This window comes from Ahaetulla prasina, chromosome 3 (genome assembly GCF_028640845.1).
Source record: "Ahaetulla prasina isolate Xishuangbanna chromosome 3, ASM2864084v1, whole genome shotgun sequence".
NCBI classification, from domain to species: Eukaryota; Metazoa; Chordata; class Lepidosauria; order Squamata; family Colubridae; genus Ahaetulla; species Ahaetulla prasina.
Window position 1 is genome coordinate 71085 of NC_080541.1, and position 72089 is coordinate 143173.

Here is a 72089-nt window from a genome sequence, read left to right on the forward strand (position 1 = left end):
TGACTAATCAGCCATAAACAGACACATAGGCTATCACCCCGCCCCGTCCACCAGCAATTGGCACCTAGATCGGCAAAATCCAGAAACTGCCGAAGAAGCCAACAGCAAACAGCCCAATCAAAGAATCTACAAGGCCACCAAACGGACAGGCAAGCCACTGCACTATAAACTGACAGCAAACAGCCCCCCTTACTAGCACTGATGATGTTACTGAGTTTGGGTAATGAAACCCTACAAGAAAACAAGCAGGCTCAGAGAGCACCAAGGACCCCTCAAGTGGAATTCAAATACTTTATTTCTGCACAGGAACAAAGTGGATGCTCCAAACTGACAGTTTCAATAAATTCCAGCTTGAAAGGAGAAGGGGACAGAAGGGTGTGCATTGAAGTTTTTATACTTTCTCACGAAAAAGCTCAATGTTCACTATTGGTTACCTACTACTTCATGAGTGTACTGATTGTGTGTGCAGTTGCATATGCTACACAATGTTCTTAGCATGTCTCTAAATTGCTCATTTATATACTTAGGGGTCAATTTTTTTTTGTACACTAATAGCAATTGCACTTATATACAGATTCACAGTGCTTTTACAGCCCTCCAAGTCATTTACAGAGTCAGCATATTGCCCCCAACAATCTGGGTCCTCATTTTACCAACCTCAGAAGGATGGAAGGCTGAGTCTACCTTGAGCCTGATGAAATTCAAACTGCCAAATTGCAGCCAGCAGGCAGTCAGCAGAAGTAGCCTGCAGTACTGCATTCTAGCTCTTGCCCGGATCTATGCCCATAGATGAAAGCTAAGTGTCATATTACTTCTTATCTGATCTAAATTATTACCTTGCTGAATCTGTTTTAATAATAATAAAATAATAATATAATAATAGCAATAAAAATTGCAGTTTCCTGCAATAACACCAGCGGAATGGCAAAAAACCGCTACTCGGAACATTGTACGTTTTAAGAAGATACTTGGTTGATACCTAGGATGCTGGCAGCAACTCGTATCAACCATTAGCGCCAGTCAATGGTATTTGTGATACATTTTTAAATGTTCAGTTGACTGATTTTCATGTTTAATGAAATAATAATTTTATGAAGCAACTTAAAGCATAGTTTTACCTGAGCCTCTTCTATAAGCTAATATTAAAGTACCTGGTTTTCACTGACCAGGCCTTCACTGGATCATGGTTAAAATACCAGGCCTTCAGATTCTATAGGCATGGGGGACAAAAAAGCCTCTTTGCCTTTTAAAGAGGCACCGGAGAAGTGCCTCCCTCCTCAAGAAATCACTGCTGGACTCCATGATTTAGGACTATTTTTGTGTACTCATCTTTCCTTTATAGGGAATGTGGTAGCGTTACAACTCCAAAGGATCCTGGAGGAAATGGATTATCTGGACCCTTGTCAGTCAGACTTGAAGCCTGGGTAAGGGAGAGAAACATCACTGGTTGCACTCATGGATATCCTCTGGTGGGAGTGGGATGGAGCAGTGGTGAAATCCTACCGGTTCGGATTGGTTCGGGCAAACCGGTAGTAAAAAAAGCTACCGGTTGGTCCGAACTGGTATTTCAGACAATCAGCTGTGCTGCGTGATTTAAAATTGCTAGAAAGCAGGAAATCCTGCTTTCTAGTGAACCTAAATCGCACGACACAGCTGTTCCCCCCCCTCGCTGGTCTGCTTATCTTACCAAGTGTTTTTCTGCGCACAGTGTGCATTTGGTGCATAGTGCGCAAGTGCACAGTGTGCGTTTGGTGTGTACTGCACATGTACATGTGCAGCATGCATTTGGCGTGTACTGTGCATGCATGTGTAGTGTGTGTTTGGTGCACGCAGCAAACCGGGGAGGATTTCACCACTGGGATGGATGTAATGCATCCATTCTTACCATCTGCTGGTTATCGCTTCTATCAGACTTCTATCAGACTAAAACATTTTTGTATTTTAGTGATCTCTCATGCGTATGTGGGGAGCTTGACTGGCCATCAGGTCCCCTTACACCAAGAAGACTTGGGTATTTTTGTCTTCCTTGACTAGGAAGATTTAGGAAGGAAATCCAGAGGGAGAAGCCCGATTCTTCCCAGCGTGAGTAACTAACACTAACGAGAGAAAAGTAACTTGTGACAAGTTGTGTCTTGCTGGTGTGAATTGGGACCAGAGAAAAGAGTAGGAACCACAGTTCTTAAATGGGAGCATGAACCAAAGTTCGCTTCCTCATTCTCGAAGACTTTGTGCCAGAGGCTCAAATGCAGTTCTGCTCCAAGGTGGCTGGCTTGCCTGGCTCTGACATTAAAAAGGGCAGGAGTGGTTGGAGAGGCTGTATGTGTGTAAATGGATGGATGAAGTCTGGGGAGGTTAGGTAATTAACTTCCATGCAAATGTTCTCCAAGACTAACTACTCTGACCCTCCCTAGAAGGGAAAGTCAATAGACACATTTCTACTTGCTCCAGGTTAGCGTTGGAGAGGTCTCTTCTGCCCCACGGAAAAAACATTATGGTCCAAGGGCAACCATCTCTGGGCACATTATGCTGGAATTGAGAGTTGTGTTAAAGAGATATTGTGCTGAAAGTGGAATCAGTAATGTGCGTATCCTTAGAATATGCCCATCGGGGGCACATATTCTAAACTGGCTTAAAGCTAGCCCACCCAACACCTGTTAACAAACCGAGGTAGCTTACCATGCCTAGCTTGGGAAGTAGAGCTGGGGTGCTTCTGTCATGGAAGCCCAAGCCCGCTTCCAGTCCTGTGGTTCTGCTGGCCCTTAGCCACAAGGTATGCTGTGCTCTGTGTAGGGACACGCGTAGACTTTTCTTAGTTGACCAGGAATATACATGTTATCTGAGGCTGGAGCTTGCTCAGTGGCACACGTGGTACCCTGGTTGGTGCTGATGAAGCAGCCTCACCTTTATGCCTTAACAACGCAAACCAGGAAACAAAATCATACCAACTTGAGTCTCATCCAAAGGCAGCGATGGCTTTTTAGAATTTTGAGGTAGGAAACAGGCAAAAGCAATTTGAAGTTTAAAATAATCTTAATGAATTTTATAGATCCCACTGTCCAAAAATCCAGTAATTCACCACTGCTTCCCTGTTGTCTGGCTCCACCCACTGCATCCTTTGTTTTCCTCATACTTAAAACTTGAAACTCTATCCATGCAAAAGAAAATGTCATATACTTGACAATTAAGAAGCAATTACCAGAAATATATGTACATTTGCATAGTTTATTCCGGTCACAGAATTTATAACTGCTTTAAGCAGAATTATCAGCCCTCTAGGCAACTGATAAACCCATTTGTCCCCCCCCCCCATTGCTTCAAGCCCAACAAACTATCTTTTCTTCCCAAATACATCTTAGAACAATTCTGCCGCTCCTTTTTCCAAGATTTAAGAACTTTCCAATTGAAAGCAGATTTCAAAGTAGTGGAATGTTTTATCAGGGTGATACATGATCAGGAGGAAGAAGGCTGGCATTTGAAACGATGGCCTGAGCAAAGGAAGTCTTTGGGTAACTTGTCTCTGGGTTTCGGCCCCTTGGATGAAACCCCTCACTTTATCTCAGCACTTATAAAGTACTTACAAAATGGTAATTTAGTCTTGTTACCCGAAGAATCCCAATAATCAGCACTAGACTGCTGAAACTACCCAAGGAGCCCTGAAATAGGTTGCACTGAAGGTCTGGCATCCTGTCCCATGAAAGCCAACTGATATTTTTGGAAAGTCCGACAAAGGGTCACAGAATGCCTGCATTGGGAGACACCTTAGGAAGCCCTCCAAATCATTCCAGAGAGGTGGCCAACCAACCCCATTGGAAAGCCTCCAGGAAGAGAGAAATCTAGGCAAGTGATTCCACTGCTGAACAGCTTTTCCAGGAAGATTTAGAGCTTGGCCTTCAATGGCTGGCTCTGGGGGCAAGTGGTTTTGCTCACAGAGGTAGTACAGCATCTGGATAGGTTGAAGTTCTCAATGGGTTGAGATCCTCAATGAATTTGTCGTACCTTCTTTGACCTAGTATTGAAGTGGAGCAACAAAGGTTAGTATACCATTCACCAGACTAGTTGGGAGGGGGGGGGTGAGGGAGGGGTGGACAGGAAGAAACAGCAATAATTTAGATTGCTTCCCATCAAGGGAGGTATTTTGGGAAGGTCAGGATGGTGTTCACATGACATGCCTCATTTGGAGACTGAATTAACCAGACTTCTGGTTGGGAACATATATTGAACCACACACTTAAAAACTAGATGCTAAGTCACAAAGGAATGGACAAAGGTGAAAATGAATAAAGGACTCCATATTTAAGATTTTCATGGTCTCACTAAACTGCCAGCTAATGTCCTTTGTGACCACTTCCAGGAGTTTTTCCATCCCTTTTGGGGGACCCTCAGATATTCCTAATCATGTGCCAAGACTAGGCACATGAGGCCCAATTCTGGCCAACTCACTCTTTCTGCCATAACCAGCAAGCCCATGCATTTCAAATGGCAGCCACCCACTTGCAATGCATGGATTGCAATATTCCTAAAATATTCCTTCCAGCCTAGCAAGGGCAAGCAAGTCAACAAAATATAAGAAATGTTCTTTAACATTTCTTTACAGGGCTCTCTGTTCATTTCAGCCTAGCCCTTAACCTGAGGAGAAAGCACGCAGTGCGCTCTCGTCTGTACCAGAGCTCACTGGGAATAAGACGTGTAGCTCCCCTCCCCCAGGAAAGAAACCTGGGAACCATCTTCTCATGCACCACATAGGAGGGTGGAGAGGGATGTTGCAGCAGCCCCCTCCATGTCGAATGTGAGCAGGTCCTCCCATCCTGTCTCAGAGTGCATTGCAATTCTTTCTTCGAACCTCAGAGGTGCTGCCTGTCTGCAGAAGCTTCAAGATGCTTTCTCTGTCCTAGGCGACATCCTTCACCTATTCAGTAGAACTCCTGTTGTACTGAGATGGGCAAGAATTAATCTATCACCTTCTATCTCAGGGCAGCAGCCCTTTCATTTCCCCTGAGAAGCGCCATCTAAGCTGGAACCCTTTGAACTGTGGATGGTGGCTCGGTCTAGGCTGGTTCTCACTCAGAGGATGAGTTTCTGGGAGCAAAACGGGAAAGAGCTCGGAACACAACTAGGTGTCCCCCCCTTCCCCACCTTCAACCCTTGCTGAGAATTGTGGTGCAAGAAGAAAAGGCAGAATTGTGAAAATCAAGAGCCAGCCATATAAATGCCCTCTGCTCCATACTGGTGAGACCATATCATAAGGGCAAATGATTACAGACCAAAATACCCAGAACATGGAGAGGTTAGAAGACATTCAGAGGAGGGTGACTAAACACGAGGAGGAGGAGGAGGAGGAGGAGGAGGAGGAGGAGGAAAAAAACCAGGTTATCAGGTACACAAAAGGGCATCATAGGGAAGGTGACTGGAAAGGTGGGGTGTCCCTTCCAACTCCCAATTCTATGACTGTCAGTAATAGTGGGAATTTCAATTACCCTGATATCAGTGGGGAATTTGCCAAATCAAATCCCGAATAAACTTTTGCCCTGTTTTGCTGAGAGCTTCATTCATCAGAATGGTCCTAGCCCTAACCCTCATCCAAAGGAAAGAAGTGAAGATAACTGAAACTTTAGGCAAAGTTATAACGTTATCTTTGAGTCTGTAATATCTGGAAGGGGAACTGAAAAGAGAAATTTTTGGAATGAATTATCCAAATTCCAAGGGAAGATAGGTGAGATCCAATCACTTGAAATCCTGAAGGAGCAAACAATCCAAGAAGGATGAGAAGAATTCTAAGAAATTCTGTAACGGACTGTCAAAAATAACCCAACCAAAGAAAAATGGGGGGAAATCTGAGGAAGCCAGCAAGGATACAGGAGTTATTTCAAATGCAGAAGAGAAAAAGAGATGCATACAGAATATGGAAAGAGGAACAATAAATGTGCCAAAAAATAAAGATTGTAGGCCCCTTGTAAGAAGAAACTGATTAAGGCTGATGGTGCAAAGGCACCATCTTATTTTGCATCTTCCCCCAGAATAAAAATAACACTATGGTTATGAGGAAACTGCATCTCGGGACAAATGTGGCGGAACCATCAGCTGAAGGGGTGGATTCCGCCCTCTTTCTCAGGGAATAAAGAGACAATCCAGTTTAGAGTCTGTTCGGGAAACACCTGCAGTTTCCCAATGGAAGACAGACAGCCTGGCAGGATTCTTGTAATAATAGATAATCAACAATATAATATCCACTTGGGCCTACCCACAAATGGTTCTGATTGCCTAACCCTAACCCCAACAGATGAGAACAAGAGAGAATTAGGTTATTTTGAATGTTGCAGAGCCACATGGATTACATTCTTGGGTGTTGAGGATGATTGCAGAATCTTCTTGGTAATCTCTGAGAACTTCTGAAGACCAGTGAGGTTGCAGAAGACTGGAGAAGATCAAATCTTAAGGAAAAATTTCCTGTCAGAGAACAATTACTCAGTGGAACAGCTTCTCTCTGGAAGTTGTGGATGCTCCATCACTGGAGGTTTTTAAAAAGAGATTGGATAGAATGGTATAGGTTCTCCTGTTTGGTAAGGGGGTACTTCCAAGATCTCTTCCAACTGTTATTCTATTATTAAATACCACCTTCAAAAAGGGTAGGAGAAGGACCTGAGAAATCACTGACCTGTACATTTGGCCTCTTCTGGGCATTGTCTTCAAACAAACTATTTGTGAGCACTTGAGAAAGAAATACAACAGTTAAGAACAGCCAGCAGAGGGGGTCTCACAAAGAAATTATCCCTGACTATAATCCTGGATAGAGTTACTAGCTTAGACGATGAAGGGAACCTTATAGACATCTCAACAAATTCTTAAGAGTGTTTCTAGACACTCTTCACTCAAGACTTCCTTCCAAGCTGAAGAGCAGCCATTAGAAAGCACTTTTTTGGGTACATTCATTCAGCCAACAGTGAATCCATTTTACAGTAGTTTCATCCAGCCCTAACACTCCAGGAGGGGGAGTTGTGGGAGCAAGGCACAGAGCTCATTTTATCAAGGTCTTGGAGGAGGGAATTGTGTGGGTAGAAAACTTGGAGAGTACCTGACAAGAAAGAAGATTTGAAAAGGTCTAGAGCAGTCTGAACACTGAGCTGAAATGAACAGTTTAGAATGGGAGAATTGCTAAATTCTGCATCTCAGTGGGAAACGTGTAAGGCACTATTCTAGGATGGGGTAAGCATGACTTGATAGTAGTACATGTGAAGGGGATCTTCGTGTTCTCATCAACCATACATGAGTAGCTGCAGGCAAATGCTATCCTGGGTGCTTTTACAGCAACATAAAAGTACAAATCCAAAGAAATAAACATCCCATTCTACCCTGCCCTAGTCAATCCCCACTTGGAGACCTTTATCCTACCCAGGCCTGCGTCATTCAAAAGGCTGCCAGAGCTCTAGGAGAGATGGCAGGAGAGATGGATATGGTTAATCTGCAGCAGGGAGATACTGTTGTGTCTCGTCCGATCTCACCACAGCCGGGGCCTTCTTATCTGCTTCCGAACACGGAGGAATGTCCTAGTATGCCTCCCGGCCCCAGCCCTGGCTCCATGCCCAGACAGGCTGAAGAGGAGGAAGTATCTCCAGCCCCCAGCTCTGGCTCCATGCCCAGGCAAACGGAGCAACTAGACCCCTCCCCCTCCTCCACAGCATGTGAGCCTGAGGGAGGTCAATTGCCAACAGCTGCAGACTGGAGTGACCCTCGCGTCAGAAGACTTGATAGACGGAGGCAACAGAAGGAAGGGAGGGGCAGGCCTGGATAAGTGCTGAGTCATGGAGCCACACCCCATGGCCTATATAAAGGACCTGCTTTCTGGCATTCTCTGAGTCAGGCAAAGTCTAAACATATCTTGCTGAAGTCACTTTCTGGTCTCCTGCCTGCCCTGAGGACTTTGCTAGGACTTTGGCAGAGCTGCAGAGGCACGCCTGATTCGGATTTCCCTGACCCAGCCGTCAGCGGAGGAGTGGGACACGACAGATACAACAGCTGTCTTCCCATATCTGAAGGGCTCTCAGAAGACAGAACTAGCATGTTCAAAGAATAAGGACAGCGGCCAGGAGGAGGTCAGGCTGACCTCTGAGGCAAATTCTGCTTTACTGGAGGTCTTCCAGCAAGATGGTCATCTAGCAAAAAGATTCTCCTACAAGGCTTCCCAAACTTTTTCCTTCATTACTCAGAACCACCTATCAGAAAGTCCTTTTTACCCAATGCAGGAAAACTACTTTAAGTCAATTTAAAAACTCTGTTGCGGTTGGGTAATGGGGTTGTGTGCCGTTACCCAAAGAAAAACCACTTTTACCCAATTTGGGATAATTTACCCAAGTTTGGGAAGCACTGTTCTAATGAATTGGACCAGATGACTTCTATGTTTTTCTGTGTTGACTTCACTTCCCCTTGTGGATTCCTTAGTCCTGCCTCTCTCTCCCCACCCCCACCGCAAATGGACTGTCCTCACAAAGAAAATGCCCAGTGAAATGGTGGGTCCTGAAAGAAGGGCTACTGCAGGAGCAAAAAATCAGAGGCAGTGGCCCAGGATGGTTGTCCTGAGCTGGGCCCCTAAGAATGGGAGTCTCAAATGAACTTGCTCAAAAAGCAACTGTGTTGCTAACTGCCCCCTCTTTGTTCATGTTGGTGTGTTTTTCTCCCCTACCTGGAGGGAGTTCCTAGGCGTGGGACTAATCTCCAGCCCTTCCAAAGAAAGTTAATCGTTAGTGGGATGCTGGCCTCTTAGTCCCCCCGAATGGTCATTTAATCCTGCTTGATGCCCCACCTTCCCCTCTCCCCCAGCCCCAGCCCAGCTATCCTGTTGCTAGAATGGGCTTGGAAATGGAAGGTCTGCAGAGGAAGGCCTGCCACGAACCTTGGTCACAGGCAGGGCCGTCCCAGCAGCCTCCTCAAGTCATTTTTTGGTTTTGAAGGACCCCAAGAGTTTTGGCATGAACTTCCCCATCTTCTTGTCTTTGGCGTCTGTCTCGCATTCCTCCTCGCCTTGCTCCTCCTTCTTGCAGAAAACTTCAAAGCGGCTGTAGACACGCTTCTCCTTCCTCATGCTCTCCATCCTCTTCAGAAGAGAATCCCGATCCTCTGAAGGCTCCCTCTGCAGGCCCCGCTTATGGCTCCCAAAGCTTTCTGATCTGCTGATCCCTGTGTTCCTCTCATCCCCTTTACGGTCCAAACTTGTGGCAGACCTGGACAGCTCAGGATTGCTAGCCGCTGGAAGCTGCCTGCCCAGCTCTGCCCGGTTCTTCTGGCTGTTGGCTGAAATTTGCTCCAGAATGACCTTTGTGTCGTCTCGGAGGTTGCTGCTGTAGAGAACATTGGCCGTGGAGGAGGGCAGTCGAGATTGAGGCCCTGGGTTTGCCCTGAGGACAGGCACCGGTGCAGTCAGTTTGGGAGATTTCTCTTCTTCTATAATCTCCTGAGAATCGCTCCTGGACATTCGCTTGAGGGCTCCTGCGCTCAATTTATCTGTCTTCCAGCTCTCCAGGCCTGTTTCTTCGTCTATTTTTTTCTCAGCTTTGGGATTTAGCAACTGCTTTAGCTTGAGAGACCCCTTCCTAAAAAACTCTCTTGGACTCTGTTCCTGCTTGCAACTTTCTTCGTCAGGTTTACTGAGAGAGCTGTCAGAGCCCTGGGCTTTGGAGGAAATGGTGCTGACCGGGCCTTGTGCTGGATTGTGGTCTTCAGTTTCAGATCCATTTCCTCCTTTGAAAGAGACACTTTCCTTCCTGTCTGCTATGGCACGTTTCTGAGTTTCTCCCAAAAATATTAGGCTCTCCTTCTCTGGAAGATTGGATTGGTCTATTGGATAGAATCGAGAAGCAAGCTTATCTGTTTTATTGCTCCCGTGGACCATGGGGTCTTTGCTAAGCATGTCGGTCGCTGAGGCAGACCCTCCAAATTGCTCCTCCGATTCCGGGTGCAGCTTATAAGGGCTGAAGGAGTCTTTGGAGTCCAGCACCCGGCTCTCCAGAATCTTGTACTGCACCGACTTGGTGCACTTTTTTTCTGCATTCTGGGATTCTTCCTGGAGAAATGCAGACATAGCTTTGGTGTGACTGAGGGTGGTGCTTTGTGAGTCTTTCCCCACTGACTTGTACTTTTCCAGCAGCTCGGCCACTTTAGAGACAGTGCTGGCTTTAATGGTTTCAGTGTCCTTGGTCATTTCGGCGGAGGTCTGCTCTTTTTGTACCATTTGGACTTTCTCAGTGGATGAATTTGGCTGGTCTAATTTGGCAGCACTAAAAATAAGAGAAGATCTAAGTCGTGAACTCCTCTGGATCAAGGGATTTATCCTGCTCCTGAAGGGATCCTGCTTCACCACTGAGGTTTCTTCTGGCAATCTCTCAGTTCCAGAAATATCTTTGGCATTTGGAAGTGGAAGCGGAGGTTTGAAAGTGGGGAGGAGATCGCTGGGATACCTAGTAAGGAGTTCTGGAGGACTAAGTACCTCATTATGCATCTCTGACTCTACGGGCATCAGAAGACCTTCCTCTCCCGGATCAGACTGATACCCGCTAAGGTAGGAGGAAATTCTCCAGTTGCGCAACCCTGCCCTGTTCTCCTGAACCTTCTTGTCTTGCTCTATGTCTTGGCCTTGGTCGTGCAGAAAAAGCCTCTGTTCCATGCTCTGCTTCTGTGTGGGAGATGTCTGGCACATAAACTTCTGCCCCATGTTTTGCCTTCTTAGAGATGGAAGACCAAGGAGACCATTCCCTCCTGGATTCAGGTGATCAGAGCCGTGTCGCACTTCTTTAGAAGAATTGGATGGCACATAATCCAGCCGCAACGGATACCCATCTTGGGGGAAATTGGATTCCAGTTCTGGAGACCTAAATCCATCTGCATAATCTTCTGGTTCATTGAATCCTAGTCTGCCTCCTCGGATTCTTTCAAAAAGCCCCTGGGTCCTGTTAGCCCCATGGGGATGTTCAAACTGATATTGATAAAACTGATCTTTTTGAAAATGACTGGACTGAATTTTAAATTCATCCAAATTGTTCATGTACAACTGCTTAGAAAACTGCTTTGTGGACTGAAAGTTCTCAAAGGTGCCTTCAGCGAAGCTGTGCCTTTTAAATGAGTCCATTTCCAGCTGCTTGGAACGGAGGTAGCCCCGGACAGGGTCTGCCTGGCAGTTCTCCATTTCCATTTTTTTGGAGTACATTCGCATGGCCGAACCCTCTAAAGTGTGACGCAGCATGTCGTCTCTTCTAAAAGAAGACAAGAAATACCTATCTGGGTCAATCCGGTCCATAAAAGGTGAGAAAAGGTTGTCCTCTCGGGGGAGAAGCAGGTGAGGCTTCTTTGGAAAGAAGGGCATATTGTTGCCAAAGGGGGCCATGCTGTAGGGCCCCATCGGAGCCTCTGTCCTCACTAAAATGTTGGAAGGAGGAACCAGCGGGTCTGACTGGGCAAAAAGAATGCGGAATTCCTCGTCAAAGCTGGCTACAAGCTCACCCTGGAAGATATGAGCGATGCTCCGGTGGATCTTCTCAAATGACCACATGAAGCTGCAAAAGGAGGAGGAGGAAAAATGAATATTTGCCATGAGCTGCAGCCCATCACACTTAACCCTGCCACGCCCTGAACACCTCCAGGCAGATCTCTCTCTCTTGGTTTCCATTGCTCATGCGGCTCTAGGGTCGATTGCCAACTGGACAGCAGGCCAGTTGGCACTTTATTGATCTGATGTCCTAGTGGGACCCAGGTTCCATGATCAAGACTTACTTTCTCAACAATTTCTCTTTTGAGAAATTGGTCCTATCCTCTAGGTTCTCGATAGGATGCCCACGATGAGCTGGTGTGCAGACGACCCGCCCACCCACCCCCTCCCTACTCACCTGTAGCTGCCACTCAACACCACCATGCAGTCCACAAGCAAGAACTTCTCCTTCACGTGACCCTTGAACGACATCCCTGTGCGGCAATAGTAGGTGGGGCCAGAAACTGTCCGCACGCGTAAGAACTGCAAAGGAAGAAAGCAGCTGATCAGCAGACTCCTGAGGACCTTCTCACTCCATCTGACATCAAGCTTCCAGTCTAGCATCGGTTCCCCTCTTGGCCCTTCGAGCATCCATTCTGACAGTTTCCGTCCTGCTCAAGACGCTTGAGTGGCTTTCACCTTCGACCTGAACAGGATCAGTTGGGGTGAGTGGTGTTGGAGGGTGAAAAAAAGACTCCTGACTGTTCCCGAGAGCCTGTCATGTCAGTCCTCTCAGCTGGAAACCAACAATGGCTAGCAGAAATTTATCATGTTGTTTCACTTTATGTGAAAGAGTTCTTAACAGATAAGATGTTGCCTTGTGTTCTCAAAACACACTTTCCTACTTTTATCAAATCATGATTTACTCGATCCAATGTTCTGGGTTCACACAACATAGTGAACACACAATATAGATAGAGCTATGTTAATGCTGACAGTATGCTAGATTAACATTTCATTAGCTGGCCTCTGGCTGGCCTATGTTGTACAAAATCAGCCACTGAGAGTTGATGCTTACTGGCTACTGCAGCAAGCCATTGGGCAAAAGGAAGAAATTAACAGAATAACAGAAGCGTTGGAAGGGACCTTGGAGGTCTTCCAATCCAACTTTTTGCTTAAGCAAGAGAACCTATGCCATTTCAGACAAAAATTAACAAGGCTCCCTTGTCCCCATCAAAGAAGCTTCTCCTTTGGCTTTGCAGATCTGCTTCCAGTGGGGCTCTCTCACTTGAACCCACCAACTGAGGTCTGCTCCCTCAGATGGCATCTGTCCTGCCCTCTCCAAATCCCTCCGGACCCATTTTTGTGCTCACTTCCACAAAGTTGAGGTTCACTCTGCATTTGGCAGCCATGTCCAGGAAGAGCTGGGCGTGCATCTCGTCAAGCAGGATATACACAGGAACTCTGCGTGCAGCTGCATCCAGTACCTCACTCAAGAGGTCCACATCAGTGAAAATATCCATGACTATAGCAACCACCTGAGAGAGTAGGAAAAGGCTCAGATTACGACCCCAGACAGATAGACCGGCTGTCTCCAGGCTTGGTTTTCTGTTGCGTGACACTCAGCCATCCAGACTTCCACTGCTCTTGTCTGAGTTTGTCCGCTTTTGATAATAGGAGAGCAGCAGCTGTACTGTATGAGCTTCCTTTCCCCAGGCCGGACACCCCGAGCCTCCACTGGCTGGCTTGTCAACCCACAGCACCCGAGGAGACCAGTTCTCCCTTCAAGGAATCCCCAGGAATGTCCGTTTGGAAGGTTCACAGGTGCAGAGCAGAAGCACGCTGTGTCACATTGCCCTACGGACCGCAAAGACGTTCAAGCACAGCAGTTTTGCTAGAAATGACAGTGACAATGCCATCCTGGGGAAAGTGACCCAAGAACAATCACAGCAACTGACCGGTATATTGTCCAGGTTCTGGGCACAGAAGGTAGATTAAACCTTAGCAAAAGTCACAGGGAGCTAATGTGAATATTAAACACTTTTAGCTTTGCCCAACTCTTACAAAAGAATTTGACATTTTTGTAAATGTGAATTTTGTAACTGTTCTAAACATTGTGCTCTGTGGAGAATAAGTGTAGTTTTTTATACATAATATCATATTACAAGTAATCCTCAACTTACAACAAGAAGTTACGTTTAGTGACTGTTTGAAGGTACAATAGCACAGAAAAAAGTGACTTTAGGACCATTTTTCGCACTTACGACAGTTGCAGTATCACCAAGGTCACATTATCAAAATTCAGACACTTGGCAACTGACTCATATTTATGATGGCTGCAGTGTCCCAGGATCATGTGATCCACTTTTGCAACCTTCTGACAAGCAGTGTCAATGGGGAAGCCAGATTCACTTAACAATCCAGTTACTAACTTAACAACTGTAGTGATTCACTTTAAACCTATTTCACTTAGCAACAGAAATTTTGGGCTCAATTATGGTTGTAAGTTGATGACTACCCTCATAAATCACTGCTTAATTTTTATTCTCAAAATGTTTCTGAAGCACTAGCTAAGAATTGGAAATCAGTTTATGGGGACTGATAACCCTGATCTTGTAGACATTTTTAAAAATATCTTACTTAGGGAAGTCTAAATGAGATGAAGCTGTTAAGGGCACAGGAAATCAATACAATTATTAAATGATTTGGTTTTGCAATTGATGAATACAATTGCAAAACCAATTGGATTTTTATTTTTTTATGTTTTACATGTAGTCAGCAACAGCCAATAAAATCCCCAAAGATGCTCACTCCATGTGTCTGGGTGTGTCTATGTCGAGGCAGGGGGAGGGTGCAGCAGGGGGAACCACTTCTTAAAAGAGATTTTCTGGGGTCACTTCCTAAAAGAACCTGGTAGGAGCGCCATTCGCTGGACTTTCAAACTGGCTGCAACTTCCGTTCTCCTGTTTTATCTGTACCTGAAAATTTCCTGTATTTTTATTTCCCCCCTCCCCCACATTCTTGAAATTTTAAAGAATCTTTTAAACATTTAGGAACCCTACCCCTATCCTGAAAATCTTCAAAGAACATAAAACACTTCCTTGGAATAAGAAATATGATCTTTATGTCATGTTTCAGTATTTAGAATGCATAAAATAGGGACATTTGCAATGACACCAGATAGCAGTTTGGAGTGCTTTTCCTTATTTGCCTTTTCCAATGTTTATGTTTAGATTTTAGATTTCCACCTGCCCATCTAGCAGTTTGAAAGCATGAAAATGTGAGTAGATAAATAGGTACTATTTCAGTGGGAAAGTAACTGGGTTCTGGGTGCCTTTGGCGTATAGCCATGCCAGCCACATGACCACAGAAACGTCTTCGGACAACACTGGCTCCCTTGGCTAAGGAAGGGAGATGAGCACCGGCCCCCTGGAGTGGGACATGAAAACTTTACCTTTTTTATGTTTCGATTGGTTACTAAAATTAGCAAAAATGCTTTTATTATTAAATTATTCATTTATTATGTTTTACTTACTTGTTTTATTTATTATACTACACTATGTCATCATTGTTTTTGTGATATGCATTTTTTTATTTCTATATTTTTAAATTTCTATATTTTTTTAAAAAAGGAGCTCGATGGTTCAGGGGTTAAAGATGCAGAGCTTGTCAGATGGTAAGCTGACAGCCTGGGTTCGAGATCCAAGCGCTGCATGCCTGGGTGAGCTCCTGTTACTGGCTCCAGCTCTGCCCACCTAGCAGTTCAAAAGGATGCAAATACGAGTAGGTAAATAGGTACCACCTTGGTGGGAAGGTAAAAGCGTTCCATGCATGCCTCATGCTGGCCACATGACCACCGAGACATCTTTGGACAATGCTGATTCCCTCAGTTAGGAAATTGTAATGAGCCTCACCCTCTAGAGTCCAACATGACTGGACAGGAGGAATGTTTACCTTGACCTTTTTTTAAAAAAAATATATGTATGTGATCTTGCTTTAACAGCCCCCTCTCCCAATGTTCATTCAGTACCAGTGGCCTAACATTTGTGCTGCAGTAAAATTTTGCACATTACACACATCATCAGTAAACAGATTTCTGAGTCGAATGAGATTGGTGACGGTCATTGACTCAGAGTGGTTTTCAGAAGAAATGGCAGAAATCTGATTATATAGTAGTCAAATTCAATTCTTTTTAACAACTAGTTGAGTAGTGATCCATAAATAGGTATTAAAAGAAATAGAAATTTATTTTCTGGCAAAAGGTTGCAAAAAGACTAATTTTTAGGAAATTCAGAGGAATTATTTTCCAAGAAAGAAAAACAAGTGGGATGAAGAGGATTCATAAAATCACAGATGGAAGGATCATCCGGTCCCTCCCAGGTTGAGTACAGGATCTGCAAATCCATTTTGGACAGATGACCCTTCTCCTGCTGTTAGAAGACCTCCACTGAAAGGGAGGTCTAAATGAGTCTCCTGGTTTCACAGCCCTCACTTCCAGGAAATCCCTCCCACGCGGATCCTTGAGGGCCTGGGTTAGGGTCAGGCTGCATCCCAATGGAGTGATTAAGAATCAAATAACCTGGATCAACTTTCCTGCAGTTTCAACCCATGGTTTGGTCACAACCTCTGTGGCAATAGGGAACCCGCATATTCCTTCTCACAAACCATTTAGCTGTAGAGCCCTGGTGGCACAGTTGTTAAAGCAAGGTATTGTAGGCAAACTCTGTCCACAGCCCGGAGTTGGTAAAATGAGGCCTTCCACAGGAGACTTTCCTCCAAGGGGATCTTGGATGCCCTTGGAGGAAAGTTATGATGTCAGTGGATGTAGTCCACATGACTCATTTTGTAAGTAGAGTATAATATGCATCTTTGTCAGATACCTTACTTAGATCAAGAATTGTGGTGGCTCAGTAAGACAGGGAGGGAGGGAGGGAGGGAGGGAGGAAGGAAGGACGGAAATGTCATAGCATTCCAACAAACTACTGTAAAAGATAGGTGGTGATAAATATATGATGGCTCCTATAAATTGTGCATGATACAACAATAAATCGATGAAAAACCAGAAGTGCCGCGGTGGGACGGACGGGGAAGAGCGAGCTCCGCTGAACTTCGCATATTCGCCAGGCCGACGAACCGCTGCTGAGGGGTCTTCAGACTGGAACCGTCCTTTAGGGATGGTGAAGAGGGTGAGGCACCTCGTTTGATGGAGAGGAACCGGCAAGTTCCTCGAAGGTCAGAGGAAAGCTCTCCGACTCAGCGGCGGGGGCAGGGGCTACGGCAGCCATCAATAAGCTGGGGCAACTGGAAAAGAATTGAACAGGAGCGGTGACTTGAGCGAACTGTCGAAGCCGGGTGAGTGAGTGAACACCAACTCACATGAAAATATTCTATCTGATATCTGAGGAAAAAACTTTTTGGCGGTGGAACAGCGGCTAAAGTAAGAAGGAATACAAAAACTATAGAATTAAGAGAAACAGTAACACTACCCTAAGATTTGAGGAAAACCTGGAACTTTTAAATTAAAGCATAGACCTCTAAAAAAAGGGGGGGTGTCAAAAAGAAACACTTTAAATAAAGTTGGAAAATTTGCGACTTTTAAAACTTAGTATTGGAATATAAGAACGGGGGAAGAAAGAAAGAAGAAGACAGGACATCTGGAAAAGACGTGAAATTTTTCTGACCTTTCTCTTCTATTGTAAATTGGAACTAAATAAATTTGGACATTGACTTCAAATTGAAGCAATTTGGAACTAAATGGAATATATATAAAAGCTGAAATTGGACAAAAGGTGATTTTAAACAGAAGAAACAAAATGGACACTTTTGTTAATTGTTGATTAGGCTGTGGACTCTAAAAAGACACCTTCAGGCAGAAGGGGAAATTGCATTGACTAGTATTTGTTGTGGAAAATTCCTCTGCTGAAAAGATAAGGCAAGTGAGAAAACGAAAGGGAGGTTTTTCCCTGTGTGCTATCTGACTCTGACTTTGATGATAAAAAGAAATACAATTTTGGAAATACAGAATGGCGCAGGGAATAATTGAAATGATGAAAAAAATGTGTATGACTTTTAGACAAGAAATAAAAGGAATAATTACAAGACCATATGAAAAACAAGAACCAGAGGAAGTTGGAGCAGCACTGGAATCTACACCAAACAAAGAAACTATGAAGCAAGAGAGAGGACTGGAAGAAAAAAGAAAAAATGTTGATGTTGAATTTTTAAATAAGGGTGGAAATTTAAATGAATCTAAAGAGAGAGAGGATAAGATTTATAATGAGAAATCAGAAGGTTACATCAGGATTAATAATAAGAAAAAAGAGGAAGATGAGAATTTTAAATAGAAAAGAATTGCAAATAAGATTGGGTAAAAATAAGAAAAAAGAAAGGAAAGAACAAAGAGTGGTAGAAAGGGAGGAAAAAATACAAAGCTAAGAGATGACTTAGGGATCAGTGGAGAAAAGAAAAAATGGGGGAAGGGAAGAAAAGGGGAGTGGATGAAAATACAGGACAAATAAAGAGATTGAAGAAATTTAAGAGGAGGAAGGAGAAAAAGATGAGGGGGAAAGAAAAAGAAAAAAAAGAAAATACCTAATTAATAAGTCTGGATTTTAATATGAAAAAAGTTAATTGAAGGTTAAGATAGAGTGTTAATTATAATGATACTGGAAAAATTATTTTGTAAAATCTTTTAAAGTGAATTTCTGTTTATATTCCTTTCCCTTTTCTTTCCTCTGGATGATACTTAACTTACAAAATGTTATTGTAATATACAGATATGACCTATGATGATGTTTAACTGGAAGATGTACTAGAACATATAATAAGGGGGAATAAAAGGGTTTGATATAAATGGGAATAGAGAAAAGGCGGGAAAAGAAGTATAATTAGAGATAAAGATTAAAGATGGGGCAAAAGGCAATTAGATTTCTAAGAAGATGGTAAACAAGGAAAGGGAAAATGAGAGAAAATATATTGATGAAGGCATAGAAGGAGGATTGGAAAATAAGAAATTTGATTTGACATGTACCTGGCAGATATTTTGTTCAGAAAAAAATATTTTTTGTGTTGTCTGTGTCTAAAAAATAATTTTTTTACAAAAAATAAAATAAAATACAACAATAAATTGTAGAATATTTTTAAAAACAAAACAAGATTCTCTAACAGTTCAAAAGATAAAGGAAAGGAGATCATTAGAAGCCAAATAAGCTTCTCCAGAAGTACAGATGAACTGAAAATCAAAACAAACAAGCTGCATGATACTGTTGACCTGTTCTTGCCCAGACACAAAAATCTGGTACCAGTCTGGGCAACTGAGACCATCCATGGAGATCAGCAACCCGACCTCCTGATACCCCCCTGAATTTAGGGGAGCAGGAGGGTAAACGTCCAGGAAACAAATCACCACCAGTTGGCCAAACCACCAGAGTCAGACTGGAGAACCACCTAGTGTCCCCTTTCTGCCCTCAACCATAGAGACAGTGCGGATCAGCCTCATTTCGAAAAGGCTCTCACGTCTGTGTCCCCAAGCTTAACTGCAAAATAAGCTTTCTTTTTGGGTCTGGAGATCATGAGAAGACCCGGATCTGATAGACAGAAAAAAAATCTAACCTTGGAGGGGGAGGGGTGCAGGGCGCTCATGTGAGCATAGTCCAAACCCAGAAATGAAGATGAAGAGGGGTCACATAGCAGTGCGCCTGATGTAAAAATGGCCTCTGGGTCATCCCGTGGATTCCCCCACAGTTCAATTCAATCAGAGCTTATTCAACTCGGTTTTCTGGGTTTCAGTTCTGTTCCACACAGCCCACCAGAGTAGCGGGATTAGTTTGCGGCTCGGTGTGTCGTCTTGCAAACAGGAGAATGCAGGAAAGAGTAAGGGAGGTAGAGAGCAATGAGGCCGGTCTCCTTCAGGAACCCTAGTGAAGCCCCAGATGGAGGAGCAAAGGGGAGGGAAGTTGAAGATGGTGCAGTGGGAAAGGGTGGCAAAACATGGTTGGACAACCATTTGTCTGGGATGGTATAAGGACTCTTGTCTTAGGCAGGGGCAGTGGTGGGTTGCCCCCGGTTCAGACTGGTTCTCTAGAACCGGTGGGTAAAACCAGTGGGAAGCTACGCCCACTGACCCAAATGTCATCAAAACTCAGAAGAGCGCGCACAAGCAGCGCAAGCGCAAGTGCACGGGCACGATGCGAACTGGTAGTAAAGGTAAGTAGAACCCACCCCTGGGCAGGGGGTTGGACTAGAAGACCTCCAAGATCCCTTCCAGCCCTACAATGATTTTCCTCTGTGGTCAAAGCTATGAATTTGCAGAGATGGAACCCTGCCTGGAGATGAACAAGGAGGCAGGCAACCTGGATTCCTAACTTCCCAAGTGGAGCAGAGAGAAAAAATTCTGGGGGAACATTAGGAAAGCAGCCGTAAAGAGCAGAGTAGTTCAACCACAAAGCTGTTGGTAGTGGTAATAATTCAAATTGAAGTGAAGAAAGAAGAAACAGCAAAATAATGGAGCCAGAAAGAAAACACCGAGTCACACTGAAGGAATTGTTGATGCTTTAAATGTATGTTTGTCTATAAAATAAAAAACTTTACTAAAAAAAAAAAAGCTGTTGGTGGTGGGTGGGTGGGCCAGCCCTCCCTCATAGAGACTTTTCAAATCTGGTAAATTGTCAGATCCCAATGGAAAGAGGAATTTAACCCTGGTGCCAGTTGCTTGTGGGGAGGGGGACACAATCCCCCCTTTGCTAAATTCCTGTGTTGAGAAGTGGGCTGCATAAACTGAAATGCTCACTTCCAGCTCCAGAGCTCTTCAAAAACAGGAGACAACAGGTCAGAATAGATACACAACACACACACACAATTCTGGGGGGAGATCAAGAACTAAAAATAACCCAAAAGCCACTGAAAGAAAAAGGTCATTATCTGGAGGGGAAAGCCAACTGACTTGCCCACTTCTCTTCTCTCCTAGAATCTCTGATCACCACCATCTCCCCTGCCTTCCACAACCACAACCACAATCTCACAGCTCTGCCTCTCGCTCTCCCACCTGCTGTGCAGCCCGAATCATTCGGCGTGCCTCCTCCTTGATGCTGGGGTTATCCGGGGGTGGCGGCTGCACCAAAGTAGTCACCTCTGTTCCCCGGAACCCAAACACCATTGGCCAACCGAGATCCAGCTCTGGAACGGCCAGGTCAGAGTTCACTGGCCAGTAAGTGCCCGAGGAACCGTCCAGGTCCACATCTGGTGGGCTGGAGTCCGTGCTGCCACCTCCCTCCTGAGAGGCACACTGTGGCTTCTGCAGGTGCTGAGTGATGTGCTCAACCTCTGAGGGGCAGAGGAAGTCCGGGGCTGCCTCCTCTGCCAGGAACCGGTGGTAGCTCTCCTTGCCTTCCTCTGCCAGCAAGTCCAGCGCCAGGCGGTAGTACTCCTTGTAGTGGGGTGGCAGGTAGTTGGGATCCAGAGGGTTGTCCCCTTGGGAGGAGCTCTGCGACCGGCGAGCCATGACAGCAGAAGCCTCTGTGGGGGGAAAGGAGAGGCTGGTTGGTTGAGTGAGCACATATATGGCCCCTCTTGTTCTCCAGAGCGACCCCAAGTGTGGGCCAAGCAGTATCCCTTCATTTTACGGAGCAGCTGCACTCTTATCACCAGAAGCCCCTCTCCCAAGGGACAGGCATCCCCACCAAAAAAGGCTACGCCCACCAGCAAGAGAAGGCCCAAGGCGGGGGGCTCTCTGGTTCTTCTGGGCAAGCCTGCCTTTCTCTCCAGTTGCTGGTGGGCACCTGGAGGAGCCAGCCAAGCAACCTCCTCCCGAGGTCCCGGGGCTCCTCTCTATGAAACAAGCTCTCACCCCTCTCTAACAGAAGGGCAAACCATCCTGCAGCACCTCCCTTGCATTGGTGGAGCTCAAAGAGTATTCCAACTTTTGAGCCAGGCAATCTTGCTTCCTTTGTGGCTCAAACACCACACTGTCTTTTCTACAGAGGAAGTATAATTGTGGGTGAGTGCTGCCAGGAAGAAGACCCTGACTAAGAAGGCCTGAAGGGGGATAGGCAGATCCCTGAGCCAGGTGAAAAGTGCCACTCACCAAAATGGGCATTATGCATTTTTTGCACCATGGCGAGCTCTTAAGTTAGTATTTTAAGAGACAAAGGAGATTCAATTCCAGCAAGCCCCCAAAAGGGGAGGCAGCAGGGAAACCTTGGGCAGAAGCAAAGATTGCTACACCACCATCTCGGGATAAAAGAAAACAGCAGCTGTCAAGCAGGAAAATGGGAAGTCGTAGAGCAGAGCCTGGGTGCAGGAGGGCAGAGCCTGGGTGGACCCTCCAAGAGCCCTTCTCTTTTTTTTTTTTTTATTTGTCAAACACAACAATATATATAAGTATAAGCATGAAATAACCATACGAATTGGATACAACCAAAGGGAACATTAGGACAGGAACGGTAGGCACGCTGGTGCTCTTATGCACGCCCCTTCTGACCCTCAAGTCTCCCCCCTCCCCCTCCATTTCTCAAGGCACAGCCTGGTAAGTGAGACTCTTTGAGGGGAACGGAAACCCAGGACTCTCTCCTGAACAATAGCGGGATTGTGGGTGCTCCAGATCTCAGAGGCCTTCCCCTCTCCCAACTAGATCCTCTCAACACTGTTCCTGGGTGATGAATTCAGAAATCCCTGAGGACTGAGGTGGAAGAGGAGACAGGCTGAGACCAGAAGGTGGATGATGCCATATTCAAGCAGCTTTGTTAAGTTTTAACCATGATTAGAGTTTATTTTGACTGCCAGTGGCTCTCAACATTCTGGCAAATCCTACCTGTTTAATTAGGATAGGATTCAATCCACTGTGTAAACACTTCACAAAGGGCTTAAATCAGTGACTAGGCCAAGTGTGCTATATGCTTGTTAGGAAGAGCCAGTGCAAAAAGAAAAACTGAGCCACTGCTTGGTGCCAGCTCCCATGTTGCATGGACCACTTTGGGGAAACCACAGCCTCTGAGCACAAGCAAGCTGGCCCTACAGATCCTGGGAGACGGGAACGCCTTGCTGTGCTTGGCTGGGTAGCCTCCCATATTATCACAGCTCTTGCACTTCAGGTGTGGTGTGGGATAGGTGCCAAAGGCCGCAGGGGAGTGACACATGGGAACGTCTCCGTGGTGTAGAGAAAGCGGGTGTGCCTCCTCATGCGCCTACATGAGACCAGGGAGGCTTGCAAACAGCAATGTCAGAAGACCTAGTGGACGGACCATAAGTCTGCCTCTTTGGAGTTTCTTTTTGACCCACTAGCCTCTGCTGGAAGTTGGTTCCAGGCATCCACTACTCTTTTTGGGAAGTCATATTTTCCAGCATTACTTCAGAACTTCCGTCCCATCAGTTTAGAGTTAAGTCCCTGTGGTTCTTGATTTTTGCTTGATATTGTAAAAATTGTCTTCTAGACACTTATTCACATCCTGAATATATTTAACGGTTTAAATCACGTCCCCTTCCCTTTTCCTTGTCCTCCAGGCTCCACATATTCAGTTCCTCCAATCCCTCCTGGTATGTTTTGTCCCTCAGACCTTGGACCATTTTTGAATCCTCGTTCAGTCTTATCAGCATCTTTTTTTAAGTGGGGTTTCCAGAACTGGACACGGTATTGCAAATGAGGTCTGTCTAAAGCTCTACATAGCGGGGTTAGGACCTCCTTCTTCCTGCTAGGATCCCCCTCTAGTAATACATCCCAGAATTTGGTTAGCCTTCACAGCTGCCAGGCCACACCCTTTGCCCATTTTGCAGTTGTCTGCCAGGAGCACACCTACGTCTTTTCCTTCTGTTGTATCCCCCCAATACTGAGCTCTGCCAGAGGAGTCTTTTCCCCCAAGTGATCTTATATTTAAAATGTTGAGCTGCATTCTACATTTTTGACCAATTTTCCTGCAATACCAAATCATTTTTCATGTTATGAATACCCCTAGGGATAACGATTCTATCACACACCTTTGCGTCACCAGCAAAAAGACAAACCTTACCTAGTAACCCTTCTGTTATATCATGTGTTGAACAGAACAGGACCAGGGGCTGAGCCTCGTGGTGCACCGCCTCTGATGGGTCTCTGTTCAGACAGCGGTCCATTAACCACCACCAAACTCTATCCACCGAGCCAACTTCCTAATCCACTGAACCGCCTGGGGATTAAGCCCTGGCCTGTACTTCCAGGACTGGTATGAACCTCCTGCCTGTGTTTGTTAGTGGCATCTACTTCTGAGAAGACTGAGCACAAGTATTTATTTAGAAGGTTTATTATAGCCAGGGAATCCTCCCTAAGCTCCAAGTTTATTAAATTCAGCTCTCTTAAAGTCTAAGACATTAGTTTGATTGTGATGTTCTATTGCTTGTATCTGTATTATGTTGAATTCCAATATGACAGTCATTCCCCCCAGACTTCCCCCAATTTCAACCGCTTCTATTATTTTATCTCTGTTAATAAGAATTAAGCTCAATATAGTGACCCTCTAGTTCCCTTCTCCTCCTTTTGGGGCACGAAGTTGTCTGCCGGGTTTGCCAGGAGCCTGTTTGGTCTCCCACTAAGTGCAGTTTGTCTCCCAGTTGATGTCAGGATAGTTGAAGTGCTCCAGCGTGCTTCCTGAACACCTTAGTTAACTGACTATCAAAAAGTATTTCCTTTGTTTGGTTGGGAGGTCTGTGGTTTACATCTATGGCAATGTCACTTTTTTCCCATTAACTCAAATGCATTCAAGATTTTTGGGGGGTTTTGCATTTCAGTAGAAGTATAGCTATTTTTATATACAATGCAATACCTTTTCTGAGGAGTCCCCAAAGCATGAGAAAGTGTTTCTCTTCTTTTTTTCTGGTGCATTATAACAGCTCCTCTCCCATCCACACCCAAAAAGTTTTAGACTTGTAGAAGCCAGGCTGGCCCAATCGGCTTTTCAACACCTGTCTTGGGAAGGGGCTTCTACAGCCTCACACAGTTTCCTGTCTCAAAGATGTTTTTCTACTACTGCGAAGGTGAGGAGAATCAATAGATATTCTATGTTAATGCTGCCCAACTCCCCTCTGAGGTGAGCAGTGGACATGAGGTCTCCAGGATAATTCTATGTCAGGGGTAGTCAACCTTTTTATACCTACTGCCCACTTTTGTATCTCTGTTAGTAGTAAAATTTTCTAACCGCCCACTGGTTCGGGGGGAGATGCATGAGCTATTTTGGGACAAGGCTCTTTTGTTTGTGGTCGCACTATAGCGCCATTTAGTTTCACTTACGTAGTGTGAACTAAATTTATGCGCAGGTGATACAAATAGTATATTTTCAGAAAATTAAATTGTCACGGGGAATTTTATGAAAACCTAATGAAAATGTTTTTAAATAATGCTATGAATTTTTTTTTAAAAAGTCAATTAAATTAAAAAAAAGGAAAGTGCTTCAGGATTGGACAAAACCCTACCACCCACCATGAAAGCTGGAATGCCCACTAGTGGGAGGTAGGGACCAGGTTGACTACCACTGTTCTACTGTGGTGTGGAGAAGACCCTTCATTTGAATTTCTATCCAAAATCTTCTCCCTGCCTACTTCCTCCAAACCAGTCTTCAGTCTTCAGCCATATTTCTCTTAAGTCACCTTTCTTCCAAGCTACAAAGACACCATAACGTGTACATTACGTTGTCAGCATTTTCAGCCCCTTTCCTTGTTGATGATCTCTGACAGGGAATTTCTCTTTCCCACCGCTGTTGCATACAGAGTCCCATTTTCACCAAGTCCTCCACTTAAGACTCCATGGTTTTCTTTGTGGCCATTACAGACACTCTACCTAATTAGCATCTGGGTGAGGTTAGGGGTCTGCCCCAACACACATAACTTTATGCGTACATAAACAGATGATGTTGCATAGTTTGGGCAATGAAACTTTGCAAGAAAACCACCAAGATCAGAGAGTATCAAGGACCCTTCATTTCTACTCTGAGCTACACATATTCTCCTTAAGAGTCTTACTCTTGCTCAGTCTTACATATTGGAAAAAAGAACCCAAACACTAAGTACAAGATTGATGGACATTACCTTACAGATGACCCCTACCCTGTTAAAGACCTTGGAGTTTTCATATCAAATGATCTAAGTGCCAAAGGGCCTCTGTGGCTCAGACTGCTAATGCAGTCTGTTATTAACAGCAGCTGCCTGCAATTACTGCAGGTTCTAGTCCCACCAGGCCCAAGGTTGACTCAGCCTTCCATCCTTTATAAGGTAGATAAAATGAGGACCCAGATTGTTGGGGGCAATAAGTTGACTTTGTATATAAATATACAAATAGAATGAAGACTATTGCTAACTTAGTGTAAGCCGCCCTGAGTCTTCGGAGAAGGGCGGGATATAAATGCAAATTTAAAAAAAAAAAAAAAGCCCACTGCAACTACATAGCAAAAAAGGCTCTAAGAGTTGTAAACCTAATTTTGCGTAGCTTCTTTTCCAAAAACTCTGCACTATTAACCAGAGCATACAAAACATTTGCTAGACCTATTCTTGAATACAGCTCACCTGTCTGGAACCCATACCACATCTCTGACATTAATACAATTGAACGAGTCCAGAAATATTTTACAAGAAGAGTTCTCCGCTCCTCCAAAAACAACAAAATACCTTATACCACCAGACTTGAAATCCTGGGATTAGAAAATTTAGAACTCCGCCGACTCCGACAAGACCTGTGTTTAACACACAGAATCATCTATTGCAATGTCCTTCCTGTTATTTATTTATTTTTTTACTTTTTTTACAACAAACAAACTATTGCCCTATTGTTTCCTTTCATTGTATGTGCTTGTATATAATGTTGTGACAAATTTTTTTTAAAAAGAGCTACTTCTGGAGCTCTTCACAGTTTTTTTTTACTTTTATCACCCTGAATAATTGAGCATCATCAATAATCTTGGCTATCTGATTACTTACTGGCAGGTCAATTATTCCTGCGTGGAAAGACCTGAAATGTTTGCTAGTTGCATTCCAGGCCCAATCTGGGTTCAGTTTTCAGCTCAAAAGCCTTCAACAGTTTAAGGCCATCTCATCTGAAACCTGAGCCTAATGTAGATCAAAGGAAAAACTCTCTTCAGGGTGCCCTCATTGAGGGGTCCTTGGTGTTCTCTGAGCTTGGTTGTTTGCTTGCAGATGTTTCATTATACAAACTAGGTAACATAATCAGTGCTAGTAAGGAGTGGGGGTTTGCTCTCAGGTTATGTTCTCATGGCTCTCCCTGTGGGGGTGGTCCTGGAAATTCTTTGGTTGGGCTGTTAGCTTGTTTGGCAGTTCCTTGATTGGAATCTTGTTTATTTTTTTATTGTTCCTCTGATTTTAATCTTGGTGTTAATCTTATGTTCATCAGGGTGTTGACTGCTGGTCGAGGTGTTTTGAGTTTTTTGTTCCTTTTTTGGTTTATTGATTGCCTCTTTTGCAAGTATATAGATATTGCACTAACAGAGGGATAAAATCAAGATCATGTGAAGTGTTAGTGCCACTTTATAATGCCTTGGTAAGGCCACACTTGGAATATTGCATCCAGTTTTGGTCTCCACGATGTAAAAAAGATGTTGAGACTCTAGAAAGAGTGCAGAGAAGAGCAACAAAGATGATTAGAGGACTGGCTAAAACATATGAAGAACGGTTGCAGGAACTGGGTATGTCTAGTTTAATAAAAAGAAGGACTAGGGGAGACATGATAGCTGTGTTCCAGTATCTCAGGGGTTGCCACAAAGAAGAGGGAGTCGGGCTGTTCTCCAAAGCACCTGAGGGTAGAACAAGAAGCAATGGGTGGAAATTGATCAAAGAAAGAAGCAACTTAGAACTAAGGAGAAATTTCCTGACAGTTAGAACAATTAATAAGTGGAACGACTTGCCTGCAGAAGTTGTGAATGCTCCAACACTGGAAATTTTTAAGAAAATGTTGGATAACCATCTGACTGAGATGGTGTAGGGTTCCTGCCTAGGCAGGGGGTTGGACTAGAAGGCCTCCAAGGTCCCTTCCAACTCTGTTGTTATGTTATGTTATTTATTTCACTTTAAAACCATACCTAGAATACTGCATCCAGTTTTGGTCACCATATTATTAAAGAGATGTTGAGACTCTAGAAAGAGTGCAGAAAAGAGGAACAAAGATGATTAGAGGACTGGAGGCTAAAACATATGAAGAAGGGTTGCAGGAATTGGATTTTTCTAGTTCAATGAAAAGAAGGAGTAGGGGTGAAATGAGAGCAGTCTTCCCATATTTGAGGGGCTGCCACAAAGAAGGGGGGGGGTTTAACCTATTTTCCAATGCACCAGAACGCAAAACAAAAAAAATGGATGGAAATTAATTAAAGAGAAAAGCAATTTAGAACCAAGGAGAAATTTCCTAACAGTGAAAACAATTAACCAGTGGAATAGCTTTCCTTCAGAAGTTCTGGGTGCTCCATCAGGGGAAGCTTTCAAAAAGAGACTGGACAGCCACTTGTGTTGAATGGCATAGGGGCTTCTCCCTGTGCAGGGGTTGGACTACCCCGTTTCCCCCAAAATAAGGCCTCCCCTGAAAATAAGCCCAATCGGGCTTTTGAGGGCATAGCAATAAGGCCAAGCACTTATTTCAGGGTTCAAAAAGATATAAGACAGGGTCTTATTTTCAGGGAAACATGGTAGAAGACCTCCAAGGTCCCTTCCAACTTTGTTCTTTTGTTGTGTATATGTGTACATTGATGGCCAATTTGTCAGAGTGCCGGGTTTCCAGGAATTTAGGGTTTTTGGAGTTGGCTTGGTTTAGGATGGTCTCACAATTTCCCAGTTGAAGTTATGACTAAGTCTGTCCATATGTTATGAAATGAAAGAGTTTTCATCATGTCTTCTGACTGCTAGTTGATATTCATGGATGAGTTCTGCTGCCTGCTTGTCCTACAGTATGTAGTGGCTGCTGTGGTCTTGTCATTGAATGTTGTAGATGACTCCTGTTTTTTTTCTTTTGGGGCTGCTGGGTCTTTTGGTTTACTTGGGATGTTTTGGAAGGCTTTAGCTGGTTTGTATGTTGAGTCCATGGGATTGTAATTAGTGGTTTCTGAAAGGTCTCTAATGTATAGAAAGGTGTGTTTCTATTAAGCTCCAGACCAAAATTTCACAGAAATCTCTTCCTATTATCACTTTACCATAAATGTACTGAATCAAAGTAGGAGAATTTATGTTGGTCCATAACCATAGCCATTGCAATCTCTGCTATTTTAATCCATAAAATTAAATAATACCCATTTACATCAGTGATAAGTTATATATCAATTGGGGACCAAATGGCCACACTTTTAGCTTTCATCAAAGTGTCTGTGAGATAAACCTATCCCACCCAATCCTTCATTAGCAGAGATTTATCCTGTTCCATTAAATGAGTCTCCTGTAAATAATAAGAAATATCTGACCGTAATCATTTTAAATATGCTAAGGCTACATTTTTAGATTCTCACATTGAAACTAACTCCATCCATAAATTTTATTTTGGCACATTTCTCAACAATTTCCCGATTGATTTTATGACCTGTAGCATTTAGCAAATACCTAATAATAAACTCTTCTATATTTAACTATTATGTTCTAGTACTGCTCACAAATACAGAATCTCCATATTCAAGCATCATTTTATTACATATAGAATCTATATTTAAAAGAAAAAAACCCTGATTACCTGAACAAAAATAAAAGCAAATAACATTATTAAGGAAGAATTCCCCCCCACACACACACACAAACACGCAAAGGGAAAAGTATATATAGGTAAAAAGAACAAAAAGAATGAAAGAACTTGACAATGTTCCAAAGGAGATGGCCTGGTGCTTCTTCTCTCTGAAAATTACAGGACAGTTTCAAACACTACTAGTTGATATAAAAGGGATTCCATTGCTGTTGAGTGGATCATCTTTTGTGGCCTCATGTTGAAGGCCACAAACAGCAGAGTGAAGAGCCTTATACTCCCTGAAGTTCTCTCCTCTGCTTGGAGTCACCCAAGTTGGTGATTATGTGTGGCACAAAAAACCAACCCCTCTTGGACCATTCTGCCTCTTCCATATTTGGCTTCAGTGGATGTTCCAGCAGAGAAAAAAGTTGCAAAGTTTCGGAAGCTTTGAGTGGGCCTCCACAAAGGGAGCACCCAGGATTGAGCAGGAGCTCCTGGCAGAGTAAGGCTATGGCTACCCATTTCACTAACTGCTTTCTACTGGATTGGTAATTATAGTTAGTCTCCCATTCACTTTTATCAACCATCAGACTTACCCCATCACTTATTTACTTTTGGAGGTATTAGCTAAGGTTTCCCAGGAAGCCAGAAGCAAGCCCTAACCCTCTTTTCCTTCACTAGATTTCTATCTTGGCTGCACTCCAGGAGCTCAAAGTGATTTCCAGGGTCTCCTAAACAACAATTCAAAGTGACCCTGTGAGCCTTCAAGGCTGAAGTGCTCTTGAATGTGACCACAGGCCCAGATTCAAGGTCCCAGGCCAAACCCTTGCAAGACAGAGCCCCTTGCCAACTTTATCTGTCTCAGCTTCCCTGTCCCGCCCCAGGCAGCCTGCCCTCTCCATTGTTCCTGGACAGAGGTGGGTGAGAGTGTCTCATGGTCTGCAGTGCCCCAAAGCCCCCAGGACTGGCCAAGCCTTCCAGAGACGCTCCAGACTGCTCAGAGGGAACGGTCAAGGATCGTTTACAACATTCTCTTCAGGGGAAGTGAGTAGATAATTAACTTGGAAAAAATGCAGAACTAAAAATTAAAACATGAACTCAGTAAGCTATTCTATTAACAACAGTTACTGTCCTAGTTTTAAAAACCCAAGCTTCTACTATCTGCTATATAAGAGGGGGCCATTGAATGATCCTGGTGGTTTTGACCTTTCTCAGCTTGGAAACAAGGTGCTTACTGGGCTGCCTCTGGCCTGCTCCAGGAAACAAGCAGCTGGGAGTGAAGCCCTCAACTTCCTTCCCAGAGAACGGCAAGCTCAAGGCAGCCAGCCTGCCCATGCACCCTCAGGCAGCCACTCTCGTCCTGGGTGCTACCCACTTGGCAGTCTCCCCAGCCAGCCACCCTTCTCAGCTCTGCAGAGAGGCAACCAGGAGGACATTGCCATGCTGCCCTTACCAGGACTCAACCCTCAAATGCAGCCTGCCCTCCCTTCCTGCTCCAGCCTGCCCAGCAGAGCCTGTCACTGCCTGCTTCTGCATCGACAGCCTTCCTGCTCCCAGCTTACCTACCTCACCCTGCTGAACCAGCTTGGCCGCTTTGGCCGCACCCAGCTCCACCAAGGAGAAGCCTGCTCCTGCTCCTCCTCCTCCCCTGAAGGCCTCTGGCTGTGCTCCAGCACCAAAGCCAGAAGGCAGCTGAGCTCCCTCCTCTAAGAGGGCTCCCAGGAGCGGGTCCGAGGAAGGCCTCTGCTGGCCACCACGGAGGGCTGCCTGAGAACTGCAGAGATCCGCATAGTCGGCAGCAGTGTGTGAGCCCAGGGGGGCTCCCCAAAGTTCCCAAGGGCCTCAGCTCCAGCCTTAGGTTGGCTGTGTAGGGAACAGGCGTTCAGCCTGGCTTGCATCAGCCAGCCTCTCCTCTCCTGCCTGGCCTGCAACAGGGACGCTCCCAGTCTCCCAGGGCCTGGGAAGTAGGGCAGAGACAAAGGGGAGTTGCTAAAGTTCAGCTCCAGGGTTGAAAGCTTCCCGTTCTTCTCCTGAGAAACCCACCTTTCCCTAGCTGACTGTCCCATAGCACACACTCAAATCAGGCTCCATTTTGTGAGATGGTATCAGTCCATAAATCTTATTTATTTATTTTATAAAGGGCGGTGTACAGCCAGAAGATAAAAAACATGATAAATATACAATTAAAACACCAAACTAAAAACAGAGCATATTAGAAAAATGGCCAACCTTAAAAAAATTTAAAATTTAAAATTCAAAACCCCAAAGTACTAAAACCCCAATTAAAATTTAATAAAACTATTAAGCCAGTCCCGCTTGAATAAATAAGTGTGTTTTCAGCTCACGGCGAAAGGTCCGAAGATCAGGCACTTGGCGTAATCACAGTAAACCCAGGAGAATTAAATCAGAATCACACAGCTTGCTCTGGCAGAAAGTTTCCCCAGATGGGATCCAAGCACCAGGTTGACTTTCTTCAGTGGCAGGAATTCTAGGGGCAGCCCCACTGCATTTCCAGTGAAGTTCCTGAAGTCACCTCTGCAAATGGGGCTGGGACTCAGCCCAAGGCTGGAGAGGCACCAATCGCTCCCTTGGCAGGGCCGCTTTGGTTCACGCGGCTCTGCAGGACTGCCATCAGCCACTTGCCTGCCCCAGCACGTCCTGGGTACTGCTGGCACAGCGAGCGCTGGGGAAGGTGTGGGCACGCATGGCGCCGAGGATGCGGGGGGGGGAGGGGAAAAGCAGCAGCTCCCCCGGGCCGCCGGTCTTCTGCCTGGGCAGCTTAGGCTACCGGGCGGGCCAGCACGCCGAGTCCTGCTGCGCTCGCCCAGGGCCCGGCGGAGTTCATGGGCTTCTGGTCGCGCGCGAGATGCACCCGCCGCCCTTTCTCGGGACCAGTTGGACCACGCCGCCGGCCTCTCCGCCGGCCCCTCCCCGCCCTCGCTCACTTCCGAACTCCGCAAGGCGTCGCTCTTCCCGAAGTTCCAGCCTCGCCCCCAGCCCCTTTTGGGGTCGCCGGCGCGGAGGCTCCCTGCCGCGGGAGAAAGGGGACCGGCCAGCCGGACGCGAGACGGCGCTGCGCGGGGGAGGAAAGATCCTCCTCGCCTGCCCCTCGACCATCTCGGACGTCCGATCCAGCCCTGCGAGCACACGCCTTACCTTCCCGGAGTCTCGGGGCCGGCCGGCGGCTGCTCCTGCCGAACAGGTGGCGGGTTGCCCGCTGCTGCTGCTGCTGCTGCTGCTGCTGCTACCGCCGCCGCCGCCGCCGTCGCGCTCAGAGGCTGTGGGGCTGGCCGGCGCTCGGCTGGCTCGTCCCCACCCCCGGCGCTCCCGGCGCCTGATTCACCTCGAAGCGAGTGCGAAGCTCCACCCAGGGCAGCAGCGGAGGGGAAGCGGAGCGAAGTCGGCCGGCGGCGACGGCTGAGAGAAAGCCAGAAGGCGCTCCCGCTCGCTTTGCACATTCCTGGCGCGCCTCCGCCTCCCCCGCCTCGCCCGGCCCACGGGAGCGTTGCGGAGCCCAGCGGCCGCGAAACTCCACCGGCAGCAGGAAGGGCTTCTACCCCGGCGCCGAGCCGGGTGGGCGCTCCGCAAGACGGCCGCCCCGTCCCTTGGCGCCCCCGGACAGAGCCCGAAAGCAGCCTGACGGGGGTCCGGCCGGCGGCCGAGTGGAGCGTGGCTCTGCGAGCTCCGCGGTCGCGACTCCGGCCAAGCCCTGCCCTCGGGCGACCCGGTGCCTGTCGCGGGTGGCACTTCCGTAGAAGCAGCTGCGCTTGCGGGCTCAGCCGCCGGGGGCTGAGAGCAGGGCGTCCTCGCCGGCTCTGCCCGGGGGAGAGGCGGGGCAGCCACAAGGACGAGCTGGGACTCTGGGCGGGGGCCCGGCCGCGGCTCCTCCCTTCGTCTTCCTGTCGCACCTGTACTGGCGCGGTCGCCGAGCGGCTCGGTGTGATAAGGGCAGCCGGCCCCTCGCAAGCCGTCTAGGAGAGAGGCGGGCTGTGGGCGCCCCGTAGTCCCGGAGCTGTCTGACCCGACGCAAAAGACCCGACGCTGATCTCCTAGTTATCCCACTTCAAGAGGGCTCCTTTCATTGGCAAGGGAGGCGGATTTGTGAATCCAACCATGGAAGATTGGAAGGGACCTTAGAGGTCTTCTAGTCCAACCCCCTGCCTATGGCAGGAGTCCTCTGACTATTCCAGTCAGGTTGCTGCCAACCCTTGCTTGAAAACCTCCAGTGATGGAACTGGCATCTTTCTTCTAACTTTCATTATAGATTTAGCCTCTGGGCCCTTCACCATCTTCTTCTCCCTTCTCCACCATTTTTCCAGTTCTTCAGCCTCTTTCTTACAGTGTGGCAATCAGAACCAGTTGTATTTGGGCCAGAAACCCACTATCACCTCCAGCTGTTCATCAAAGTCATTGACCTGGATTTTGAAGGGTTACCATCATCTCCACCACGGCGCACTCTCCACTGCCAATTTTCACTCCAGTATCACTGTGTATGATGCTGCTAATCTGTACTTAAATTGTTACCTTGCCAGATTGCTTATCAAGCAGCGCAGCCTACCCAGCACTGACCCAGCTCGCTTTTCAGCATGATGGGGACCTTGTAAGACACCCATTACATCCTTTCCTCTGGGGTAAGCAGCAGCATCCAAAGTGTTGTAAAAGTTAAGTAGAAAGCAAGTGAAACTAGGTCCAGAATATAAATGAAAACAGAACAGAGATAGCAAAATCTGATTTACACCGACACTACACATCACTCCTCCTCCTCTTCTCCAAGATTCCTGAAAAGGTCATCCATAAAGGAGGCAGTAAGCCCCTCCCCAAATCCCAAAGGTTATCTCTGTTCACATGACACCGGGCCTCAAACAAGGCGATCAACTTTTGTTTAATCTGATTCTGCACCCAGATGCCCTGCTGGTTGCCCTCCAAACTGTCTTCCCCATTCAAGAACGATGAGCCAACTGCATCTATTTAACTGAGCATCTTTCCTGAATTCCCAGTCGGTGTAATTAATGGGCATAAAAAGAGGGTGGGGCACAACAAGCTCCAGAAAGGAAGATTCGCATCACTGGGGATTCAAATCAAGCAGCAAAGTGGAGCTTTGGGCTGCTACAAGAATCCAAGGGCAAACAATGTCATTAGATGAAAGTGATGCGTTCTAAGCAATTTTTTGATGAATGGCTTCAAAGGCCAGGTCATCAATTTGGACTCTCTGACTGTGGAGACCAAGACCTGGCAGCCATTAAAAGTGGGAAACAGATCAGAATAGAATAGAATAGATTTTTTTATTGGCCAAGTGTGATTGGACACACAAGGAATTTGTCTTGGTGCATATGCTCTCAGTGCATAAAAGAAAAGATACGTTCATCAAGGTACAACATTTACAACACAATTGATGATCAATATATCAATATAAATCATAATAATAATAATAATAATAATAATAATAATAATAATAATAATAATAATAATAATAATAATAATAATATTTTAATTTGTATACCGCCCTTCTCCCGAAGGACTCAGGGCGGTGAACAGGCAGATAAAATACAAATACACACAATAATTAAAAACATCCCTTAAAAAACTAATTTAAATGCCCAAATGTTAAAATAACATACTCCCCCATAAAATCACAAAACTTTAAAAACCCATCACATAAAAATAAAAATCAGGCTAGTCCAGCCATACGAAATAAATAAGTTTTAAGTTCGCGGCGAAAGGTCCTAAGGTCAGGTAATTGTCGAAGTCCGAGGGGAAGTTCGTTCCACAGGGTCGGAGCCCCCACAGAGAAGGCCCTCCCCCTGGGGGCTGCCAGTCGACACTGTTTGGCTGACGGCACCCTGAGGAGTCCCTCTCCGTGGGAACGTACCGGACGATGGGAGATAGAGGCCGGCAGTAGACGGTCCCGTAGATAGCCCGGTCCTAAGCCATGGAGCGCTTTAAAGGTGATAACCAATACCTTGAAGCGCACCCGGAAAACAACAGGTAGCCAGTGCAGTCTGCGCAGGATAGGTGTTATGTGGGAGCTCCGAGACGCTCCCTCAATAACCCGCGCAGCCGCATTCTGAACTAGCTGAAGTCTCCGGGTGCTCTTCAAGGGGAGCCCCATGTAGAGAGCATTGCAGTAGTCCAGGTGAGAGGTAACGAGAGCATGAGTGACTGTGCATAAGGCATCCTGGTCCAGGAAGGAACTGGCAGATCAGGCGAACCTGATAAAAAGCTCTCCTGGAGACGGTCGTCAAATGGTCTTCAAAGGACAACCGACCATCCAGGAGCACGCCCAAGTTGCGTACCTTCTCCATCGGGGCCAATGATTCACCCCCGACAGACAGCCGCATCTGCAGCTGACTGTACCGAGGTGCCGGCATCCACAGCCACTCCGTCTTGGAGGGATTAAGTTTGAGCCTGTTCCTCCCCATCCAGACCCGTACGGCTTCCAGACACCGGGACAGCACTTCGACAGCTTCACTGGGGTGGCCCGGGGTGGAAAAGTACAGCTGAGTATCATCAGCGTACAGTTGGTATCTCACCCCAAAGCCACTGATGATCTCACCCAGCGGCTTCATATAGATGTTGAACAGGAGGGGTGAGAGAATCGACCCCTGCGGCATCCCACACTTGAGGCACCTTGGAGTCGATCTCTGCCCCCTGTCAACATCGTCTGCGTCCGGTCAGAGAGGTAGGAGGAGAACCACCGATAAACGGTGCCTCCCACTCCCAACCCCTCCAACCGGCGCAGCAGGATACCATGGTCGATGGTATCAAAAGCCGCTGAGAGGTCTAATAGGACCAGGGCAGAGGAGTAACCCCTATTCCTGGCCCTCCAGAGATCATCCACCAGTGCGACCAAAGCTGTCTCAGTGCTGTATCCGGGCCGGAAGCCGGACTGGAACGGGTCTAGATAGACAGCTTCATCCAGGTACTGGGGTAGCTGACATGCCACCACACTCTCTACAACCTTCGCCGTGAAGCGAAGATTGAGACTGGCCGTAGTTCCTAAAACAGCTGGGTCCAGGAAGGCTTCTTGAGGAGGGGTCTCACCACCGCCTCTTTCAAGGCCGCGGAAAGACCCCTCCCGCAGAGAAGCATTTGTAATCCCTGAGCCAGCCTCGTGTCACCTCCTGAGTAGCCAGTACTAACCAGGAGGGGCACGGATCCAGTAAACATGTGGTGGCGTTCAGCCTACCCAGCAACCTGTCCATGTCCTCGGGAGTCACAGGATCAAAGTCATCCCAAACCACCTCAACAAGACGGGCCTCAGAACCCTCGCCTGGATCTACCCAATTTTGATCCAATCCGTCCCGAAGCTGAACGATTTTGTCGTATAGATAACCGTTAAACTCCTCGGCACGCCTTGTAGGGGTCCTCCGCCTCCTGTTGAAGGAGCGGCGGGTCACCCAAACAGGGCGGCGGGTGGTTATCTGCCGACGCAATGAGGGAGGAACGAGGAACGCAACCCTCATTGCCACTAGGTAGGTCCTACTATAGGACCTAACTAGTGTCCGGTCAGCCTCAGAGCGGCTGGATCTCCAGGCACTCTCTAGGCGTCTTCTCCGGCGCTTCATCTCCCTCAGCTCCTCGGAGAACCAAGGAGCTGGTTGAGACCGACGCTGGGTCAGAGGCCGCAAAGGCACGACACGGTCCAAAGCTCCAGCCGCGGCCCGTTCCCAGGCCGCAACTAGTTCTTCAGTCGAGTCGTGTGCCAGGTGCTCGGGAAACAGCCCAAGCTCCGTCAGGAACCTCTCCAGGTCCATCAGGCGCCTGGGACGGAACCAGCGCATTGGTTCCGTCTCCCTACGGTGGTGGGTAGCGGTCAGAAAGTCTAGACGAAGGAGAAAATGATCTGACCATGACAAAGGTTCAACAACTAAATCATTTAAAACCAGATCATTAGACCACTGGCCAGAGATAAAAATCTGGTCTAGGGTGCCTCCCCCGACGTGGGTAGGGCCGTCAATTAACTGAATCAGGTCCAAGGCCGTCATGGAAGCCATGAACTCCTGAGCTGCCGAGGATGCTACGCCGGCTGATGGCAAATTGAAATCCCCCATGACCAACAGTCTGGGGGTTTCAACTGCCAACCCAGCCAGCAACTCCAACAGCTCAGGCAGGGCTGTAGTCACACAGCAAGGAGCCAGGTACGTGATCAACAAGCCCACCTGAGTCCTATGACCCCACTTCACGTAGAGGGATTCACACCCAGCTATCTGAGGCACAGTGGTTTCCCTCGGCTCGAGACTCTCCTTAATAATAACCGCCACCCCTCCACCCCTACCCTGGGCCCTCGGCTGATGGAATGCTCGGAAACCTGGTGGGCACATCTCCACTAGGGGGACCCCCCCTTCGGTGCCCAACCAGGTCTCCGTAATGCCCATAACCTCCGCGGTCCCTTCCTGAATAAGATCTGAAATCAGGGGGGCTTTATTAACCGCGGACCTGGCATTACATAACATCAGCCGAAGGCCCAGGTCCCGATTACTCTGGCCACTCGGGTCACGGGAAATTCCTGGGGGGCCGGAGCACGCAATCGCTCGTAAACAGCGAGGGCGAACCCCCGAAACCTGATGTGGCCCCCCCCTTCCGTCATATCTGCCTCTCCCACTTACCGTAGTAATAGCTCGACCCTGACAAACTGGAACGACACCCCTCACCACAACCGCAGGACCTATTAAGTTACCACCACGAACACATGGTGGACCTAGCCCCCTCCCTGATGGGTTTTCCCCCCACCCATCCACCCCCCCCCATTAAAATTCCCATTAAGACTCCCCTTAAAAAAACGGTTAAAACAATTAATTAAAAATCCTCTAAGTCTCCTATTTTTGGCATGCCACCTCTCGGGGTTCCAAAACCCGTTCTCAAGATGGGTCCTCGATAGTGTAGGGGGCCAAACCTGCGAGAGAGGGGAATCTCGCAGGGCAAGAAGGTCAGCCGCTGTGAATGTCCGCATAATAAGAGTCCGGCAAACAAGCCCATCCTGGACCAATCAAGATGATAATTGATAATTCCGGCAATTCCGGGTAAGAACAGTTGAGAAATAGTTCTTGGGCGGTAGATGAATAACACCACCATGATTCAGTCAGTTTCACCAACCCCTCATTCTACAGTCCCGAGGGGTGGTTAAAGGAGGAAGGGGGAAGCTGTTACACTGTTAGGCCAGGGGCATCCACTAGGCCAGGCCGCTCAGCCACTAAGCCATGTCTCTCCCAAAGTCCGGGGGGGGGGAGCAGGATCTTAAAAAGGTCTTAAAAAGGTCCCACCCTGCAGGCGGTCCATAGACATCCTTTAGGTGGTAAAGATGATAGAGGGGACGTCCACTAGGCCCGAGGACAGCCTCCAGATGACACCAGCAAGGCTTCCATCGGGCCCACCTGCGATCTCCAAGTTAGGCCACCCAGCCGGCCCGGCCACCAGGCCACTGGAATAGGCCGCTGGAATAGGCCACTTGCCCGCTGGGCCCGCTGGGCCACACGACCGGCTCCGACCCCCAGGCCAGTTCGCCGGGCCCAGCGGCCCACCGTCGGGCCAGGCCGTCTCCAGACCGGTCAGGCCAGGCCAGGCCAGGCCGCCGCTACCGCCGTTGCCGCCACTGATGACCATACCGCTGGGGGGGAGAGAGCTCCAGGCTCCTCCCAAGGAAACGCCGAGCCGGCCGCCGCCGCCACCGGCGCTACTGAAGGCCCAGCCGCCGCCGCCGCCGCCACCATCGGTGGGAAAGACCAGGCCAGGCCGCCATCACCGACGATGGTCTGTCGATGATGGGAGAGAGCTCCGGGGCTCTCCCCAAGGCCATGCGAAGCCCGGCCGCCGCCACCGCCGCCGAAGAATCCAGAATCCGGAAAAGCCCAGCCGCCGCCGCTGGAGAAGGCCGGGCCATCGCCGTTGGGGGGCTCTCCCCGAGGCCATGCGAAGCCCGAGGCCATGCGAAGCCCGGCTGCTACCACCGCCGCTGGAGAATCCGAAAAAGCCCGGCCGCGGCCGCCGCCACTGGAAAACACTGGGCCATCGCCGTTGGGGGGAGAGCACTCCGGGGCTCCTCCTGAAGCGACCCGGAGCCGCCCAGCCCCAATCTACCCCTCCCCTGACTGAGCACACTGCCCTCTACCCGGGCGGGGGGTCCAAGTTCCCAAAAAGACCCCCCCAAGCCCGGTCGGGTCCAGAAGAGGCCCGTCGCCGCATCTCCCGTTCAGCGGCGCGGCGCCATCTTGGACATGCGTAATTCATCAAAAAAAAAAAAAGGATTGCCAGCAACAAGTTATAGTCATACAGTCATAAGTGGAAAGAGATTGGTGATGGGAACTATGAAATGATTAATAGTAGTGCAGATTCAGTAAATAGTCTGACAGTGTTGAGGGAATTATTTGTTTAGCAGAGTGATGGCCTTCGGGAAAAAACTGTTCTTGTGTCTAGTTGTTCTGGTGTGCAGTGCTCTATAGCGTCGTTTTGAGGGTAGGAGTTGAAACAGTTTATGTCCAGGATGTGAGGGATCTGCAAATATTTTCACGGCCCTCTTTTTGATTTGTGCAGTATACAGGTCCTCAATGGAAGGCAGGTTGGTAGCAATTATTTTTTCTGCAGTTCTAATTATCCTCTGAAGTCTGTGTTTTTCTTGTTGGGTTGCAGAACCGAACCAGACAGTTATAGAGGTGCAAATGACAGACTCAATAAGGGCAGACGATAACAATTGTCTTATCCAGGTTGTTTAAAACTGTTGGAAAGGAACACCCACACCACAGCACCCAGGCGATGGACAGAACACATTGGAGAATAGTTGTGGCTTCTGAATTGGGAGCGATTGTTTAAAGCGATTAAAGCAAAACAAGCTTCCCTTCACAGTGGGACAGACTGAACCACGAACATCCCATGGGACAACAAGTGGCTGATGTGGAACTCTTTGGTCCTGATAGCCAGCAGATCTAAGGGCATCCCTGCTGGCAATGGGTGACTTGGCTTGGCCTTTAACCAGCCGCAGGAGCCTGCACACCAGTGGTGGGATTCAAATTTTTTTACTACCAGTTCTGTGGGCATGGCTTGGTGGGTGTGGCATCGCTTGGTGGGCGTGGCATGGTGAGCGTGGCAGGGGAAGGATACTGTAAAATCTCCATTCCCTCCCCATTCCTGCAAAATCCCTATTTCCTCCTGATCAGCTGGGACTCAGTTGGCAGTAAATAGATGGGGGCGGGCCAGTCAGAGGTGGTATTTATCGGTTTTCCAAATTACTCAAAATTTCCACTACCAGTTCTCCAAACTGGTCAGAACCTGCTGAATACCACCTCTGCTGCACTCTCTGGAGCATCCTACACAATGCCTGACTGAAATGGGCCGACAAGACTATTGGCAGATGGAACTGAGAAAGAGCTGTTACTTCAAGACCCAGATTAAAGAGGAAGGATTAAGGGAAAACTTTTCCCACAGAGATGTGCATGTCATTAGGTGTTCCATAAAGTTTAAGTTAAAATGACTTAAATGTGAATTCTGCATATTGAAGAATTCAGATTAATTCACCTCGGCCAGCTACAAAGGCTGCAGATTTGCAGTCTTGGCTTAACATGAAAGCAGGCTGTCCTCCATCCCATCCCAGCAACTGGTAAACTCTATTAGCCGATATTATTGTACTCTCTGAGGAATCCTCAGTTTACGACCGGAATTGGGATCAAAACAAATCCTGTTGAGACATCCAGAATAACATTCCTCAGAACCACCAGCTTTAGCTTGCGCCTCCCTGGCCCTCCATCATCAGTGGGGGAAGGGAGGGGAACAAGGGGGGAACAAATGGTCAAGCTGCTGTATACTTTTATGATGGGAAATTGGGAGGGGGAATTGACAGTTGAAGAAGGACAGAGAGCCTGGAATCCGGTTTGAGCTGGCACACTAGCATCCCTACTTCTAAAACTAAAACTTTAAATTACTTATAATCCTATAGCATTTCTGGACTCCTACATAAATGGATAGCTGCCTTCCTGTCAAACAGATAAAAATGGTCAAAATAGGAAGCGCTCTATCAAATCCTGTACCTGTTAATAGTGGTGTTCCCAAAGGCAGTGTTTTAAGTCCAACACTCTTCATATTTTACATAAATAACCTTTGCGATCATATTAAAAGCAACTGCGTTCTCTTCGCTGATGATGTTAACTATTCAAGACCACCGACAACGCAAATACCCTTCAAAAAGACCTTGACTATGTGTCAGATTGGTCTAACAAGTGGCAATTTCAAATCTCAACCAACAAATGCTGTCTTGCACATTGGCAAAAAAAAAATACAAACGTAAAATACAAATTAGATGGACATGACCTTGTAGATGACTCTCACTCTGTCAAGGACCTTGGAGTACTCATTTCTAAAGATTCAAGTGACAGAGCCCACTGTAACAACATTGCCAAAAAGGCATTAAGAGTTGTTAACCTAATCTTGCATAGTGTCAGCTTTGGAAGCCATACTAGGCTGAAGGCTTCCACACGCTGCCACTTTCTCCTCTGTGGGAAACGTGGGGAGGAGGATGGTAGTACAAAAGATGATTAGACATAACAGCATTCTTCCTGCCAGTCAAGGTCAGACTGGGTTCGCATCTGGAGAAGGAGTGGCTGGAGTGATGCTTTGATATGGGATGGTTGAGGATTGGAGCGTATTTTTTTTTTTTTGCATTTATATCCCGCCCTTCTCCGAAGACTCAGGGCGGCTTACATTGTGTTAAGCAATAGTCTTCATCCATTTGTATACTATATACAAAGTCAACTTATTGCCCCCCAACAACATTTTACCTACCTTATAAAGGATGGAAGGCTGAGTCAACCTTGGGCCTGGTGGGACTTGAACCTGCAATATTGCAAGCAGTTGCTGTTAATAATAGGCTGCATTAGCCTGTTGCGCCACCAGAGGCCCTTATGACCAGCAGAAGGGTCATGAGGGTGGAGATTTTGGAGTTTGTATTATTGAGGGAGGAACCAGAATCCCCAGTTTCGGTTTTCATCCAACTGTGCCAGTTTACCTATGCTAGTAAAAGAACTTTGAAAGAAAATGGCTTCGGAGTCTTTTCTGCAGGAGGGGTTTTCTGGAACCTTAACATTAAACCGAAACTCCTTTAGAGCATAGTACAAGGGATGATTAGACATAACCGCATTCTTCCTGCCGGTCAAGGTCAGTCTGGGTTCGCATCTGCAGAAGAAGTGGCTGGAGTGATGCTTTGACATGGGACGGTTTAGAATTGGAGCATGTGACCGGCAGAGGGGTCATGAGGGTGGAGATTTTGGAGTTTGTATTACTGAAGGAGGAACCCATTCTCCAGCACCCAGACCCAAATAAACCATTTGTGGTCCAAGCAGATGCAAGTGATGTGGCAGTAGCAACTGTCTTAATGCAAAGGAATGCCCAAAACAAACTAATGCCCTGCGCTTACGTTTCTAAAAAGTTAATGGACACAGAACGCAGGTGGGCAGTTTGGGAAAAAGAAGCTTTTGCAGTATGGTGGGCCCTCCTCTCCTGGAGGCACTTCCTGGAAGGGGTTAAAGAACCGTTCAAAGTGTGGACAGACCACAAGAACCTTGAGGCCCTAAAGACCCCTCGAAAGCTTTCCCCTAAACAGGTTCGATGGGCTCAATACTTCAAGCGGTTTCACTTCAACCTCAACCTCAAATACATCCCGGAGGGCAGAACCTACTAGCTGATGCCCTATCGAGAAACCCCAATTTGACAGCCAACGAGAGGAGATAGTGCACACTATGATTTCCGAAACCCAACCAGTGGGTCAAGCTCATGCTCGGGCGCCATGATGCCAACCTCCCAGAGGGCAGGTTATTGACCGAAATAAAATCAGCCCTTACCACAGATGCCTGGCTCAAAGACAACCTAACGAACTTGACCCTAAATTCTGGCTTGGAAGGGGAGCAAGATTTATGTACCAGCCAATATGCGACTCACAGTACTGCAGAAAAGTCATGACTCTTGGCTTGGAGGCCACTTCGGGTTTTTGAAAACCCTCCATTTGACTAGGAGACAATTCTGGTGGCCAAAAATGAAAGCAGCTATAGAAGACTATATGAGGAGCTGCGCCACCTGCGCCACCATGAAATCCAGATCAGGGAAACCCCCTGGTCTTCTCCAAACTGTGACCAAACCCACAAGGCCCTGGGAAGAAATGGATTTCATCGTTGAGCTCCCTGCCAGCGGAGGTAATACAGTGATATGGACGGTTGTTGATTTGTTTTCCAAATAGGCCCACTTCACCGCCTGCAGCGGGTTACTGTCAGTGAGGAAATTGGTGAAACTGTTCGTGAAGCACATTTACAGACTACATGGAGTCCCAAAGAGAATAATATCGGACCATGGAGTCCAGTTTATTGCTAAATTCTAGAGGGAGTTCCTGTGGTCCATTGGGTCATCCCAGGGACTAGCTCCGCCTTTCATCCTCCCACTAACAAACTGCAGAAAAATTAAACGTGACGGTGGAACATATTCGATGTTATGTAAACTACCAGCAAGAGAACTGGGCAGAACTGTTACCATTTGCAGAAGTGGCATCTAATAATGCCGTACACAGTAGCATGGGGTTATCTCTTTTTCGGATAACCACTGGCATGGATTTTGTGCCAATGCCTGAGCTCCACATAGAACCTCCCACTTCCGTGTCCCTGACAGACTGGATGAACTCATTGAAAAAGGGGTGGGAGGACACAAAAAAAGCTTTGGCTGAAGCAGCTGAAAAATATAAAGCCCAAGCCGACAAACATCGATCCCTTCAACCCCCTTTCCGGGTGGGGAATAGAGTGTTTTTGTCTATTAAATATTTAAGATTAAGATTACCTATCAGAAAATTTGGTCCTAAGTTTATAGGTCCTTTCCCCATAGTAAAGGTAATTAACCCGGTGACTGTCCAACTTAGCCACCCTCGAATATTAGGGAAAGTACATCCACTGTTTCACAGTAGCTTATTGAAACCGGCTAGGGGATCTAGTTTGAGACCCTTACCAGCTGCTTCCCCCACTCCTTTGATAATCCAGGGGGAGACCCTCTACGAAATTAAGAAGATCCTTGACTCTAGACTATACAGAGGTCGCTTACAATATTTGGTCCACTGAAAAGGATACCCATTGTCTGAAGCTACTTGGGTGAAAAGCTGGGATGTAAATGCTGATGCTCTAGTCAAGCAATTTCATGATAGATTTCCTGAGAAACCTAAAGGTCCTCCTGGAGGGGGGAGAGGGGGTTAGAAGGGTACATACGGGACGTTAACCCCATCTTTTGCTTTTTGTCTGTTTTGTTTTCTAGGATGTGTTTTCTTCTACTGGGGGGGACGCCTGTCAGCTTTGGAAGCCATATTAGGCTGAAGGCTTTCACACGCTGCCACTTTCTCCTCTGTGGGAAAGGTGGGGAGGAGGGTGGTAGTACAAGGGATGATTAGACATAACAGCATTTTTCCTGCCGGTCAAGGTCAGGCTGGGTTCGCATCTGGAGAAGGAGTGGCTGGAATGATGCTTTATTTATTTATTTATTTATTTATTTATTTATTTATTTATTTATTTATTTATTTATTTATTTTATTAGATTTATAAACCGCCCTTCTCCCGAAGGACTCAGGGCGGTGTACAGTCAAAGTAAAAAAGAAACAATATACAGTTAAAAGTAAATTAAAAAACTTATTATACAGTGTGGCTGAAATTAAAATAGTTAAAAATCTAAAAGACCCCAAATTAAAACTAAAAGAAATTTAAAATTTAAAACTAGACAATTTAAGAAAGCCCCGCACGAACAAACAGATATGTTTTCAGTTCGCGGCGAAAGGTCCAAAGGTCAGGTATTTGATGTAAACCAGGGGGAAGTTCATTCCAAAGAGTAGGGGCCCCCACAGAGAAGGATCTTCCCCTGGGGGCCGCCAGCCGACATTGTCTGGCGGACGGCACCCTGAGAAGACCCTCTCTGTGCAAGCGTACGGGTCGGTGGGAGGCATGAGGTAACAGCAGGCGGTCCCGTAAGTACCCAGGTCCCAAGCCATGGAGCGCTTTAAAGGTGGTAACCAAAACCTTGAAATGCACCCGAAAGGCAACAGGAAGCCAGAAATGCACAGAGTATGAGGAATAAACAGGGTGAATTAGAAATTCAAGTAAATGAGGGCAGATATGATATTGTTGCCCTTACGGAAACTTGGTGGGATGAAACTGACAAATGGAACATACAGCTAGAGGGATATAAATTATTTAAAAGAAATAGACCAAAAAAAAGAGGAGGTGGAGTTGCACTATATATAAGAAATAACTACATCTCTACAGAAATAGAGCACAACAATGATGAAAATCATCTTTTTTTTTTATTGAAAGAGTTTTAAAAAAACAAAAACATTTTTCCCCCTTTTTTCCCCCTCCCAAAACAAAACAAAACACCCCCCTCCCTCCCCCACCCCCCGGCTTCCCGGGTCAATCACAAGGTAAAGTTATACATAAACCAAACATAGAATAAAATTTTCCCTTCCAATCCAAATAACCACATCCAAAGCTTTTCGTCTCCCAACCCCCTCCCCATTACATAAAATAACTTTCTAATTATTCAAAGGCAATCTGATATTTCTTAATCTGATATCTATTTTGTAGATAATCAATCCATTTTTTCCATTCAATTAAATATCTTTCCTGCGTATTGTCTTTTAAATACGCTGAGATTTTAGCCATCTCAGCCAAATTAATAACTTTCAATATCCATTCTTCTATTGTAGGTATCTCTTCTTTCTTCCAGTATTGTCCAATCAACAGTCTTGCTGCTGTTATTAAGTTCAAAATCAATTTAGTCTCAATCCCTGTACAATCCATTATAATTCCCAAAAGGAAAAATTGTGGCAGGAACTTTATCTTCTTCTTCAGTACATTTTGAATAATCCACCAAATTCTTATCCAAAAGACCTTAATTTTCTTGCAAGTCCACCAAATATGAAAATATGTAGCATCATCACAATCACACCTCCAACATTTCGCTTGGATATTAGGATACATACATGATAATTTTTGGGATCTAAATGCCATCTATAAAACATCTTATAAAATTTTCCTTAAATTCTGTGCTTGTGTAAACTTAACATTTCTAACCCAGATTTTCTCCCATGTTTCCAACATTATTGGTTCCTGAATATTCTGTGCCCATTTTATCATACAATCCTTTACCAAATCCTTTTCCGAATCTATTTCAAGCAACACATTATACAATCTCTTTATATGCTCCTGGGTCTGATTTCTAATTTGCTTTATTAAATTTTCCTCCCTTTGCATTATACCAATTTTTTGATCTTCTTTCCATCTAGCACTTATTTACCCATATTGAAACCAAGTATAATTCCTCCCTTCTTCATTTAATACCTGTAATGATTTTAATTGCAATCTACCTCCTTCAGCATACAAAAGTTCTTTATATGTAATCATTTCCTGTTTCTGTTCTATATTTATATTCTCTATTGCATGTCTAGGGCTCGCCCATATAGGAATCTTGTAATCTAATTTATAGGAATATTTATTCCAGACCCGCAATGCGTGAAAAAGATTGATGCCTATCAGAAAAAAAAGTAAAATCTCTCTCATCTGGATTCCGTAACCTCCATATATCTCTAAACTCAAAGTCTTCCATCATTTCAAAAAAGGATTTTGGTAATTTTGCATGTATAGGTATCTTCTTGGAGGAGGTTCTCTTATCCCTTCTTGTATCAATTACTCCATTCCAGTCTCCTAATAAAATAAACGAACTATAATCCCAGAGGGTCAACCTCTCATGTAACATTTTGTAAAACTTTTCTTGTTGCTGATTAGGTGCATAAATACCTATCAACAAAGTCTTTTTTGCATCTATCACCAGTTCAATAGCAATAAATCTTCCTTGAATATCTGCCTCAATTAGCTTAGCTGGTAAATCCTTCCTGATATATACAACAATTCCATGCTTCTTTTCCAAAGCTGATGCAACAAAATGGTTACCCAATTTTGAATTAATTAAATATTTTTGGTCTGATAATTTTATATGTGTCTCTTGCAAACAAATCACATCATTTTTAAATTGTTTCAAGTAGTGAAATATTTTCCTTCTTTTCTGAGCTGAATTCAAGCCATTAACATTCCATGACAAGATTCTATTTGCCATTACTGGCCTCCTGAAGCTTTGAAGCAGACAACGAAGCTCCTCCTCCGGTATCTTCCGTCTAGCTCCTCCCACAGCTTCCATAATGGGATCCTGACTTTTACTTTGAGACTGTTGCTCTTCTTTACGCTTAAGGGCTCCTCTTGTCACCCTTTGCTCTTGTGGTTCCTCTAATACTGGCAGCAATAAAGGCTCTTGGGTCATCACGCCTTCTTGAGTCTCTTGAAGTTTTTCTATCACTTCTATTTCGACTTTCAAAACTGTAGAAAGAAAATCCTTTGCCTTTAAAACAGTGTCAATTCTATGTCTCCTTCCTTGATAGAATAGTGTCAGTCCAACTGGCACCTCCCATCTGAATTGAATCTGATGTTTTTTAAGTTCTTGTGTAAAAAAAGCAAATTCCTTCCTGTCTCTTAACATCTTTGAAGGAATCTCTTTCAACACCTTCAACTCCTGTTCTCCAATTTTTAAAGTTGTCTGATATGAAACTTGCAGAATTTGATTTCTCATAGTCCTTTTCACAAAATAAACCACAATGTCCCGAGGAAGCTTTCTCTGTCTTGCAATCCAAGAATTAACTCTATATATTTTATCAATTTGGTAAGCTACCTCTTGGGGGTCCACTTCAATAAATTCAGCCAATGCTTCTGATATAATTTTTCTTAAGTCTTCTCCACGCTCTTCTCGCATACCACGAATTCTAAGAGCTCCTTCCATAAGTTTATATTGTAATATCACAACCTGATCTTCATTTTGATCCACTTTTTTCTGAACACCTTTCATTTCGTCTTCTAAATGCTTATTTGACTGAGAGATCTGTTGCATTTCCACTTCCAATCCTTCAATTTTTTTACTCAGTCCTTGAACTGCCATAAGAATATCTTCTCTTATTTTTGCATTAAAATTCTCCATCATCTCTTTTTGCCTATCTTCAGAAAGTTTTAATTGTTCTTTCAATATTTCCTCAAGACTTGGTTCAGATCCCCTTCTTCCAGAAGGCTTTAAAGGTTTAGCTGCCATTCTGTCTTCAAAAGAATCAGGAATTCAAACTTAATAACTCTCCTTCCCTCCTTTCAGTATAAAAAAACTCCGTTTGTAACAATCCACAAGTAACGCTGCTTCATCGTACTAAAAAATTTTTACTTTCACTTTTAGACGCCATTTTAAAAGTCAATTAATCAAAGACAAAGAAAGGTTTCAAGTTTCAAAAAGGGAGTCGGTACTTGCCGTGCTGATTCTGCATCAAAGATCGAACGCTTGTGAAATTCCCGTCTGCTTGGAATATCAATCAATTTAATAAGTCCTCTAGAGCAGAAGCGACATTCCTCTCCTTTTCCCTGATAAAAACAGGGGCGTGCTGAAGTTGGAAGGAGTGGAATTCGGTGGGGTCATAAATCCAGGAAAATTCGCTCTTGAGAGCAAACCCCCTGTCAGACCTGCCACTCTTCCACAATTCTGATAACCTCTTTCACCCAGAGATTATGCTAAGCTCAGTGAACAGTGATTTATTTTCTGTTTCACTGACTTTTACAATCTTCTAACACGGAGTGCTCTGTTAGAGCACCCAGCAGGAGGGTGACGTCACTGGAGCCTCAATGATGAAAATCATCTTGAATGCATTTGGGTCAATATAAAAGGGGTGAAAAACAATATTGCCATAGGTCTATACTATAGGCCACCCAACCAAACAGAGGAAGTAGATGAACTTTTTGCTAGTCAGCTAACTAAGGTATGTAGGAAGCACATTACAGTAGTAATGGGGGATTTTAACTACCCTGACATCAACTGGGAAACAAACTCTGTACCAAGTGGAAGATCCAACAGGTTCCTAACAAACCTAGCAGACAACTTTGTTTCCCAAAAAATAGAGAAGGCGACAAGGGGATCAGCCATACTGGACTTAATTCTCACTAACAGAGATGAAATGATAGAAGGTGTTGAAGCTACAGGAACCTTGGGGGCAAGTGACCACGCTATATTGGAATTCGACATTAAGCAAACACAAGTAGTAGAACAAAGTCAAACTAGAGTCTTGGACTTTAAGAGAGCTAATTTCAATAAACTTAGAGAGAGCTTGAGAAGGATTCAATGGATGAGTATCCTCAGGGGAAAAACAACTCAAGAAGCTTGGGAAATTTTGAAAAGTGAGATTATAAAAGCGCAGTCTAACACAATACCAATGAAGAAGAAAAATAATAGATCTCAAAAGAAACCAGCATGGATGCATAAACAACTATCTGACAAATTGAAAGACAAAAAGGACAAATATAAAAAGTAGAAAGAGGGGCAAATAACTGAGGCAGAATATCAGCAAGTAGCCCGAGCCTGTAAAGATGAAGTGAGGAAGCTAAGGCTCACAATGAACAAAGGCTAGCAACAAAAATAAAAAATAACAAAAAAAGCTTCTTCCAACATCTTAAAAACAAGAAAAAAGTCAAGGAAACAATTGGCCCATTGCTGGGAGAAAGTGGCAAGAAGATGACAAGCAACAGGGAGAAAGCAGATCTACTTAACTCATTTTTTGCATCTGTCTTTACACAAAAGGAAAAAACAATCCAACCTATCAAAAACAGCACTACAAAAAACAGATTAGAAACACAAGTTAAAATAGGGTAGAAAATGGTAAGTGAACACCTGTCTACCCTAGATGAGTTCAAATCACCAGGACCGGATGGATTACACCCCAAGGTTCTGAAGGAACTGGCAGACGTGATTTCAGAACCGCTGAACTATATCTTTCAAAGATCCTGGAGCACAGGGGAGCTGCCAGAGGACTGGAAAAGAGCTGATGTAGTTCCCATCTTCAAAAAAGGAAAAAAAACAGATCCAGGAAACTACAGACCTATCAGCCTGACCTCAATACCGGGGAAGATTCTGGAAAAGATAATCAAGCAACGAATCAGTGAACACCTAGAAGCAAACAAAGTAATAACCAAAAGCCAACATGGGTTTGTCAAAAACAGATCATGCCAGACTAATCTTATTGCACAAAGTGACAAAATTAGTGGACCAGAGGAATGCTGTCGGTATAATTTACTTGGACTTCAGTAAAGTATTTGATAAAGTGGACCATAACCTACTACTAGATAAAGTAGAAAAATGTGGGTTAAACAGCACCACCACCAGATGGATTCGTAACTGGCTGACCAACTGCACTCAACCTGTAGTCCTCAACGGAACTAAATCCACATGGAGGGAAGTATGCAGTGGAGTACCCTAAGGCTCTGTTTTAGGCCCAGTACTCTTCAAAATCTTCATCAATGACTTGGACGAGGAGATAGATGGGGAACTCATCAAATTTGCAGATGACACCAAGCTGGCAGGAATAGCCAACACTCCAGAAGATAGGCTCAAGTTACAGAAAGATCTTGACGGACTTGAACATTGGGCGCTATCTAACAAAATGAAATTCAACAGTGAAAAAAGTAAGGTTCTACATTTAGGCCAAAAAAACAAAATGCACAGGTACCGTATATGTGGCACCTTGCTCAATAGTAGTACCTGTGAGAGGGATCTTGGAGTCCTAGTGGATAACCATTTAGATATGAGCCAGCAGTGTGCAGCAGCTGTTAAAAAAGCCAACACAGTTCTGGGCTTGTTCTGTTTCCCTTCCCCCAATACTCCCAGCAAAGAGTCAGTCAGAGGCCTCCTTTTCTGATTCATTTACATATATATAAATGTCCTGGCCACGTCTACCCACGGGCCTGCCAAGTTTCTGGAGATAACAAGGAAATTACAGATAAGGCCAGAATTACTCACGAATATATTCTTCCCTCCATTGATACAGTTTGTCCGCGCAAATTCATTACTTTGTCCAACACAAAAAACCAGGAAGTCCCGCCTCCTATTTATAGTCTCTGCAGATGTCACTGCATGACAATTATGACTTGGCTTTGTCCCAACGCTTCCTCTGCTGCTGGCATGATCACGCCTGCACAGTCTTGCATCACTCCAAAACTGTTCTTGGGGCGTTGCCAAATCAGAAGAAGGCTCCAGGGAATCAGGCTTTGCCGGCCGCTCCTCCTCCCTTTGAGTGGGTGCCAGGGAGGGAAAGGGCTCAAGAGAAGCAGGGCTTGCCAGGTCTTCTCCCTCACTTTCTGAATCATCCGAGTCCAGGAGTCCGGGTCCAGGAACCTGGGTCACAACAGGGCTGCATAAACAGAGGGATAGAATCAAGATCATGTGAAGTGTTAGTGCCACTTTATAATGCCTTGGTAAGGCCACACTTGGAATATTGCATCCAGTTTTGGTCGCCACGATGTAAAAAAGATGTTGAGACTCTAGAAAGAGTACAGAGAAGAGCAACAAAGATGATTAGGGGACTGGAGGCTAAAACATATGAAGAACGGTTGCAGGAACTGGGTATGTCTAGTTTAATAAAAAGAAGGACTAGGGGAGACATGATAGCAGTGTTCCAATATCTCAGGGGTTGCCACAAAGAAGAGGGAGTCGGGCTGTTCTCCAAAGCACCTGAGGGTAGAACAAGAAGCAATGGGTGGAAACTAATCAAGGAGAGAAGCAACTTGGAACTAAGGAGAAATTTCCTGACAGTTAGAACAATTAATAAGTGGAACAACTTGCCTGCAGAAGTTGTGAATGCTCCAACACTGAAAATTTTTAAGAAAATGTTGGATAACCATCTGACTGAGATGGTGTAGGGTTTCCTGCCTGGGCAGGGGGTTGGACTAGAAGGCCTCCAAGGTCCCTTCCAACTCTGTTGTTATGTTATGTTAATTAGAGCATACAAAACATTTGCTAGACCAGAGATGGATTTCAGCAGGTTCTGACCAGTTCTGGAGAACTGGTAGCGGAAATTTTGAGTAATTCAGAGAACCGGTAAATACCACCTCTGACTGGCCCCGCTCCCATCTATTCTCTGCCTCCAGAGTTGCAGCTGATCGGGAGGAAATGCGAATTTTGCAGTAATCTTCCCCTGGAGTGGGGTAGAAATGGAGATTTTATAGTATCCTTCCCCTGCCATGCCCACCAAGCCAAGCCCACCAAGCCACACCCACAGAACTGGTAATAAAATTTTTTGAAACCCACCACTGTGCTAGACCAATTCTCAAATACCGCTCATCTGTCTCGAACCTGCACTGCATATCGGACATTAATACTATTAAATTCTGTGGGTTCCGTAATAATTGAGGCTCCACAGATGTTCACACATAACGTTTATTTTTAAGTCACAGAGACCAGCAACAACACAAGAACAGCGCGCCTGCTTTGACAGCCGTTTTATACTCGGCTGTCAAAGCGGGAGCCAATCAGAACAGAACAAGAAACCATCTCCACCACTAGGGGCTGCCACTGCCGGTGCAGGACATAACACTTCTTTCCCCCTAGCTTGCGCAATCGTAATCCTGGAGATACGCTGGGCGCCGCTTGATTCGGCTGGACCTTCGTGGCTCCGTTGTAGCCATGGTCACTTGCTGGCCCAACTCCTCAGCCTCTTCTGTGGGGGACTTCTCCGGCCCAGGGACCCCTAGCCCCTCCACCGGCAGAGCAGACAGGGCTTCCTCTCGGTTATCAGGTACAGGGGCTGGGCATCTTATTCCCTTGGAGCTTAGCTCCTCTGCCTAGGATGATTGGGTTGGGCTACCTCCTGGCTCTTCCTGAGTGCCCCACTCTGGCAGCTGCCAGTCCCCGACCTGACGCCGGGCCCTGAGCTGGTACAATGTCTGCGCCACTCTCTACCCTCATCCAACTGAACCCTGTATGAGCACGGGCCAGTGATTCCCACAATCTTTCCTGGGAACCATAGGGGGTGGCCGCTGTAATTCCGGGCATACACCACCTCCCCCAAAACAAATCTCCTGTTTGCCCCCATGGAATCCAATGGCTGACTAGGTGAGTATTGGGGGTGCAATCTATCAAGTGTGGTCCTCAAACGCCTGCCCATGAGTAACTCTGCTGGGCTCTTATTCGTAAGTGGGCACGGCATGGAATGCTGCCCCAGGAGGTACTCATCCAACCTCTCCTGCCAGCCCCCTGGGCCCGACCTGGCCAATGCCTCTTTCACTGACCGGACTGCTCGTTCTGCCCGGCCATTACTGGCCGAATGAAACGGGGAAATGAGAGCATGGCGTATTCCTAGGCCCGCTAAGAACGACTCAAACTGGGCGGACGTTAGCTGTGGTCCGTTGTCCGAGACCACAAGGTCGGGCAACCCATGGGTTACAAACAACCATCGCAAAGTTCTAATGACGGCTTCTGAAGTGGTGGAATGCATTAGTGCGATTTCTATCCACTTCGAGAAAGCATCGATGACCACTAAGAATACTTGCCCCTGGTACGGCCCCGCAAAATCTATATGGATGCGGGACCAAGAACCCCTAGGCTCCTCCCACTCTCTAGGGGGAGACTTAGGCAGCAGCGGTCTTGTCTCCTGACACCGGTAACAGGCCGACACACAGGCCTCTATGTCTTTATCTAGTCCTGGCCACCACAGGTAGCTCCTACCCAGGGCCTTCATCCTAACAATGCCCGGGTGACCCTGGTGAAGTGTCCCTAGAATGAACTGTCGGAGGGGGGGCGGAACTACAACCCTATGCCCCCAGAGGAGGCAACCCTGTTGGGTAGAGAGCTCGTGCTGCCTTCGCTTATAAGGCTGCAATTCAGGGCTGACAGGATCCTGGGGCCATTCACGGAGAACCCAATCAAGAACTTTTGAGATGACTCTGTCCAAGCAGACATTCTAGCAATGTCACAAGCAGTAACGGGAAAGGAGGAACCGTCAATCAGAAAAAACATGGGACGCTGGAGCCGGGTCTTCCCCCTTGGTCATCAATGGGCAACGGCTCAGCGCGTCAGCATGGCCCAAATGTTTCCCAGGTCTATAGACCAGGGAATAGGAATAAGCCGCCAGGAACACTGACCATCTGGTCATTCTTGGTGATAGTACTTGCGGAGTCTGTCTGTCCCCGGCCAAAAGCCCCAACAGCGGCTTGTGATCGGTAACAAGTTCAAACGGGCGACCGTAGAGATAGTCATGGAACCGCTTGACCCCCGCGACCAACACCAATGCTTCTTTATCCAATTGTGAGTAGTTGCGTTCCGCGGCAGCCAAGGTTCAAGAAAAGAATGCAATCGGGGCTTCCGACCCGTTGGGCAGCCGATGACTCAACACAGCGCCGACCCCATACTGAGACGCATCGCAGGAGAGGACAAGCGGCAGGTTTTCATTGAACTGTGTAAGAACTGCGTTAGACACCAAGAGTTGCTTGACAGCCTGGAAAGCAGCAGCAGCATTCGCACTCCAAACCCAAGGGGATCTGCTATCCAACAGGCGGTGGAGAGGCTCTGCAACCGAAGCCTTGTGTGGCAGAAATATTGCATAAAAGTTTAAGAGCCCCAGGAATGCCTGTAACTCTGACTTGCTGCGGGGTGTCGGCGCATCAAGAATTGCCTTGGTCTTGGCCGTAGTGGGGTGTAAACCCGACCTATCCACTAGGAACCCTAGGAATTCTACCTGGGGCACAGCAACTACACACTTGCTTTTCTTAACTTTGAGCCCCACATCCCTGAACTTAACTAGCACCTGGCGTAGTCTGGACATCAGTTTTGGAGTGCTTGCTGCCGAAACCAACACGTCATCGAAATATGGCACTACCCCGGGTATTCCGTGGAATAGGTGTTCCATGAGGCATTGGAACAACCCCGGGGCCACACTGACGCCAAATTAGAGGCGGCGGCACTTGAACGCCCCTCGGTGAGTGACAATCGTCTGTGCTGCCGCTGTGGACTCATCCACAGGCAATTGTTGGTATGCCTGTGCTAAGTCAAGCCTCGCGAAGATGGATCCTTGCCCCAAGGAGTGCAGCAGATGCTGCACCACTGGCACTGGATATGCATGGGCTTGTAATGCTCGATTAATGGTTGCCCTATAGTCCGCGCAGATGCGGATTGAACCATCCGCCTTAATGGGAGTCACAATGAGGGTCTCCCATTGGGCATAATCTACTGGTTCTAAAACGCCCTGGGCAATGAGTTTGTCCAATTCTGCATCCACCCTAGGCTTCAGGGCAAATGGCACCCGGCGCGGTTTTAATCTGCGCGGCACCACCCTAGGGTCTAAGTTAAATGAAACAGGCATTCCGGTATATTTTCCCAACTGGCCATCGAACACAGTGGGAAATTCCCTGACCAGTGTATCCAGCTGACTAGCTCCAATCGAGTTAACATCCTGAATAGTCAAACCCAGGGCTTCGAACCAATTAAGCCCCAGAAGACTAGGCAATGAGCCATCTACAATTACCAGTGATAGGCGGCCTACAAATTTCTTGAATTGTACCCTGAATTTCCCACTACCCATAATGGGAATTGGCCGTCCCTGATAGTCTTTTAATAACAGCGCACAAGGCTTCAGACGCTTCTTAGCGATAGTAGGCACCAGATGCTTTATCGTGCTCCAGGAGACAATGGAAGTTGTAGATCCGGTATCAACTTCCATCAGGCATGGCCGCCCTTCGATCAGGATGGAAATTCAGATTTTCTGCTGGACCGGTTCCTCAGATCACCACCTGATCCCTGTTCCTCCCATCTCATCATGGAAAATGCCATAGCAGTCATCCTGCGGCCTCCTGGATCTCAGGTGAAGTCGTCTTCCAAGAGAAGGGCCAGCTGACGGACCCTTTTGTGGAACCCTCTCAGGCTGGACCGATCGGCAAACCCGGGCAATATGGCCCCGTCAGCCGCCACGGCGGCAAATTGCGTCTTTGAAATTACAGGCGGCTCGCATATGATTTCCCCCACACCCAAAACAGCCAGTCAGAGGGAGGCTATCTCCCACATGAGTATTTGATTTCTTAACCTCTTTTTATTTATTTATTTATTTATTATTTATTATTTAAATTTTTATACCGCCCTTCTCCCGAAGGACTCAGGGCGGTTTACAGCCAAGTAAAAATACACCATGATACAATATGAATACAATTAAAATACAATTTAAAAAACTTATTAAATTGGCCAAAATTAAAAATTTAGAATAAAAACCCATTAAAAACCCATAAATTTAAAACTAACCCAGTCCAGCGCAGATAAATAAGTGAGTTTTGAGCTCGCGACGAAAGGTTCGGAGGTCCGGAAGTTGACGGAGTCCTGGGGGGAGTTCGTTCCAGAGGGCGGGAGCCCCCACAGAGAAGGCCCTTCCCCTGGGCGTCGCCAGACGACACTGTCGCGCCGATGGCACCCTGAGGAGTCCCTCTCTGTGAGAGCGCACGGATCGGTGAGAGGTATTCGGTAGCAGCAGGCGGTCCCGTAAATAGCCCGGCCCTATGCCATGGAGCGCTTTGAAGACGTTCACCAACACCTTGAAGCGCACCCGGAAGGCCACAGGTAGCCAGTGCAGTCTGCGCAGGATAGGTGTCACACGGGAGCCATGTGGGGCTCCCTCTATCACCCGCGCAGCTGCATTCTGGACTAACTGCAGCCTCCGGATGCCCCTCAAGGGGAGCCCCATGTAGAGAGCATTGCAGTAATCCAGACGAGACGTCACAAGGGCGTGAGTGACTGTGCACAAGGCATCCCGGTCTAGAAAGGGGCGCAACTGGCGCACTAGGCGAACCTGGTGGAAAGCTCTCCTGGAGACGGCCGTCAGGTGGTCCTCAAAAGACAGCCGTTCATCCAGGAGAACGCCCAAGTTGCGCACCCTCTCCATCGGGGCCAATGACTCGCTCCCAACAGTCAGCCGTGGACTCAGCTGGCTGTACCGGGATGCCGGCATCCACAGCCACTCCGTCTTGGAGGGATTGAGCTTGAGCCTGTTTCTCCCCATCCAGACCCGTACGGCTTCCAAGCACCGGGACAGCACTTCGATAGCTTCATTGGGGTGGCCCGGTGTGGAAAAGTACAGCTGGGTGTCATCCGCGTACAGCTGGTACCTCACACCGAAGCCACTGATGATCTCACCCAGCGGCTTCATATAGATGTTGAACAGAAGGGGCGAGAGAATCGACCCCTGCGGCACCCCACAAGTGAGGCGCCGCGGGGTCGACCTCTGCCCCCCCGTCAACACCGTCTGCGACCGGTCAGAGAGATAGGAGGAGAACCACCGATACACGGCAATGGACAGCGTCTTCCTCCTCCTCCTCCTCATATAGTGGATCAGCTTCGCTGAAATGAATTGTTGCTCCTTTTGCTATCTGCGGGCCCTGCCCTCGAGGTATATCAGCTAATGAGAAGGTGGCCAGCTCTGAGGCACATGCCTCATCTAATGCCATCTGAAATGTGAGGTCCTGCTTAGCGATGAGACGCCGCTTGAGGCGTTCATCCTGGACACCGCTGACGAGCCGGTCCAAAAGGTAATCATCCAGATCAACAAATTTGCAATGGCGCGCCACTTTCCGTAAAGCGGCTACATACTGGTTTATCGATTCCCCCTCAGCCTGATCCCTATGGTAAAACAGCTGCCGCCGGGCGATTCTGGAGGGTGTTGGGGCGTAATGTCTTTTTAATTTAGCCATGAAGTCATCCCAAGTCCCTGCATGAATTGACTGGGGGGCCATCAATGTCATGGCTGTCTCGAACATTTCTGCCCCACAGAAACCCAGGAAATAAGCACACTTCCTTTCACTAGATAGGTTTGTATACTCATTGGCAATAAGAAAGCATTCAAAACGGGCTACAAACGCCTCCCACGATTCAGTCACTGGGTTAAAAGGCACAAAGTTCTGAGGCGATGCCATGGTTTGCTCTGTAGGACAGGGATCTGAATAGCTCTGAGGAGAAATTCACACTTTGGCTCGCTCAGCAGCTCAGCAACTCACGTACTTTCCTCAGTCCTCGTCGCCAGTATTAAATTCTGTGGGTTCCATAATAATTGAGGCTCCACAGATGTTCACACATAACATTTATTTTTAACTCACAGAGACCAGCAACAACACAAGAACAGCGCGCCTGCTTTGACAGCCCTTTTATACTCGGCTGTCAAAGCGGGAGCCAATCAGAACAAAACAAGAAACCATCTCCACCACTAGGGGCCGCCACTGCCAGTGCAGGACATAACAAATACAATTGAGAGAGCCCAGAGATATTTCATGAGAAGAGTCCTCCATTCCTCTACCCGCAATAAAATACTTTATGCCACCTGTAGATCCGATGATGGAAGAGACGAACACAGCTCTTTCATAACAACAGCTCTTTATTAGTAGACCAGTACAACCCAACAGAGTGGGTCTGGCAATGTCCTCTTTTATAAAGGGCTGCCAGATGGCTTAATCAATGAGATTCAAGTACTTTCCCGCCTTTTTGGAGGACCTGCATGAAAACTATAGCACACACCTTATATGGTACATAACACCACCAGACTTGAAATTTTGAACTTAGACAACTTAGAACTACGCCGACCTCGGTCTGACCTTGAATTGAATAATAATAATAATAATAATAATAATAATAATAATAATAATAATAATAATAATAATAATAATAATAATAATAATAATAATAATAATAATAATAATAATATTTTAATTTGTATACCGCCCTTCTCCTGAAGGACTCAGGGCGGTTTACAGCCAGAATAAAATACAGCAACACATACAATACTAAAAACAAACATTAAAAAACTTATTAAATTTGGCCCAATTTTAAAATACAAGCAAACCTTAAAAATTAATAAAAAATTAAAACCCATAAAATCAGCTAAAAAATTAAAATTCAAGCCAGTCCAGTAAGACGGAATAAATAAGTCTTAAGTTATCTTAAGACAACTTAACAACGTGGTGGCTCAGGCTGTAAGATAGCCTGTTATTAAAACACAGCTGCCTGCAATTACTGCAGGTTCTAGTCCCACCAGGCCCAAGGTTGACTCAGCCTTCCATCCTTCATAAGGTAGGTAAAATGAGGACCCAGATTGTTGGGGGGGCAATAAGTTGACTTTGTAAATATACAAATAGAATGAGACTATTGCCTTACACACTGTAAGCCGCCCTGAGTCTTCGGAGAAGGGCGGGATATAAATGTAAATAATAAAAAAAAAAGTTCGCGGCGAAAGGTCCGAAGGTCAGGTATTTGTCGAAGTCCAGGGGGAAGCTCGTTCCACAGGGTAGGAGCCCCCACAGAGAAGGCCCTTCCCCTGGGGGCCGCCAGTTGACATTGCTTGGCAGACGGCACCCTAAGGAGTCCCTCTCTGTGAGAACGCTCAGGTCGCTGGGAGATACAAGATGGCAGTAGGTGGTCCCGTAAGTATCCCGGTCCTAAGCCATGGAGCGCTTTAAAGGTGGTAACCAATACCTTGAAGGGTACCCGGAAGACAAATGGCAGCCAGTGCAATCTGCGCAGGATGGGTGTTACATGGGAGCTCCGAACCGCTCCCTCTATCACCCGCGCAGCTGCATTCTGGACTAACTGGAGCCTCTGGGTGCTCTTCAAGGGGAGCCCCATGTAGAGAGCATTGCAGTAATCCAAGCGAGAGGTAACAAGAACATGAGTGACTGTGCATAGGGCATCCCGGTCCAGGAAGGGGCGCAACTGGCGGATCGGGCGAACCTGATAAAAAGCTCTCCTGGAGACGGTCGTCAAGTGATCTTCAAACAACAACCGCCCATCCAGGAGAACGCCCAAGTTGCGCACCCTTTCCATCGGGGCCAATGACTCGCCCCGAACAGTCAGCCACAGCTGCAGCTAACTGTACCGGGGTGCCGGCATCCACAGCCACTCCGACTTGGAGGGATTAAGCTTGAGCCTGAACATAAAATTTATGTTTATTGAACATAAAATTATCTGCCACAATGTACTTACCTGTCAATGACTACTTCAGCTTCAACCACAACAATACACAAGCAAATAATAGATAGGTAAACCACTCCAAACTCGATTGCAGAAAATATGACTTCAGTACCAGAGTGGTCAGTGCCTGGTATGCACTACCTAACTCTGTGGTTTCTTCCCCAAACCTCCAAAACTTTAACCTTACACTGTCTATTGTAGACTTCACCCCATTCCTAAGAGGTCTGTAAGGGGCATGCATAAGTGCACTAGCGTGCCTACCATCCCTGTCCTAATGTTCCTTTTTACTCTTACTTTTTTCATGTATTCAAATTATGTTTATATTTTTACCTGTTACTTATATATGCTTGACAAATAAATAAATAAAGTAAAGTAAATAAATCCTCCGGCCCCATTTGCCTTGGGTATGGAATTTCACCAGCCCAAACACCTCAGAGTTTCTCCAAACATCGCAGTAATGCTGGATTGGCTACGTTCGGATGGACCGGGGGAGGGGGGGCAGGGGAATGTTAGGGGAAACTAGGGCAGGGGTGAAATCCAGCAGGTTCTGGAGAACCGGCAGCGAAAATTTTCAGCAGTTTGGAGAACTGGCAAATACCACCTCTGGCTGGCCCCAGAGTGGGGTGAGAATGGAGATTTTGCAATATCCTTCTCCAGAGTGTGGTGGGAATGGAGATTTTGCAGTATCCTTCCCCTGCCATGTTCATGAAGCCATACCATGCCCACCAAGCTACGCCCACAGAACTGATAGTAAAAAAATTTGGATTTCATCACTGAACTAAGGGGTTTGTTCTGTACTGCCGCATGGGAATTTCAGATTCTACTTGACTCTACTGCAACCAGTATTCCTTAGTAAAAGTGCATTTTCATTTCAAATATGAGAGTTTTACTTCCCTAAGAGATCAAACTGGTGCAAGTCTAATACATACCCTTATTTATTTATTTGTTTGTTTGTTTTTGTAGCTGCACTACACTTGGGCACATCTTGCTAGTTCATGTCCTTCATTGCAATTTGCTCAACTCCTCCTGAATCTTTTTTTTGTTTTGTTTTTCCCTTTACAACAAACATTTCATTTTTCATTAATCAGCATGTCGTTTGAGTACAATTTATTTGTGTCATAATAGTTGTAGTTTACCATCAAATTCTTTATATACATCTATTCTTATTTTGACATTACAATTTAACATATCTCCTAATATAACATTTCTCTTCCTAAATTATTTAATTTTATACTTCTTATCCATATTCATTTTCTAACCAATGATAAAATAACCCCCTATATTATAATAATCAGATTTTCTTCCCTTTAATTGCTAGTGTTAATCTACTCATTTCTGCACAATATAATATTTTCCTAATCACCATTTCATCTTTTTCCAATTCTGTGCAAATACAATTCTAGCCACAGTTATTACCTGAATAATGAAATATGCATTTTCTTTACTATATTTCCCTGGTAAGATACCCAACAAGAACAATTCAGGTTTTAAATCAGTGTGTTGCTGTGTCATCTTCTCCAACCACATTCAAATTTTTGCCCAACTTTTTTTCACTTCTATACATGTCCAACACATATGATAATATGACCCCGGTGTTTGGTGGCATTTTAAACATTTGGTTGATCTGTCTTTAAACATTTTTGCCAATCTTTCAGGTGACATGTGCCATCTATAAAACATTTTATACAAATTCTCTTTATATTCAGTTGCCATTGTTAATTTATAGTTTCGTTCCCATAGTTGCTGCCATTTATCTAGCTCTATCGAGTATCCAAAATTTTTTGCCCACACTATCGTTTCTTTTACCTGTTCTTCTAGTTTAACTCACAGTAAATAACCATACAATTTTTTAATCATTCACTCTTCTATTCCTATTCCTTCTATCTCATCCAATTCTGTCATCACCATATAAAAACCATATAATTTAGTATCTTTTTCATATCTAGATTGTATCTGCAATTGTCTATACCAAGCCATGTCAATCCCTTGTTCTTCTTGTTTCTTTTTAAGTTCCCCCTTTTCTGTCAAAATATCTTTATATCTAACTATATTTCCCAAATTAATAATATTTGGATGTGTCAACGCTTCCATTGTCAAAAGCCAAGCTGGTATCTTCATATAGTGTTTTTCTCTAACTTTCTCCCATACTAATAATAAACCCTATCTTTTTTTTTTAATGAAAATTTTATTTTTCCACAACAAAAAAAGAGTAAAAATCATTCACATCAAACAATTTCAATATGCTGAAGGAGTGTTTACATATCTTCTCATGCAATCTCAAAATACACATCTCTTTTGTAAGTATATTTTCTTTTCTAACATATTTTCCCATCTAACCAGTTATAGAATAAATCCCATATTTTATAATATTGCTTATCATCTTGGTCTCTAATTTCAAATGTCAATTTACTCATCTCTGCACATTCCATCATCTTCCAAATTATTTTATCTTGCAAAGGTAATTTCTCATTTTTCCAATTTTTAGCAAACACAATCCTAGCTGCTGTAATAATATTCACAATCAAATATTTTACATCTTTAGTATATATCTCAGGAATAATTCCCAACAGAAAGACTTCTGGCTTAAAGTCTATGTGCCTTTTAATCATTTTCTCCAACCACATGTGTATCTTAGTCCAATATCTTTTGGCTTCAAAGCATGTCCACCACATATGGTAATGTGATCCAGGTGTCTGATGACACTAGATAATAAACCCTCTCTTCGATAGCTGATAACCTGGAGTTGCCCGGGTATTTATAGACATCAAAGCCTTTGTCTGACAGGGAGCCATTGAGAGAGGTCTTTCTCCCCCCTACTCCCATGCCCATCATCCCTGCCCTCTATTATTATTATTATTATTATTATTATTATTATTATTATTATTATTATTATTATTATTATTTATTAGATTTTTATTAGATTTTTCTCCTTTCCCATTCCCATGTGCTCCTCTTTCCCGCCCTGTCTATGATCCTGGTACTTTACCCCAAATCCATCAGGCGCTTCCCCATTGCTCCACTGAAGGAAGAATGTCATGGATGCCTTTCCAGAAGAAGCTGCCAAGGAACTGACATTTTATTTATTTATTGATTTATTTTGTCACACAGTATATATAAGCATAAGCATGAAAACTATACAACATATAAGCATATGTATAACATAAGTATGTAATAACTATATTAATTGGATATAATGAAAGGAAACAATAGGACAGGAATGGTAGGCATGCTTGCGCTCTTATGCACGCTCCTTATAGACCTCTTAGGAATGGGGTGAGGTCAATAGTATACAGTTTTTGGTTAAAGCTTTGGGGATTTTGGGAAGAGACCACAGAGTCTGGTAGTGTATTCAAAGTATTAACAACTCTGTTACTGAAGTCATATTTTCTGCATCGCAAACAATTGCCACTCTAGGATGCTGCACTCACTCTCCTTAATATTCCAGGCATTCCAGAGTGATGCTGAAACACACACACACACACACCAGGGTTGTCTTACCCCCACAGTATTTGTTTCCAGAGGGTAAGTCACCTGTGTACCAAGTTTGGGTAAAATTGCTCAAGGCGATCCAGAGTTATGCTGGAACATATATACATACATACAGCTTTTTATATAAATATAGATTATTTCCTAATCCCTCATCCAAACCAGGTGTAAATGCATTGATCAGTGCAGAGCTCTGAGATATGCCATACCAACCTTGACACAAAGCTACTGACCTATTATGCTTTCGCTGGGTATGATTGTTTATCCAAAAAAAGATGAAACAACTTCTATAAATACATATTCCTGTCTATGTAGCTTATAAACAAGTGGCTAGAGGTTTCAGCCTTATCAGAGACAGACCAAAACACAAGAGAGAAGTCACACTTTATTTTTAACAAGATCAACTGTTTCAAAAATGAATTTCAGATGTCCAAAATACAGGCATGACATCCAGACAATCAATGACACAACAATGAATCTGAAAACAATGAGAGATTATGAACAGCTAGGGAAGAAAGTTAAAGAAGTAGGAGCACAAGTGATGTTTTCATCGATACTGCCAACAAAAGGCCACCTTCCAATGAAGGAGCAAAAGATTATAGAAACAAACTGCTGGCTTAAAATTTAGTCAAGAGAACTTCAGTTTCCTAGACCATGGTCTGCATTACCGACATGAAGGGCTCCTGGCAAGGGATGGACTGCACCTCACAAGAACTGGAAATAATATATTCAGAAAACAATATATATATGTAGGTCTTTGGTTATTCGGGTTTTCTCCCGCGTAAAATTGGAAGTATCTTGGCTATTGGCCCATGCACCGCCTGCCCCACCACATACATCGGACAAACCAACAGAAGAATAAGTGCACGCATTGAAGAACACAAGAACTCAGTCAAAAAAGAGGAACCAACTTGTTCCCTGTCCAACACCTTAAAGCCACAGGACACGATATTGACTTTAAAAAGACCAGAACTATCGCCAAAACTGAACACTTTAACAACAGAATAATCAGAGAAGCCATCGAGATAGAAAAACGCCCACACAGCATGAACAAACGAGATGATACCTCCCGCCTACCAGCCATTTGGAAACCCGCCCTTATTGACAAATGAGTCCCTAACACGAGGAATGACACCAGACCCACACTCACGAGGTCCACACAGGATGTCCCCACCACACATCCACCCAGAAAGCAGACCCAAACCCACAGTGATCATGAAGCACGACCAAGGACCAGAAGCCAGACCGCAGCTGCAACATTAGCCATTTCAAACCCCTCCAACCCATACATACAGCAGACAGACACCCACTATGAAGATGTAGCACGACCACAAACACGAAGCCAAACAACAGCAATGCAGCTTACGAGCTCAAATCCCCCTGGAACTCAGACTAATCTGAGCACAACCAAGCCCCCACCCAAACAGGACACACCCCCATCCAATCAGAGCACAAAAAACGCCCATCCAATCAGAGCACAGCCAAGCTCCCACCCAATCAGTTCAAACCCCCACTAGCAGTTAAAAAGGAAGAAACAGCTGCAATCACACATTGCTCCCAGAAGCACGAAGCTGAAGCCTGAAGATGACGAATGAGACTTCGTCGAAACGTTGCCAAGACACTTCCAATTTTATGCGGGAGAAAACACGAATAACCAAAGACCTACATACAAACACCCACGAAAACCTCAGAAATATGTTTATTTATTTATTTATTTATGATATCTATGAACTGGAATGAGTTTTTTACGTGTGAGGTGATGGATTCTGCATAGGGCTGTAGTTGTTTATATATATATAAGTCTTTGGTTATTCGGGTTCGTGGCTTCCATGACGGCCTTGGACCTGACCCAGATAGTAAATGGTCCCACCCATATCGGGGGAAACACTCTGGACTTGATTTTCGTCTCGGGACAGTGGCTTAATGATCTGGAGTTAGGGGATCTAATTATTAAACCCCTGTCATGGTCAGATCATTCACTCCTAGACTTTCGAACCGCTGCACACACCGCAGGGAGATGGAGCCGATTCGTTGGTTCCGTCCCAGGCGCCTGATGGACCCAGAGAGGTTTCTGATGAAGCTTGGGCCGTTTCCTGGGGAATTAGCCCACGGCTCGGCCAAAGAACTGGTAGCCGCCTGGAAAGAGGCGGCGGCCGGGGCTTTGGACCGCGTCGTGCCTTTGCGGCCTCTGATCCGGCGCCGAACTCGACCAGCTCCTTGGTATAATGAGGAGCTGAGAGAGATGAAGCGCCGGAAAAGATGCCTAGAGAGTGTTTGGAGGTCTAGCCGCTGCGAATCCAACCGAACACTAGTAAGGTCTTATATTCAGACCTATCTAGTGGCAATAAGAACGGCAAAACATTATTATTTTTCCGTTCTTATTGCATCGGCAGATAATCGCCCAGCCACCCTGCTTAGGGTGACCTGCTCCCTTCTCATGCAGAGGGCTCTGGAAGATCCCTTGCAGGGTCATGCTGAGGATTTTGTACAGTATCTGTCCAATAAAATCGCTCGGATCCGGGACGGACTGGACACTGATTGGGTAGATTCAGGCGGGATGACAGGGATGGGTCTTGTGGATATTACCTGGGCTGAGTTCGATCCTGTGACTCTCGAGGACATGGACAGGCTGTTGGGTAGGCTGAATCCCACCACATGTTTATTGGACCCGTGTCCCTCCTGGTTGGTACTGGCCACACAGGAGGTTACATGAGGCTGGCTCCTGGGAGTTCTCAACGCTTCTTTGTTGGGGGGCATTTTCCCACCACCTTAAAAGAGGCAGTGGTAAGGCCCCTCCTCAAAAAGCCTTCCCTGGACCCACTGTATTGGCAAACTATTGTCCAGTCTCCAACCTTCGCTTTTTGGCGAAGGTTGTTGAGAGTGTGGGACTTCCGGTTCGCCTCCGTCTTCCTCGGAGGATGCCCTAAGGGCGCCCAGAACTGAGATTCTGTTAAAAGCCGGTGAAACAGCGTTTACCAGCTGTTAGCCGACTTCAAAGCATTCCTTGGGTGAAAGGGAATTGCCAAGAGCGGTTGGAGAGCAGATCTCCCCACAGGCTCTGCTTTGTTTAGTGGAGCCTTGGAGGGGAGCCTGCATAATCCAGCCTTGCTCCAGACTCGGCTCGACCCTGCTTTAGGCAGGATGAGAGGAAGATGTCCACCTCTGCTCGATTGATTCCATTTTGAATACTGGATGCAGACGGGGACAAATACAAGTGATCGATTATTGAGGTGGTAAGAAGAAAGCTGACTTCTACTCCCTTTTTAAAAGGAAAGAACTTTTTTTTTACTTTAATTCAGTGAAGAATAAGATGGCATCTGAGAGGAAATGGATTGGAAACTGCTTGTGAGTGAAAGTAAATTGCGTTTTTGTGGTTTCAAGTAGAATTGAAGCTCTCCATAGGAAACAAGGTGAAAGTTTCCATTTTACAATTCTAATTAGAGACTTTACTTAAATTAAAATGGCTTTTAAACCACCCAAAGCTCCCATGACGAGAAGGGGGTCTGAAGCAAATTTGGAAGATATGTTAAAGGAACAGAACAGAGTTTCTGAGGAGAGATTTAAAGAACTTATGGATAATATTCATGGTGTGAAGGATCAACTTAGGGAGGAAATTAAAGAGACTAATAAAAAAATTAGAGAAGATTTATTGATGGCTTTTCAAGGTTTGGCAAAAAATTTGGAAGTAATGGAGGATAAAGTGGAAGTAATTAGTCAAGCAAATCAGTATTTGGATAATAAAGTCGGAGAGTTCCAAAATAAAGTGGACAAAAATGAGGACCATGTGATGGTATTGCAATGTAGAGCGTTGGAGAAGGCTCTTTTGAGAATTAGGGGTCTCCAGGATCAGAAGGAAGAAGATCTTTAAAAAGTTAAATCAGAAGCCTTAGCTGAAATGTTAGGAATGGACCCTCGAGAAGTTGATTTTCAAATTGATAAGGTATACAGGGTTAATTCTTGGGTAGCGAGGCAGAAAAAGCTCCCAAGAGACATTGTAATTTATTTTTTGACTTCTACAATAAAAAATCAGATTTTGCAAGCTACATACCAAAAGAAATTGCAAATAGGAGAACAGGAGGTGTTGGTTTTGAAAGAGATCCCTGCAAAAATGTTAAAGGACAGAAGGGACTTTAGGTTTTTTACACAAGAGCTTAAGAAGCATCAGATTCAATATAGATGGGAGGTTCCAATTGGCTTAACAGTATTTTTTCAAGGCAAGAGATATCGAATTGATACTGAGTTGAAAGCAAAATATTTTCTTTTTAATGTATTGAAAGTGGACGTAAAACAGTGGATAAAAGTCTTCAAGATAAACAGAGAGGGGAAGCTGAAACGGCACCTATGATGTCAGTACCTCAAGAACAACCTCAAGAACAGAGTGACAAGGGGAGCTATTTGCATAAGGAGATAGAGGAATGACTTCAAAGACAGGAACGGGATTCTACTACTGAAGCTGTGGGAGGAGCCAAGCCGAAGAGTGAGAGTTTTCAGCTAATTGCTTAGAAGCTTCAAGAGGCCAGTGATGGCAAATAAATTTTTGACACGGAATGTTAATGGTTTGAATTCAGCACAGAAAAGAAGAAAAATATTCCATTATTTGAAACAATTTAAAAATGATGCGATATGTTTGCAAGAGACACATATAAAATTATCAGATCAGAAATATTTAATTAATTCAAAATTAGGTAAACATTTTGTTTCTTCTGCTTTGAATAAGAAAAATGGTATATTATATATTTGAAGAAAAATATATCAACTAAATTAATTGAAGTAATTAGTCAAGCAAATCAGTATTTGGATAATAAAGTCGGAGAGCTCCAAAATAAAGTGGACAAAAATGAGGACCATTTGGTGGTATTGCAATATAGAGCGTTGGAGAAGGCTTTGAGAATTAGGGGTCTCCAGGATCAGAAGGAAGAAGATCTTTAAAAAGTTATATCAGAAGCCTTAGCTGAAATGTTAGGAATGGACCCTCGAGAAGTTGATTTTCAAATTGATAAGGTATACAGGGTTAATTCTTGGGTAGCGAGGCAGAAAAAGCTCCCAAGAGACATTGTAATTTTTTGACTTCTACAATAAAAAATCAGATTTTGCAAGCTACATACCAAAAAAATTGCAAATAGGAGAACAGGAGGTGTTGGTTTTGAAAGAGATCCCTGCAAAAATGTTAAAGGACAGAAGGGACTTTAGGTTTTTTACATAAGAGCTTAAGAAGCATCAGATTCAATATAGATGGGAAGTTCCAATTGGCTTAATAGTATTTTTTCAAGGCAGGAGATATCGAATTGATACTGAGTTGAAAAATTCCTATATGGGCGAGTCCCCGGCACGCAGTAGAGAATATTAGTATAGAACAGGAACAAGAAATGATTACTTACAAAGAACTTTTATATAATGAGAGGGGAAATTTACAATTAAAATCTTTGCATACATTAAAAGAAGAAGGAAGGAATTACACATGGTTTCAATATGGGCAGTTAAAGGCTAGATGGAAAGAAGATCAGAAAATTCGTATTATTCAAAATGAAGAAAATTTGGTAAAACAAATTAGAAATCAAACCCAGGGGCATATAAAGAGATTGTATAATGTGTTGGTAGAAATAGATTCTCAAAGGGACTTGATAAAAGATTGTATGATAAAGTGGGCGCAGAATATTCAGGAACCAATAATGTTGGAAACTTGGGAGAGAATTTGGGTTAGAAATGTTAAATTTACGCAAGTGCAGAATTTAAGGGAAAACTTTTATAAGATGTTTTATAGATGGCATTTAGATTCTAAAAAACTATCGTATGTATCCAGATATGCAAGCGAAATGTTGGAGATGCAATTGTGATGATGCTACATATTTTCATGTATGGTGGACTTGTAAGAAAATTAAGTCTTTCTGGATAAAAATTTGGTGGATTATGCAGACTATTTTGAAGAAGAAGATTAAATTTCAACCACAATTTTTCCTTTTAGGGATTACGATGGACTATACAGTAACTGATACTAAATTGATATTGAACTTCATAACAGCAGCAAGATTACTGATTGGACAGTACTGGAAGAAAAAAGAACTACCCACAATAGAAGAATTTATAGAATTTATTTATAGTGTATTATGTATTTTTACTTGGCTGTGAACCGCCCTGAGTCCTTCGGGAGAAGGGCGGTATACAAATTTAAATAATAAATAAATAAATAAATAAGAATGGATATTGAAAGTTTCTAATCTATAATAATAATAATAATAACAACAGAGTTGGAAGGGACCTTGGAGGCCTTCTAGTTCAACCCCCTGCCCAGGCAGGAAACCCTACACCATCTCAGACAGAAGGTTATCCAACATTTTCTTAAAAATTTCCAGTGTTGGAGCATTCACAACTTCTGCAGGCAAGTCGTTCCACTTATTAATTGTTCTAACTGTCAGGAAATTTCTCCTTAGTTCTAAGTTGCTTCTTTCCTTGATCAGTTTCCACCCATTGCTTCTTGTTCTACCCTCAGGTGCTTTGGAGACAGCCCGACTCCCACTTCTCTGTGGCAACTCCTGAGATATTGGAACACTGCTATCATGTCTCCCCAAGTCCTTCTTTTCATTAAACTAGACATACTCAGGGCGAACAACATTTTGAAATAAAAGAAATCTTGGATTCAAGAAAACATAGAAATAAAATTCAATATCTCATTGCTTGGAAGCACTTCCCTTTGTCCCAAGCCGAATGGGTGAACAAGGAAGATGTTTGTGCTTCAGAAAAGATAGCTCAATTCTATAAAAAATATCCTGACAAACCCTAACTTTTCTTTTTTTTCTTTCTAGGACTGACGTCCTTGTTGCAGGAGGGCCAAATGTCAGCCTCCACTCCAAACTTCGTATCTCTTTGTACTCCTTATATTCAGTTGTTAGATAGAATGGGATTGTATTTCAGTTGTTAGATAGAATGGGATTGTATTTCTAATGTAAATAGCTATTGGATTCAAGTTAAGAAGAGAGGGGCCTTTAAGAGTGTCGGTCTGACATAAACAAGTGGGAGGAGAGATTAATGTTTTGAATTCAACAGGAATGTTTGGGCGCGAACGCTAACGGACATTGCATTCCTGATTTGATTGACAACCAGACACCTGCGGAAGAAGATTACCCCGGGACCCCGGGAAGGAGCTGGCATTGGACCAGACCTGATGACCTTTTGGGAAAGAGGAGGGAGGAATAGGGTGATACAGATTGTCAGCCATATTCTGTCTCAGATTCAACTTAAACCCTGCTGCAATCCAGATGTAATTAGTAAAAGTACTTTTCTTTATTTGCAAATGAAGTCAAGGTGTATTCTTTCCTAGTTATAATCAGAGGCAGCCTGACAGCCGTTTTCTCAGAAACGGCATCTTGCATACTTCCTTGTCTCAAAAGCCTTAATTAGCTAAGGGTTAGCTTAGGTCATGATTAGCGTACATATGGCGTCACTGACGCTATGTTTTTTACAGGAATAAACCTATTTCTCTCTCAAAATCTAGGGAACAAACAAGGTGAACTTGAAGTACTAGTAAATGAAGGCAGATATGATATAGTTGCCATTACTGAAACTTGGTGAGATGAAACTCATGACTGGAATGTACTGATGGAAGGATACAAACTATTCAAAAGAAACAAACCTAATAAATGAGGAGGTGGAGTAGCATTATATATAAAAGATCACTACATCTCTACAGAAATACACAAAACCAAGAATGAAAACCTCCTAGAATACATATGGATCAATGTAAAAAGAAAAAAATAATGACATTGCTATAGTCATATGCTACAGGCCACCCAAGCAAGCAGAAGAAATAGATGAAATTTCCTACAAATATACGTAGGAAACATACCACAGTAGTAATGGGAGATTTTAACTACCCTGATATCAACTGGGAGACAAACTGCTGCAAGTGGAAGATCAAACAAATTCCTAACCAAGTTAACTGACAACTTTGTCATCCAAAAGAAAAACTATACTAGACTTAATTCTTACTAATAGAGAAGTGATAGAGGGAGTTGAAATTGCCAGAACGTTGGATAAGATTGACCACATCATATTGGAATTCAATATAATGCAAATATAAGAAATAGAACATAATCCAAACAGTGTCTTGAACTTTAAAAGAACAGATTTAACAAACTCGGAGACAGCCTAGGAAAGATGATTCCATGAATAAAAATCCAAAAGGGGAAAACAATTCAAGAAGCATGGGAAACTCTGAAGAACATGGTCATAAAAGTCTAGTCCAACACAATACCATTCAAAAAGAAAAGAAATCCAAGAAGAAACCACCATATCTCTGATAAACTGAAAGACAAAAAGGATAAGTACAAAAGATGGAAACAGGGACACATAACTAAGGTTATCATCAGATAACCCAAATCTGCAATGATGAAGTCAGGAAAGCAAAGGCTCAGAATGAACAAAGACTTGCAGCAAAAGTCAAAGGTAATAAAAAAAGTTTCTTTCAACATATAAATAACAAGAAAAAAGTCAAGGAAACGGTCCACTGAAGAGAGAAGATGGCAAGGAAGTAACAGGCAGTAGAGAGAAAGCAGAGCTGCTTAAATCATTCTTTGCATCCGTCTTCACACAAAAAGAAGCTATAGCCCAACCTACCAAAAACATGACTGTAAAAGACAGGCTAGAAATAAATATTGAAATAAGCAA

The 72089-nt window shown here is 45.1% G+C and overlaps 1 protein-coding gene across 7 annotated transcripts; it reads right to left on the reverse strand.

Moving 5' to 3' along the window:
* Nucleotides 1-2764: 2764 nt before the first annotated feature.
* FAM83H (family with sequence similarity 83 member H) lies at nucleotides 2765-32837 on the reverse strand. 7 transcript variants are annotated; one of them, XR_009154651.1, is made up of 7 exons: nucleotides 32265-32837; nucleotides 20493-20962; nucleotides 12823-12987; nucleotides 11868-11992; nucleotides 8885-11537; nucleotides 6653-6705; nucleotides 3925-4006 (listed from the first exon to the last, which is right to left on the reverse strand). XR_009154651.1 is itself a non-coding variant. In XM_058178649.1 (6 exons), exons 2-5 carry the CDS (start codon nucleotides 20946-20948, stop codon nucleotides 8924-8926), a joined length of 3360 nt encoding a protein of 1119 aa, XP_058034632.1. In that variant the 5' UTR covers nucleotides 20949-20962; nucleotides 32265-32837; the 3' UTR covers nucleotides 2765-2782; nucleotides 8885-8923. The 7 variants fall into 7 exon arrangements, 5 of the variants coding, with proteins under 5 accessions (XP_058034632.1, XP_058034627.1, XP_058034628.1 ...); XM_058178649.1 differs by lacking the exons at nucleotides 3925-4006; nucleotides 6653-6705 and adding an exon at nucleotides 2765-2782; XM_058178644.1 differs by lacking the exon at nucleotides 6653-6705 and having other exon boundaries at nucleotides 3203-4006.
* Between the last annotated feature and the right edge of the window lie 39252 nt (nucleotides 32838-72089).

Bases quoted from the DNA above. Each gene is read 5' to 3' on its own strand.
- FAM83H (XM_058178649.1), bottom strand. From the start codon at position 20,948: ATGGCTCGCCGGTCGCAGAGCTCCTCCCAAGGGGACAACCCTCTGGAT. The intron at 12,988-20,492 runs GTGGGAGAGCGA...CTACTCTCTCAG, and splicing joins TGATTCGGGCTGCACAGCAG to GTGGTTGCTATAGTCATGGA. The intron at 11,538-11,867 runs GTGAGTAGGGAG...CTCCTTTTGCAG, and splicing joins GTGTTGAGTGGCAGCTACAG to CTTCATGTGGTCATTTGAGA.